The 72,089-nt window shown below is 42.0% G+C and overlaps 1 protein-coding gene across 1 annotated transcript; it reads left to right on the top strand.

Annotated features, from left to right (window-relative positions):
• The first annotated feature begins 2,251 nt into the window (after positions 1-2,251).
• pudp (pseudouridine 5'-phosphatase) lies at positions 2,252-49,763 on the top strand. Its single transcript, XM_080024468.1, has 4 exons — positions 2,252-2,391; positions 3,095-3,313; positions 5,618-5,847; positions 49,371-49,763. Exons 1-4 carry the CDS (start codon positions 2,319-2,321, stop codon positions 49,545-49,547), a joined length of 699 nt encoding a protein of 232 aa, XP_079880594.1. The 5' UTR covers positions 2,252-2,318; the 3' UTR covers positions 49,548-49,763.
• Positions 49,764-72,089: the final 22,326 nt, after the last annotated feature.

Consider the following 72,089-nt stretch of genomic DNA (forward strand, 5'->3'; position numbering starts at 1 on the left):
GAGTGGCAGCAAAGATCCCCCCAAAGGGAACAGAAGCATCAACGATAACAGAAATTACATTGATAGTCAGATACAGCCTGAAAAGGAGGTGCTGGGGTGGCGGTGGGTTGCAAAGCAGCGTGCAGAGAAAGCAGCAAGGATCCGCAGGCTAAATCAGCTTCAATAAAGGTGCCATGATGAGATAGCCAATTGGTTGGCCAAGTTTCACTAAAAATGGTCGACGAATGGTGTCTTTCTTTTAGTGCAAAAAAAAAAAAAAAAACGAAACGTGAAAGAGAAGTCTGCATGGCTGCGCTCCCGCTCTAGTGTGTCTCAGCGTAATTCCTGAAACTATGTAATTTGGCACAAAGCACACAACGCCGGGCTCGAAGCCTTCGCTTCACTCCCAGTGTCCCACAATTAGACCCAAAATCTATAGCCTCATTAGATCGCCCAGGATGGAGGGTTCTCTCTCTCTCTCTCTCTCCCTCTCTCTCCTCCCTGATGTCCCTCACACACTAACAAGACAAAACTCCGTTGACGCCCAGCCTCCAATTATTCAGGAAAATGTGGTCATGGCAGTCTTCTTTTAATAATGTTCAAACAGAGCCGTCTCCGTAATGGCTCTGGAGAACGAGGATGAGCCAACTGGAATTTTAACTACTGTTTTTTTCCCCCTTCTTCTTCTTCTGTTCTTATTGCCTTTGTTTGACAGCTTACCCACTGTATGAAAGGTTACGTGAACAAGGAGTATTTTTATTGCATCGCCGTCTGACGCTGTATCATTCCATTGTCTCAAGTTACAAAAGCAAATCAATTTGCTAACATTTTAGAGGTCATAACGGGGCCACTTCATTTGGAACGACAACAAATGGGTGCCTCATATTTGGGTCTGTTAATATACATATCTTTTTTTTAATATATATTATTCAGTGCAGAGAGATTAAACAACAAACATATCCGGGAATTAACAATAAAGCTGTAAGCAGGCCTATCAAGCTGGTGGAGAATGTGGCCCAGGCATCAATACTGAACAAGAGCGAAGGTTAAAAATTTTATTTAAAAAAATAAAATACACCACAAAAATAACACCATGGGTTCAAAATGATATATGACTATACTGTATGTCTTCCAATTAAAATAAGGCTTTTCAATGTTATCCCAGCCACTGGTGTCTCAACCAATCACAATTTACTAACTCACTTTCTATCAATCTAGTGTATTATTTTTTATTATTATGGCATATTACCATGTGCTGTTTGGCTGGTGAACACAGAACCAAATTTGTATTTGTATCTCTAATTCCCGCCTGGGGCGCTGTTGGCACCGTGCTCCGGTGGGTTATCTCCCAAATAGGAGCCTTTCTGTGTGGAGTTTGCATGTTCTCCCCGTGCTCACATGGGGTTTCCTCCACCTCACGTCAGTAAGGACCCCCACCAAAAACATGCACAACATCATCGTCTGACCAGCGATGGACACTTATCACCTGGTCCCCGGGCGCGTCCACGTACGCTGCCCACTGCTCCTGGCTGTGCCCCCGGAGGAAGGACAAGCCAGGATGGGTCAAAAGCAGAGGATCCATTTCACCGGCCACCATCAAGCATGTGCATGTGTGTGTGTGTGTGCAAGCATGTGTTGTAGTGTGGTGTGTTGTGTGATGAATAAAGACTGTTTCTTCTTCTTCTTCTCTTCTAATTGTTGAGACAGACAAATTATTTGTATTTGAATAAAGGTGGAAATAAGTGTATCAATCCTGTTTTTATTTGTGTTAATATAAATGTTCTTCGATAGACAATTATAATAATCATGAACACTGAAATGGAATACTGATTTCCATAAACCCAGCAGTAAACACGTATGACCAAACATCACTGAAAAAAAAAACAACATTTTAAAACACAATTCTAATTATTGTTCAAAAAAAGTCAAATCGTAGGAACACAAAACTGGAAACACATTCAAAATGCGGCGTCACGTACAGAGCAGCATGCGCATGCGCATTTAGGGCTCTGCTTCGCTCCTCTTCCGCTCTCATCGGGGAGACCTGAAGAAGAAAACCATCGAAAAGAGAACTACAACTTCCACCATACACCGCGCCGGGACGATCATAAAGCTTCCCCGAGCTCGTACTAGATCTAATGTGATTTTTTTTAGGTGGGACCTCGATGTTAATGTGCGATTATTAGTTGTTTTTTTTATAATTCAGATTTTTTTCGTCATGAACGAGGTTATTTATTCGATTGAATTCATCATTGCATTTTTTATAGAGAAACGTTTTAGTAAACACCGTATTTTTTCTGGTTGTCCCTCCGCGGCACTGACAACACACAGACCTCAACATGTCTTCGTTAGGAAGCAAGACTCTTCAACCTGTGAGCCATGTACTTTTCGACATGGACGGACTGCTTTTAGGTTTAAATCAAGCTATTTTTTTTTCAATATAACTATTCTTTTTGATTACACTCACGAACATGCCGCCGAACGTTTGCTCGACTTGAAAAGCTGTCATTCAGTGACAAGTCATAAAGGCCGCGTGTTACGTGTGTTGATGATGACGCCATAACATGTGATGATGACGTAATTGCGTCGTTGCAATACTACTTTGTGGGCTCAAACGATGTGAACGTGATGTGATGTCAGGATCACACCATTGCAATATGTGCTTTATGGGTTGTCGTGATGTGGACAATGTAAGACGTCATTGCATGTGCAGCTGTCATTGTATGTGATGATGACGTCAGTACACGTGATCACGTCATTACAATCTGTGCCTTATGGGCTATAATGATATGGACATTGTATGGGATTATCACATTAGAATATGTACTTTATGGGCTGTGGATGAAGTGAACATTACGTGTAGCCTGTCCTATGGGTATTTGGCTCGGGCGAGTGATGTAAGGATATTAAACAAAACACAACAAACATTCAGATAGCTCACATCCATCCATCATCCCATATTGTGCACTCCGTTATCTGTAGCTGCTCTTTGATCACTGCAATCACTGTTATTTTATTAGAATCACAATTGGAAACATGCATGTTGTATAGAAATAGTAAGCTAATCATTTAATGGACAACGCGTGGTAATGCCTGCTGTACTTTCTCATCCCAGATACAGAGCGGCTGTACACGGTGTCCTTCCAGGAAATCTGTGACCGCTTTGGGAAGCAGTACACTTGGGACGTGAAGGCGTCAGTGATGGGTAAAAAGGCTCTGGACGCTGCACAGATTATCCGGGACACTCTTGAACTGCCCATGACGGCCGAAGAACTCCTCGCAGAAAGCAGGAAAATCCAAGAGCGAATATTTCCGTCCGCCCAGTTGATGCCAGGTAAGATGCCAGATTCAGTGTGACCTATATTTCTATTTCTGAATCATATTTATCGTTCCCACTATGGATGTGGCCTATTAAACAAGAACGTCATTTGTTGGACAATATTTTGGAAGGTGATATACAGTAGTTATCCATCCATCTATATATGGTTATCATAATAATAATAATAAATATAGCTGCAGGTAACAATGAATAGGGTCCAGTTTAGTTGTGTTAGGTACATAATTACAGTTTTCTGAGGTTCCATGAAACACAGCGCTTCATATCAACGCCAATTCCAAAGTTTCAATTTCTTCAATCTCAAATGTTAGACCAGTTGAACTTATTTGAATCAAACATGTTTGTGTTTTGTTTATTTTTGCAAAATAAAGTGGAGTGGTAGCTTTGTAAGAACCATGACATACATGTCAGATAAGTGTTTTATTGAAAATCTGGCCAAAACATTTGGACAAAACAACAAAACAAAATTTCCCAGTATTAATAAAAAGTCACACAACGGTTAATATCTTTGTAGTACAAAAAAAGGCAATCATCAGAAATGCAAATAAACGGTTTATAACTTAAAAAAAGTTGTCAATTAAAACAGTATTTATAAAGATCGCCTGATATATATTCATTTTACATTTACATTCACATTTAGTCATTTAGCAGACGCTTTTATCCAAAGCGACTTACAAGGGAGAATAACATTCAAGCTACATTGCAACAGAAAAAATTGTGTAACAATAAATAAATACTGCTAAGTAGTGCTAAGTAATTGTAAGTTAGGAGAGGAGGTGCTCTATGAAGAGCTGGGTCTTCAAGTGCTTCTTAAAGACCGATTTTAGGACAAAAACAAGGCCATCATCAGGAAGGTCATTTTTATAAAGACAGCCATTTGTCATGTTTTTATGAAAAAACAAGGCCATCTTCAGAATGATAAATAAATCAGTTATTGACCTTCATTTTGGGGGGAGTAGGCTTTGGCCAGGTAGTCTCCCTGGCCTCAGTTTGGTGTCGGGGGTATGTGGTGTGGGGATGGTGTGGTGAGCAGCCACAACTGACCTTGATCTAAGTGATTGGGATCAGGGTGGCTGCATACCTGTTGCTCATTGGTTGGGCTAAAGAGCAACAGGATAAAGCGCCCATTCCCACACACACCCAGGATAGGAGCCCGTGTCATGACATCTTCAATCTGCTCCTGGGCTAATTCCAGCTAGCTCAATCTCTACAATAAACTGGTGTTAACAACCCCCGTCGTCTGTGTCTCTGTGTCGGAGGGCCTTAAAAACGCCACTTGGGTGGCGTGTGGTGGCGAAACTGTCACACTATATTTAGGATACTTTTAACTCAAAAAACGGCAAGAAGATTAATAATAATAATAAAAATCTGAGCAAACACAAAATGGATGCAATGTTCCACTGTTTTACAGTTTAGATCCGATTCCGATATTTTTTCTTATTGTTGTTTATGGCTGCAGATATTCCTCTATAATCTCATTGGAATTTGTATGTTATATTTATTATTTTAAAGGACATTCCGTCTGTGATGGTCGGGTTTATTTCCCACTTTCATCGCGACATCTGTGGAATTATTGGACAATTTGGTCAAAGGCGCACTCTCCCTTGTACACACAGTGAAATGCCGGAGGAGAGGGGGACGTGCCGGTGCGCTGACCGCCCTTCTGTCGTGCATCTCCGCCAACACAGACTTTGCACACTGTTACCAGGAATGTTTCTTTCTCATGTGCGTTCACTGTGCAACAAACTGGATGAACTGATATTAAACTTAAAAAAAATCGTCTACTGGCGATTGGAATTTTGCATGATCGGCCAAGCCCATTGTGCACAGTAGACAGTAACACTTACTCCAACTGCCAGTTCCTATTCGCACATTGCGCCGTACAGGTAAATTATTTGAGTGAGTTAAATTCTTTTTAAGAGTTAATTCTCAAGGAGGCAGACCATTAAATTAGCAAAATAAAATGGTGAGGTTATGGTCCCGTGCAAGCTGTGGAATGGAATTTGGATTGGCAGGTGGATCAGCGACCTTAGTCCAATATTTGATGAGTGAAGTATGAAGTGTGAGTATACAACATTTCTGTACAAATAAACAAGGACATGTGCACTGTAGATGCTGTGAATGAATGCATTAAATATGTGTGTGAGTTATTTTGTTGGTTAATTTACAATATTTTCCACTCATAGTGACATGTGGTTTGCTATCATTCCTATGATTTGTACCAATACCTTTTTCATTTCTTTTTAATTTAGACCTATGTCCACTGTGTAAAGGTGGATGCTTGTGTGTTTTTTTCTCCAGGTGTGGATAGGCTAGTGCGCCACCTGCTGGCGCACAACATCCCCATAGCAGTGGCAACCAGCTCGGCGGGCTCCACGTACGCCATGAAGACGAGTCGTCACGGGGCCTTCTTCGCCCTCTTCAGCCACGTCGTCCTGGGTGATGACCCAGAGGTGAAGAACAGCAAACCCCAGCCAGACTCCTTCCTTGTCTGCGCCCAACGCTTCCACCCGCAACCCGCCCCAGAAACGGTAAGAAGCAGAAGAGACATGGACACAGAGAAAAGGCTATTTTCTTTTCATAATAATAAAAAGCGATAAGAATTAAGTTACAAGAATAAAAATACAAAGCATTTGGTTATATGCAATTAACCTAAAAAATAGCAATAAACTATAAAGATAACACAAAAATTAAACAGAAATAAGTCTAAAATAATCAATAGCAATAAAATAAACCTAAAAATAAACAATGAACAAGAAAAATTGGCAATATACAATGATCCAAAAGATTTACTAAAAAATAGAAAAGATTTACACTGAGTGTGTATATTGTTAACCGATCAGCCACAACTTTTAAACCACCACTAGTAACCACTTATATTGTGTAGGTCCCCCTCATGACACCAAAACAGCTCTGACCCGTCGAGTCATGGACTCCACAAGACCTCTGAAGGTGTCCTGTGGTATCTGACACCAAGACGTTAGCAGCAGATCCTTTAAGTCCTGGAAGTTGTGAGGTGGGGCCCCCATGTATTGGGATTGTTGTTCCAGCCCATCCCACAGATGCTCGGTCGGATCGGACCCTAACCCCGGCCGTCCACATGATGTAGAAGAAAACCTGATTCATCAGACCAGGCCACCTTCTTCCATTGCTCCATGGTCCAGTGCTGATGCTCATGTACCCATTGAAGGTGCTTTTGGCGGTGGACAGGGGTCAGCTCGGGTACTCTGAGCGGTCTTTGGCTACGCAGCCCCATATACAGCAAGCTGTGATGCACTGTGTGTTCTGACATCTTTCTTTCATAGCAGCATCAACTTTTTCAGCAATTTGTGCGACAGTAGCTCTTCTGTGGGATCGGACCAGATAGCTAGACTTTACTCTCCACGGGCATCAATGAGCCTATGGGGGCCCATGACCCTGTCGCCAGTTCACAAGTTATCCTTACTTGGAACACTTTTGGTAGGTAAGAACCACTGCATACCATACTGGGAACACCCCACAAGATCTGACGTTTTGGAGATGCTCTGACCCAGTCGTCTAGTCATCACAGTGTGGTCCTTGTCAAAGTTGCTCAGATCCTTACGCTTGCCCATTTTTCCTGCTTCTAACACATCAACTTCAAGAACTGACTGTTCACTTACTACCTAATATATCCCACCCCTTGATAGGTGTCATTGGAACGAGATGATCAATGTTATGCATTTCACCTGACAGTGGTTTTAACGTTGTGGCTGACAGGTGTATATAAATCTTAAAAAGGAACAATAAAAAATAAAAATTAGCATACAAATAAACAAGAAAAATTAGGTTTTTCTTTTTGCAAAATGGGGCAAAATACAATACATCCAGCAATGAAGAGGAAAAAGTTTGGAAATTAACAATAAACACTAAACCTTAGCAATTCACGTTCCGACAAAAATTGGAAATTCACCACTTACATTTCATATTTCGATGAACCAGTGTGCACACAGTGTTAAATGTCACACAGTGTTAAATGTCTAAAGGACGTTTAACACTGTGAGCAGTGCAGATTTTCCCATTAAGAACTGTTCTGTACAATGCTATGAAGAGACACAATATCATAACTTTGTCTCCCAGATGATTCGGGGTGCTATGATCCTAATGTTTCTCAGAGCTGATCTTATATACAGTACCTAGTACAGTGGTACCTCGACTTTCGACTGTAATTCGTTCTATAAGAACGGTTGTATGTTAAAACAGTCGTATGTCGAAGCAATTTTTACCATATAAGTTATGAAATCATGAAGGGTGAAAATAAACAAAATACACAGCACAAAATGAATAAAGCCACGAACTACGTGCACACACGATGTAGGTCGCCTGCTGACTGACTGCTGACTGGCCGCCGACGCACCACGGTCGTATCTTGGAGCAGTCTGTCGCAAGTCGATACAAATTTTCGCGACTATCGCTACTCGTATCTTGGATTAGTCGTAAGTAGATGCAGTCGTAAGTCGAGGTACCACTTTATACTGATTGTGATACTTATTTTTATTGGTGTTAATTGGACAATAATGTGCATGTTAAATACAATACAATTCAACAATTCTTGATATGAACCATCCTTTCATGACACTAGGTGATATGGACCCTGAAGATGACAAGTTAATATGTGCTGATATACATTTTTATCAAATGAAATACAATTACAACATGAGCCTCTGATCAGTATGAGATGATATCGCGCGCCAAACTCAAACAATCATGTCACAATGTTATCAGCTCCCAAACAAGCTGCCACACTAAGACTGACAATGACAGTTGGCAGAAGAACTTGAAGCACTTTTCTTTGTTATAAAAATAAAACATTGCATTTGGTTGCTTAACACTCCATCGGTTCTTTTGCATGAACAGTGTTTGCATTAAACAGTGTATGCAGCACAATCTTTGTCTGTGAGATAGAAAATAGCATTCATTTAGATTGGCTTATTATCCACCAAGTCTATCACCGAAATAATACTTTAAAACCAGTAAGTTAGCACGGTATTGTGCAGTCATACAAGTTCCGTTGTTCGTCACACGTCAATTCTTATCTTGTGGAGATATCTGGCACCTAATTAAATCATTTATTCATCCCTGCTCTTACATGGACTTACTCCACTTTCGCTCCTAACTGTTTGCACAAAGATTTCTGTCTTTCTGCTCAAAACCACATCTGTGAGGTCCAACGAATCCCATGTCAAATCAAATTCAAATCACATTTTTACTCTTGTTTGGATTTCTCGCCTATTGACAAAAAAAACTCTCACTGCTCCTACGTTCTCATTGGTCAGGGAAAATGACTTAAAATTATCAATGAAGGGTATTCGCGGGCGTGATAAGAAAAAATAAATACATTATTTTGGGGTAAAACTTCTACAGATCTGTTGATATATATTTTTTTATCTTACTTTACCGTTTTGTTACCTTGGGAAATCTTAATCCGTGATTGCACATTCGCAGATCTATTTACACGTTGGCAAATTCATCTACAAATTTGCAACGATTTTCATTGACATTCACATATTGCAGAGAAATGTCAGTGAGATAATCATGTCAGGCAGTAGTCATATCTGTGAAGTAAGTTTCTTTTTGAACACCACCATATTCTTCTGTATATTCGATTTTACCCGGAGGTGCGTGAAAGAAAAATGTCCGAAAACGATGTTTTCCTTTCCACTAAGCCTGGACATTTACAGCCTAATTTAGCTGTGAAATCCTCTGCTTTTTACATACGTTTGCAAATAGATTTGCCTGTGGCACTGCGCACCTCATTCTTATTTTAATTTGTTCTTCCTTTTCTTTTTTCCCTTCCTTCTTTTTCTCCCTTTCTCTCTCTCTTTCTCTCTCTCTCTCTCTCTCTCTCCCTCTCTCTCTTCTCTTTCCATTTTTTAATCTGGAGCCGGGCACGGTTAGGGCTGGCATTTCTCTTGATGAGATATGAAACTGTGGCTCAGAGGGGGAATCGACAGAGTGTTCAGCAGAATAAGGAATGATAATGCTGAGTCACTCGCTGGGGAGAGAGAGAGAGAGAGAGAGACAGAGAGAGACAGAGAGAGACAGAGAGAGAGAGACAGAGAGAGAGAGAGAGAGACTGACAGACAGACAAGATTTTTAAAAGGACTTTATTTTGACCTTTTTTTTCCCAAAATACAAAAATAACCGAAATATATACACATGCACAAGTAAAGAACGCAGATATTCAAAAACAATGACATAATGAACAGACAAACAAAAATAGGGTTAAATCAAAACATGCAATAAACAACAACAAAAACAGAACATTCCAAAGACAGACACCCACTAGGGCTCAGCTCTCAGCCTTCCAGGTGAAAGAGCAGCTCTTCTCCTTCCACAGAGCACAGTGCTCCACCATAACACCAGCTGCTAAAAAAGCCTCTAGATCCAGCATGTCCTTATAGCACCTGAAATCCACCATATTCCTGGACCTCAACATTCTTGTGAACAGAGTCTGTACATCTACATTCAACGCATCTTCAATTCTTCTTTTCCTACTGATGTAAATGGCCACTTATGCTCGCCCGAGCACACAATTTAAAAGTTGGCATATTTTCTTATATTTTCTGCTGTATTTAAAACAGAAAATGAAAGTCTGCTGAGAGAAAACTTCCCCAAAAGACATAAAAAGTCTTTCCAATAATGCAAAAAAGGTGAGTCTGGGGCTTTGTAAAAAAACAGTCAAAGATAGTGTTTCTCTCTGTGCACAGAAACAACAGTCGCTAGACACACTTGGGCTTAAAATAGAAATAAAGGAATTAACAGCAATGGTTCAATGTAAAAGCCTCCACTGAAGATCAGCAACCTGTGGTTATCGGTGGTTTGTAGAGTGCCCTCCACTCTGGTCTGATGTCAGCCTTCAGGTGGAGCCTCCAGGACCGTTGAGAACCGTTACAGGAAGTCATTCCCGCCCAACGCAATAACCACCGACAATGACTCCCCTCTGTGCCAAGAGAGGAAACTTCTCCTCTGAATGGCAATGCACAAGGCACATTTTTCCTTCACATTAACTTCCACTTTTAAGCTTTACGTTTCACTTTCACTGATTCTATTTTATGCATTATGCATTATTATTTATCAAGTTTTTTATTCTATTTATTTCTATAATTATTATTTCTATTTTTTATTTGTTTTGTTCTTTTATATGTATATGCATATACACCTATGTATCTGTATATATGTGTGTATGTGTATATATGTATGTATTATGTATATACAGTATATATATATATATACTGTATGTGTGTGTGTATATATATATAGTATAAATACATATATATAGTAATTGATTCAAAAACGTGTGTTTTTGTAAATTATGTGTGTTTTGTCATATATGTCATTGCATTTAATTCCCTAAAAACAAAACAGTTCAAATACTTTATGGTTTAAAAAGGCCCTGTGCAGTTTTTTGAAACAGGAGCAGCGATTACAGAGGGGAAGGGGGCTTCTAAATCAGACTGGCTCGCCATGACAATAACACCCTAAAAGAACACATTCATTCCCAGTCAGCTGATGCTTCCAGTTATCCAGCACGTGTTGGACAAGCTGTGCAGGTTTTAGTCCCAAGATCTGCAGCCAAGCCAGCAGCATTGTCCAGGTCCGGCCCGGCCAGCTCAACCACACGCCCCAGAGTGGTGATCTTCGACCTGCACAGTCAATCCAGCAGTGTAGGTCCTATCCTGCAGGCTGTGGCCGAATGGCCTCTGAGCACCACGGGCTCCTTCAGCAGCCAGTATAGAGATGGGGCATGGTTTAAAGTGCCTTGCAAATAAAATACCTACTCCACCACTGTTACTGGAATTGTGACTTAAAAAGATCTCTCCACCCGGTTCCTTCTTCCATTCAGTGTCATTGTCTGTAGTGCCATGACATCTAGAGGTTCTTTTCCTGCTGCCCCTTGCTCCATTTACGTTTAATGTTCCCGTATTGGAATCACACATGGTATTTAGAGAGCTATGGCATACAAGAAGAAAAACACTAAAAATATAGAAGAGGAAAAAACACTTCAACTTCTTAATCGGCAAGCTGTGTTTTTACCTTTAAAACAAGTTTCCTGAGACGGAAGATTTCTTGTTCAGTCAAGCGATCACCCAGCTCACCAGTTTTTCATGATTCGTTTCGCAGACTCTATGAACAATTTCAGGTCTGGAAAATAATTTTCCACTTTGACCCTCAGACCTTTAGTCTCTTGTAGGAACATCTTGATCTTACTGAACGAGTAGCCACTTGCAAACACCACGCGGGACTCAGGGGGGGGACATAGTGACGGATCCATCAGAATCCTCTTCCACAGCAGAGGACTGACTCTGAACTTCCTTAGAAACTTTCCTTGCCTTTGAGCTGTCTTTTCTACCCCAACTGTTTCTGTTTTAGAAGACATTTCTACAAGGTCATTATTCATTACCATGTCCTCCTCCTCCTACTCCACCCAGCTTTCCTGCTCTGATCAGCCTGCTTGCCCTTGGACACCACCTGATCCTTATCCTGAAACTTTCTGTACTATCCCCTGCCGGGGGGGCTGAGGGTTCTTTAGGAACTGTGAGTTCCATGGGGACTGGCGTGGTCAAGGGGGGCTGGGGGTTCTGTGGGAACTGTTGGTTCCATGGGGGTTGGGGGTTCAGTAGGGACTGGGGATTCAGGGGGCGCTCTGGGTACTGGAAGTGTGGGTTCTGGGGGGGTCTGCCCTGATGACATTCTCCTCCGGGCAAACTCAAATCAAATGCCCCTCTTTTCCACACCCGAAACATTTCATAGTGTTTAGATGTGGCGTAAACAGTATAATCCATTTCCTCGATCCTATATTTCAGAGTTACTTTTTAATCCGTTGCAAAACTTGTCTCCTGAACGAAAAAGCGTGTTTAAGCTGGGGAGCTTTGCAACCTAGGGGAAACAATCTGCCCAAACCTGGCCAGCTCCTTTCCAAGCATTTCGTTGGTGATGAAAGGGGGACTGTTAGAAATAGTTATTCTTTTGGCCGGGTTCGTCAGAGGGAGAACGGGGATGAAAGTGTCACGGATGACGACCCCCGGTCTCCACAAAACTGTTCACTTTATCTACACTATCCAGAAAGAGCACCACCACGCTACTCATCCTGGAAGCAAACCTTACGGAGGAGTAGGCCACTTAGATAGAGAGAGAGAGAGACAGAGAGAGTTTAGCTGAAGGAGGTAGACAGGAAGAAGGAAGTGTGTGATGTGTTTGTTTGTGGTTGAGTTCATTTTGCCGAATGATAGACAAACCTTTCTCAGAACCTGTTGTTGACAGGATACGCCGGTGCCTCCCGTGTTTTTTTATTTTCCCCTCCCACGTTATAATTCAGAGGTGTGAGCGTTCAGTGTATGAGTCGCTCTTGAATCACGGCCGTCAGCCGTCACAAACTGGTGTTTACGAATGTATGAATGTATTGTTTCCAGGGTTATCGGTTCCTAAAAGGAACTTGAAATGCTTTCCATAAAATACATTTATACAAAGGTTAGCGCTTAAAAAGTCTTCAAATAGTCTTGAATTAATTATATCAGGTCTTCATTTTAACATAAACATTTTGTTTGTAGAGATGAGTTGTCAAAAAATCGGTCTTAAATTTTGTGAAAATTGTCTTACAAAAGGTCTTGAAAGATACTCAAATGAACTTTTTCATACCTGTGGGTACCCATTATGTTTATTTAGGGGTCCATCCCCCAAAGGCGGTGGCCCCCCCTTTTGATTTTGTTCATGAAAAATGTACGTCAGTGGTGTATGGATTTCCTGGAACCGACGAACCCACGGACACGATTGATACGATTTGTATTCAGGGCATGCCGTCATCCGAGTTTGATCCAGATTGGTCCATTTTTGTAGAATAAGCAACTGTGTTAACAAACAACTGTGTTTTTTTAATATCTCCGCAACGGTGAAATCACTGTGCACATGTGTAAGATGGTGTCGCGCACAGGTCTTGTGATAGTACTGCGGTCTACTGATTGATCATCAACATGTTGGTGCCCTTTCTGTTTATTTTTCAGTTCGCCAAGCCACAAATGCATGAATAAGATTTGTATTCAAGGCAGTTCCGACACACTGTTGTCCGAATATAATCCAAATCGGTCCCAGACAAGCGTGTCATTGCGTCACTGGTCACGTACAATAACTTTGAGTATGTTCAAGGTGGCAGCACACACTGACTCCCCAATATTAGACCTAGCATTTGTAAATACCTCAGATATTTAATCTGCCCAATGGATTATATGATTGAACTTTAACAAAAGGAATATAAGACACAAACTCTTGAATGTACATACGCAGAAGCACGGAAACGCAGAGATAATCTCAGTTAAGGTATGTGTTGTGTTTGTAAGGCGGATAATGTGAAATAATCTTTTTACTTTATTAATTTATTACTAATCCGACACGCACCAGGATGAGTTATAAAAAAAAAAAAGAAAAAAACATCACCAAAGAAGTTCCAGAGATCTATATTTTTACGGCCTTCCTGAATTGTAGTTAGTTGCAACAACAACCATATATAATTACACAGTGACAGGTATTACTCTATTACTATTTTACATATATAATGTTTGAAAATAATTAGGTTTAGGTATTACCAGAAGACAATTGGATTGAACAAAGCACAGCATCACAAACATACACACTTCTGAGGATAGCTGACACCAGGGTAAGTTCTAAAAAGTAAAACCCCTTCAGAATTTATAGACATTCCAGAGATACCAATTTATGCAATCTTTCTGAATTGTGGTTAGTTCTAACAATAATCAAAAGCTATTACACAGTGCAAGGGTTAGGGTTAGTCTTTATTTATTGTGTCTGTGTCATGAAATAATTTTATTATTTTTTTGTTTTTGGGTTCCAGCTCCCTCAAACACACCAACATTCCAAGGCAGCAAAGAAGCTGTGGGTGGTACGTGTTGTTTTAGAGGTCAGCCACTCTCCTCTTAAAAAAAAGACTAAAATATTTTCTGAAACCTCTGAACAAAACTCCAACATTAGGATTGCAAAAAACCCAGAAAGAAAGACTGGAGAAACACCTAAAACTACAACAGCTCTGACAACATTTAATCCAGATGAAGTTCCTTTAAATATACCTGTTGATACTCCACACATCTCGGTATTAAGAGGCTCATTTCATCAGGGTGATGCGTGGGTTAGGGCTCCAGGAATAATCAGTGTGCAGCTGTTAGTTTGACAACCGTACTTAAGAGCAAGATCCAGAAATTTTGACATGGACAGCAAATGACCTAGATGCTCTGATAGATGGAACTCGCCTCTATCAGGACATGAAAACGTGTGGTAGAATAAAAGACAATTTCTGGGAAGAGATTACTGTATATTGCAATATCAGAATTGCCAAGGAAACATACCTTCTCTAATACAACATTTGAATTAACATACTGTATTCTTAGGCGTTTACTGACTGTATTGGTGTTGAATACACAGTATAGCCCTGCCAATTGATAAAGCACTTCAGAGATCACTGGTTGCATGATGATGCATGCTTTTTAATAATTTCTGGTAATACATGTGCAATTATTATTAAGCAGGGATCGTGTTATGCAGTTGGAGATCCACATGCATGCAGCAGAGTTGGACATCTGCAGTATGACTCACCCAGCAGCTTTGTAGCTTACTACAAGAAAAATGACTCTGTTTACATTTTTTGTGATACTGCAATTCATTCAGTGGAAGTCAACCACTATTTGAAATAACTGGTCTAAAAGCAGATATTATCAACACAAATTGACAGCAGCCAGTGAGTGAATTAGGGATGGTACAGTGGGCTCATGGTATATGTATCACGGTTTTGGGGCCACGGTAACGGTACGGTTTCGTTGTCTTTATACAGTATTTAAGAAAAAAATAAAAAATAATTAAAAAGTAAGAAGGTGTAAAAAATGTTTTCACAGTAGTCTGCCACAAAAAACTAGTGTAACGCACTGTGTGGGGGAACAGGAAGACGGGGGCTCAAGTTCATTGGTGGATTGTTATAATCTGCATAAGTTCATCTTATTTGAGGGGAGGTGTCCAAGATAGTGGGTCATTCAAATATAATTTTTCGTTTATATTTATTTATTTATTTATTTATTTATATATATAATATTTGAAAAATGTTTCACAAAAAAAAAAAAGATTAAACCAGTACTAGTGAGTTGTTTTTGTGTAGAACAGGTATAAACAGAATTTTCACGAATAAATAATACTAGTAAAATAATTTATTGAAATAAAACCTCATTGTCGGACCAGTGCATGTGTGCTATCGCTTTGTGGACCTGATGTGACAGTGGGTGCACACTTGACAAAAAAAAGAAAGGCTCATCCCCCAGCGAGACTCGATTCCTTTCATTCCTGCAAAAGAGCCGTTCAAAAGAATCTGATCGTTCGTAAACGATCGCGTGGAGAAGTGCGTAATGAAGAGGGACATGGCCATCCTCGGGGATTATTTTCCGACCTGACACCTTGATTGATGGCACAATTGACAAAAACATTTCTACCTGGTTTTTATCTTGTGTTTCTATGGAAAAGGCTTCTATGGAAATAGCCACGCGTAATTGAAAAAAACATGCCACGCGGCTCTGCATGGACCCCACACGACTGATGCGGTCAGTGGAGCTGCAACAGTGGATTTAAAAGCAAGCATACCTTAAGTCACAACGCGCCGCACCTGTACACTGCGCCAACACGCCCAGTGGACTTCTATGATACCAAAATACCATGGCTCATGGGTGCATGTTTAACCGTAGGGGGCGCACCGAACAGTTTGATAATATACCGAGTACCGTTGCATCCCTAGACTAAATACTGTGCAGCATCCAGTAGCAAAGAAATCTGCCAAAGACAACCACACCACCCCACAGATTTTAAAGGCCAACATGATAAGTCACAATCTGTGCCAAATGTTGCTGATAGAATTAGCCATGCAGCACATTGGAATATATCTGATGTTATTGCAGTCAATAAGTTGGAGAATACAAGCTTTCAATTTCTTCCTTTAACGGTATCTCAACAAAAACCACGTTGCCTAAAATGGAATATCATTCATTCAAATATTAGTAGTCACATACATAAAGCAATTGTAATGGTGACCCTTGTGAAACAAGAGCTATTGTGGGTAATGGTAACTGCTTCCTTAGGGTGCTATCATTTGCAAATGAAAACAATCAAAACATTTTGACTTGCTGTTTTTAGAGACATGGAGACTTGGACTTGGCCACTCGGCCACCTACATTAATAATTTGAGGCGTGAATACTCTTCTGTTGAAAGTTATTTGCAAGAATTATGGATTAAATCTATTTCAGGTTGGCCTACGAACGTGGAAATACAGGCGGCAGCAAATCTATTTGGCCATGATTTAACGTAAGGTGACAGCAATTTACCTGAAGCATATCAATGAATATGATGATGAAGCGGTTACATGTGTCAAATGGAGAGAGTCTGTTGTCACATAAATCGGACAATAAAATAATTTGGCTACATAAAAACGGTGCCATAGAAAAACAGCATAAATTAATGTTGTCAACGATACAAAAACATAATCTTATAATGAATTGCACTTTGCCACCCTCCCACCACAAACAACTGTAAGTTTTACATTATTGTCAAATGGTTTCCTTGTATTTTTCCATTCTACAAATAATTCAATTTGTTATAATTGAGGCCCTACCCCTCTCCATACTCACTACAAATACTATTGCTGTCTTTTTCAAGATGGGGAAATCCATGTCAAAGTCAAAAAGATGACTGTAGAAACCAAAATGATGCAAGTTCATGGAAAGGACATCAATTTGCATAATGCTCCATCGCTGAAAACACGATGGCAGTGAAGCACAGTCTCAGAGTAAATCAGTGAAGGGTGCCCAATCCTACACATAGAGACCCTAATGACCCGACGCCAGGGCAGCACTGTGTATCTTACGTGTATGAGGAACACAGAAATTCTACCTCTGTCAGAGGTGTCCGTCCCAGACACTGAGTGACATGAACCTTGGAGAGGAGGGAATGTCAGAAGCAGTCGTTAAAATAACCGTAACCGCTTTGACAGACAAGCATGGTATGTGCCTGTCGTGTGGGGGGGAAACAAGACACCTGCGACATTAACGCCCCAATTCCACCGCTGTCAAAGCCGTTAACCATGTCAGTGCTTCATACCAGACAAACATCAGTGGCACTCTAAAACTAAATAATGACGGAATGCTTAGTGTTACAGTAATGATGCCAATGCTTGCACTGCAGAAGTCTTCCTCATCTTTCGGCTGCTCCCGTTAGGGGTCGCCACAGCGGATCATCTGCCTCCAATACCTTCTGTGCTGCGCATCTTCCTCCCTTACACAACCGCCTGCATATCCTCCCTCAGCACATCCATAAACCTTCTCTTTGGCCTTCCTCTTTTCCTCTTGCCTGGCATCTCCATCCTCAGCATCCTTCTCCTAATGTAACTCTCATCTCTCCTACACACGTGTCCAAACCATCTCAATCTCGCCTCTCACTTTTCCACCAAACTGTCCAACCTGAGCTGTCCCTCTAATGTACTCATTCTTAATCCTGTCCATCCTTGTCACTCCTAATGAAAATCTCAACATCCTCAACTCTGCCACCTCCAGTTCAGACCTTCCCCTTCACTCTTGCTGGAACCCTTCTGTCACAGATCACTCTGGACACTCTTCTCCACCCACTCCACCCTGCCTGTACTCTCTCATTCACCTCTCTCCCACACTCTCCGCCACTTTGGATGGTCGACCCCAAGTGCTTGAACTCATCCGCCTTCTCCACCTCCACTCCTTGCATTCTCAGCTTTTCACCGCCCTCCCTCCCATTCAGGCACATGTATTCTGTCCTACTCCTGCTGTCTTTCATTCCTTTTCTCTTAAATGCGTGCCTCCACTTCTCCAGGCTCTCCTCAACCTGCTCCCTACTAGGTACAGGTCACAATGTCATCCGCGAACATCATAGTCCACGGCGACTCCTGCCTGATTTCATCTGTTAACCTGTCCATCACCATTGCAAACAAGAAAGGGCTCAGAGCTGATCCTTGATGCAATCCCACCTCCACTTTAAATGCCTTCGTCCCGCCTACTGCACACATTACTACTGCCTGACTGCCCTCATACATATCCTGTACCACTCTTATGTACTTCTCTACCACCCCCGACTTCCTCATGCAATACCACACTTCCTCTCTCGGCACCCTATCATACGCTTTCTTTAAATCCACAAAGACGCAGTGCAACTACCTCTGGCCTTCCCTGTACTTTTCCATCAGTATTCTTAAAGCAAACATTGCATCTGTAGTACTCTTTCCTGGCATGAAACCATACTGATGCTCGCTGATCCCCATCTCTCCTCTTAACCTTGTCTCCACTACCCTTTACCATAGCTTCATGCTATGGCTGATCAACTGCATTCCCCTGTAGTTACTACAGCTCTGTATGTCTCCCTTATTCTTGAAGATGGGTACCAGTACACTTCTTCTCCACTCCTTTGGCATCCTCTCCCTTTCCTGGATGGTGTTAGGAACACCACTGCCATCTCACCTAAACATTTCCATGCTTCCCCATGTATGTCATCTGGGCCAACTGCCTTTTCACTCTTCATCTACTTTAATGCTGTTCTCATCTCATCCTTGCTAATTTGCTGCACTTCTTGATCCACTATCCCCACATCATCCACTCTTCTCTCCCTCTAATTTTCTTCATTCATCAACTCCTCAAAGTACTCCTTCCACCTTCTCAACACACTCTCCTCACTAGTCAGTACATTCCCATCATTATCCTACATCACCTTAACCTGCTGTACATCCTTCCCAGCTAGGTCTTCCTTTTCTCCTTCCTTACTGTCCAACCTCTCATACAACTCGTTGTATGCCTTTTCCTTTGCCTTTGCCACTTCTCTCTTCACCTTGCGCCACATCAGCTTGTGCTCCTGTCTACTCCTGTCTCTGACTATCCCATTTCTTCTTCACCAACCTCTTCTGCTCTATGCTCTCCTGTACTTCCTCATTCCACCACCAAGAGTCCTTATCGTCCTTCCTCTTCCCGCATGATACACCGAGTACTTTCTTGGCTGTCTCCCTCACCACTTCTGCAGTTGTCTCCCAGCCACCTGGTAACCATTCATTCCCACCTATTGCCTGCCTTACCTCTTCCCTAAATTGTATGTAACACTCCTCCTTTTTCAACTTCCACCATTTTATCTTTGGCTCTTCTTTCACTCTCTTCCTCTTCTTGGTCTCCAGAGTCATCCTACAGACCACCATCCAATGCTGTCTAGCAACACACTTCCCTACCACCACACTTCCCTACCACCACTTTGCAGTCACTAATCTCTTTCAGATTGCACCTCCTGCAGAAGATGTAGTCGACCTGTGTACACCTTCCTCCACTTTTGTATGTCACCCTGTGACCCTCCCTCTTCTTGAAATACGTATTCAATTCAATTCGTATTCTGCACTGCAGAAGTACTTGGAAAAAAAACATGCTCACCGCTTTACTGCACGGCGCCGTGTCCATAGAGGGACCTTTTCTGCAGGGTGGCTACTTCCGAATCACCGACACTGAGACCAATATGGTCACTAACATTGTCAACATTGTCCTGGATGAAACAGCAACTACACCAGATGATGTCGAAAAATAAGTTATTAAGTCACGTTTTATAAAGATGGCATCATTTGTGTTCCACAGCGAGTATTATACTGTATGTCAGGCAACACGTTGATATATTTTGGCCTTTTGTTCTGTCCAACTGTTTCGACCAACTGTTCAATAAAACACTTGTCTTTTACTAGTTGTAGTGCTTTTTTCTTCATTTGGATTACTCTCCTACCCTTTTGCAATAACTCCTACAAATTTGATCCAAAGCCTGCGGTAGTGGCTCAGAGCGCATTGTGACAAACTCAGTCCTCCACTCGGAATCTTCACTAAAAATACATCCCCAAAGGAGGCCTAGAGAAAGGGAGAATGACCAACAATCTCAGAATTGTTAAAATTATCACAAAAATGTATATTCCATTTCAGACAATTGATTTGGTTGTATGGCATCTTCAATTGTAGTTGATTATAAAATGTATTTAAATAAAATCTACAGCATCACAAATAAGCCTAAAACATCATTACATCACAGACGTCACCCCGTCACATACAGTATGTCACACCGACTAACCTGAACCCCGTGTATTGATGCCTGCAGCTGTATTTTAAATTGATTATGATTTTTTCAAATTGACACATGCTATCTGTAGTTGCCAAATGCAACTTTGATTCGGCACCAAAGTGGCTCCTGCATCCATCCTGTCTGACGAGCCCTTTGACCCGTAACGGCTCTCCGGTCCAAACCCCCGCGGATCTGCCCCGGCTCCTGAGAGGCAGCAGGGGAAGCGTACCTGTTTGGGTGTCACAGATGGATATGACAAGGAAACCAATTATTCTAGTCTAGTTCTGCTAGACTAAATGCCCCTTAAAAATAAAGACAACCTGAATGCAAATACAAGACGGGTGCTTTTCTGTACAGGAATAAAGTCTGTTTCCCCTGTTTAATAACAGAGAAATGATCATAGCATTCACTCCCACCCTGAAGCCGCTGAACACAGTTTACCATGGTGCTATTAGATTTATTACCTAGAACAGGCATGGCAGCACTGGTTAGCTCAGGGCTTCTCAACCTTTTTTGGACCTAGAAAAAATTCATTAGAACGTGGCAAAACATTTTTTTTTTGTTTATTTTATTGTTTATCATTATGTTTATTGTATATTTCCAAATATTTCCATTTTCTAGTTAAGTTAATCAGCTAATTCTTAGGTTTAGTGCCTGTGGCCATTTTCTTTTTTCTATTATTATCGCCTATTTTTGATGTGAGCTGCAGTGACACTGCAATTTCCCTCTCAGGATGAATGAATTATCTATTGATCTATCTATCTTTTGGAGATGGGACTTCTAATTGTATGCCTCACAGTTCACATTTAGGCCAATAAGCATCAGATTCGAAATAAAAAACGTTCTTACTTTTACCATTGACAGTGCATTATTGGTCAAAGTGCATATTCCACATTGGATAATAGGAAGCTGTTTTATGCAAATTGAGAATCGCATTGCTACTTTCATTATATCATACAGCATGGACTGAACAACAAATGGATTATATAGAAATTATGATATATTTCAAGCCTGTATTGTTTATAAATGTCCTTTGCTCCGAGGTCTTTCTTGGAAAGTACATTTTAATCTCAAGGAGACAACGTGCAGATCATCGATTGATTTGGGATTTTTGTTTATGTGACATGATATGAATAGAGCCGGTGTCTATTCTAGGAGATTCTCTTCCCGTCCCAGAATGCCAAGTGCCACAAAAATTAAGCACCGCTGTCTAGATTCCACCAAGGAATCTAGACAGTGGTGCATTTCACAAAGGTTTCTTCAACTTAAAATTGCAAAATTAAGAATACATTTTAAGTAGGGATCCTCGGCACATTTGGCATTCTTTTTTTTACTTTTTCAAATAAATCTTTAATTTATTGATGTATTTATTATGTTATGTATGTTTATGTTATCGAGTTTTTATTATCTTGTCTCTTGTCAAGAGTGTATTTTACTGAAAGAAAACCTTGAAAACCTTCATAAAATATAAATCATGGAATAAGAATACATCTTAAGTTAAGAAATAAAAAAAAAAGTTGTGATTTAGCATATCAAAGCAATATTTTGGAAGCGGAACTAATGACTCCAATCACTTTTTTCCGGTGCATTTGTAGACACATTTTCTATTATTTTTGCACAGCTCCAAAGTAACCGTCATCATCAGAAGAACAGAAGATTTTCTGTTTTTCACCAAAAGGTGCGCTTGGCAGCACAAATAAGATTAATGAAAGATGAAAGCCCTTAGTTCATATTCAGGGAGGAGAGAGAAGAGGGGGGCGTGAGAGGGGGTGGGGGGAGATGGAATGAGAATGAGAGGAAATGAGAATGTCTTCCTCTGTCATTAATCATACATGCCGTTAGACCTTGGGAGAGCTCGATAACCTAGATATTCCAAATCAGGTACAATTAGAACATGGAACTTGAACATTGCTGCTCTGATAGCGTCCGTCATGTTCAACACCAGAGCTACCTTATAGAGACTATGGCCTACGCTGGCTGTGGAAAACACCCTTAGGGCTACAGTAACACCAAAGGGTGCGACAGGGGGGTTCATGTCAAAATGATGTGAGGAATCACAGTGCTGCTGGAAGATGAGTAAAATGATGAGTGTGACCCCATGAAGGTTAATCAGCCCGATGCCAACGATTGTCTAAAAGAGCCGGGTCATTCAAAGGTCCCTCTGTCGAAGGAGCTTGGATTTGATCTGAAAGACAAAGCATCCAACGCACGGTTTTTCCTTTTTATTGCAGTTTGTGTATGCGCGTTTCTCATCTGGGCTGGATAGGTTTTGGAGAATTCCCCCTCGACTAAGCCGGATTTGGATCCACAGATAATGATGCCACAACAACAAGAAAGCAAAGGGAGAAAGCCCCTCCCCTTACCCCGTATTTTATTGGCTTCCAGCCCTCTATAACCGTCGGGGGGTCTGCGATGCTTGCAAGCACGAATCCGCATAATAAAGAGTAATTGCGTTGCTCCGGTTCACATTGCCCTCCCCTCTCCACTCCACACACACATACACACCATCATCATAACCCCAAAACTGTCTCTGTGTTCTGTGGTCTAGAGCTGCTATATTTTAAGTTTGGGATTTTATGGAGTGCCTGCTAGCACAGAAACTCATACATATAGTATGCCATTGGTGAGAACTCATATGACAAAGACTTTTGGGTGTAATGAAGCGTTTCCACAGATTACTTACAAAAGGGGCCAAACCGCTCATTTGTTGTGTAAGTAATGCTGTTGGGATCCTTCATTAGAAACGACACAACGTCAATGTCAGAGTTAACTGCCAACACACTATTAAGTTGTTGACCAATGCGTTGACCACTGACATATAAGTAGAGCAGACAGTCTGTACTTAGAAAACCTATTATGTGAGTTGGAGCCAGTTTACGTTGTTACCGACTGTTCTCACCGTAACATTTTATCGCCACAAAACTGTATGCCGGGAACTTCTTTGAGCACAGTTTGAAACCAAATCGCTTTTTCTTTCGCTTCAAAGCAGCCTCCCATTTTGAGTCGTTCTGCCTCTGATTTGTTGATGAAGAGCTTCAGTAGGCAACGCCACACACTTGACTTGATCTTCTGAATAACATTGATAATTTTGTTCCAATGGCACCTGTCAAGGGGGTATATATTAGGCAGCAAGTGAACAGTCAGTTCATGAAGTTGAGGTGTTGGAAGCAAGAAAAATGGGCAACATAAAGATCTGAGCGACTGTTCCCGGTATGCAGTGGTTAGTGCCTACAAAAAGTGGTCCAAGGAAGGACAACCTTTGAACCAGCGACAGGGTCATGGGCACTCAAGGCTCATTGATGCATGTGGAGAGTGAAGTCTCGCCCGTCTGGTCCGATCAGACAGAAAAGCTACTGTAGCACAAATTGCTGAAAAAGTTAATGCTGTTATGATAGAAAGGTGTCAGAACACACAGTGCATCACAGCTTGCTGTGTATCGGGCTGTGTAGTCTCAGACCGGTCAGAGTGCCCATGCTGACCCCTCTCCACTGCCAAAAGCGCCTACAATGGGCACGTGAGTATCAGAACTGGACTATGGAGCAGTGGATCAATGTGGCTTTGTCTGATAAATCACATTTTCTTTTACATCATGTGGATGGTTAGGGTCTGATCCGATCGAGCATCTGTGGGATGAGCTGGAACAACAAGCCTGATCCATGGGGGCCCCACCTCACAACTTACAGGACTTAAAGGATCTGCTGCAAAGTCTTGGTGCCAGATACCACAGGACACCTTCAGAGGTCTTGTGGAGTCCATGCCTTGACGGGTCAGAACTGTTTTACTAGCACGAGGGGGAGCTACAGTACACAATATTAGTGGTTATTAGTGGTGGTTTTAATGTTGCGGCTGATCGGTGTAGGTTTACTGGGCCATCTGACGCCTTAGAAAGTGTCATGAAAGCATTTCAATAGTATATCCATTCTATGATATTCGAAATCTATTATTGTGGTAAATATTATTCAAATTTAGGAGATTTTTTTTTTTAGAATTGCCATTGACACTACAACGTATCTAGTAGATGACAAGAAGGTATTTCAAGTCCTGTGAGGCACTGCCTTTGGCTTCTTGTGACCAGCACATTCTGCAGCGTTGCCTCTGATGTTCAAGTTGATTTAAAATCAGCACTTAGCCCCATATCCAGCACTTCTCTGTCTCCCTTCTCATCTATCGTGGCATGCGCCAGGCTCGACCCGCAATTCAGATTCACTCTCCCTGCTTATATGTCGTTTCCTTTTTCCCTGAGCCAGACTCTTTCGCCGTCCACTTCAAACGCGCGGGGGGGTGCAAAGCCGTCCGCAAGATATGCAGAAAGACACTTCCTTTCGCCTCAGCGGTGGGTTTTAAAGTAGTCCTTGGCTGTTTCTCCACAGGCCAATTCATTTAGGGGAATTAGAATTGCTTCTTAACACAGCACAGCGGTAGGTTATCTCCTAATGAAAACACGGTGAGTCAATCCGAGCTGCCTCTGTGGTGAATGGTTTGCGAGCTCCTTCTGCAGGGGCTGTTTCTCCTTGACAGTCATGATAGAAGTACACCCGACATGTTGGCACAGCGTACGGCGTGGTGGGCCGTAAGGGCATGCCACGCCCACGTGTCGCTTCCAATTTAATCCATGTTAATCCACTGTTGAGAGGTCTATTTTTTCAATGGCGCGCGGCTATGCAAGCCTTTTCCAAGAGAAACACAAGATAAAACTACAAAGGAAGTTTTTTTGTTAAGAGTGAAATCAATGTGTTTTATTTGACTCTACATTGCACAATAGACCTAGAGCTGCTGTCTGATTTGCTTATTGATCAAGAACAGTTTAAAAAAACAAAGAACTACCTTATATGTAATATGTAAAAGTAATGTAATACTGTCCCACTGACCAAGTTCAGCAATTATAGGCGTAGCTCACATTTCAATTATATTTAAAGCTATTTATGGCAGACTACGATAAAGTAAACTTTATTTTAATACTTTTTAGCTGCATAACTGCAAGACTTTGTTTAACTTAAAGTGTCTGCAGAGATCATAGGATATATTGTGTGACCGTCTCAACGACACCAACATGTTATGCCATTTTAAATAAGTAATAAGCAGAAATGTATTTTTGTTTTTCACACAATAACTAATAAATGCACTAGTGGCATTTCAGACATAAAATGTATTCTAACACTGTGGGAGGAGGGGAGGGACGGGGGTTCAAGTTTATTGGTGAGTTATTATACTTTGCATAAGTTCATCTGATTATAGGGGAGGTGTCCTGGATAGTTGGTAATTGGCCCAGGTGTCTAGGGGGTGGGACCCAGGGTAGTGTGGAAGGAGAGGAGAGAGAGAAGTAAGGCAAGTGCTGGGGGCGAGTCGAAGCGAGAGTTACATAAGTTCATAAAAAATAAGAAACATAGCCATTTCAGGCTGTTTTTTTCTGACTGGACACCTCAACCCTGGGGTAGTTAAACCGGCAGTAAAACTGGCTTCTGCCATCCACGGAGGTTTGCGTCACAGTATAATCAAACTGTGTGTTCAAACATAATTGAATCGCTGTTGTTTTTAAAGCTCCTCCTCTCTCGACAATATCATCGACACATCTGGGTGCTTCACCACGTAGCCAGTGGAGCCGGTGAAAAAAACAGAATGAACACCGGACCAGCTTTTACAAGATGGAGAAACTTAATCCAAGCAAAGGGCTGCTTTACTTTCCTTCTTTGTTTTGATGAGGTTATAATAAAGTTCAGATCCCATTTTGCCCTGAAATAACACATTGTAATTTGAGACACATCACTGTCTCTTTTTTGTTTATCTCTTTGGAAGTCTGTGAGTTCAATGCGCTATAATAATTCACATATTGATAGTAGACATTTACCGTATCCTCTTCTTGACCACCCATCTGGTCCACATCTTGTTTGGCTTGTTTTTAGCCAACCATTCATTGTATCTAGCCCTGGGTCACTGGGAGCCCAAATAATGACTCATAGGATCATTTCAGGGTAGTGGGGAAGATAGGGGAAGGGTTGCATACACAACCAAGCAAATACATATACATGTACATATACATTACACACGCACACACGCACACACACACACACACACACACACACACAAACACACACACACACACATACACACACACACACACACACACACACACACACACACACGCACACACACACCCACACACACACATTTTAATATATAGATTCAAGATTCAAGAGGTTTATTTGTCACATACATATACATACTTGCATACATACATGCAGTGAAATGTCAATGCAACGCACCCGGTGATTATGGGCAATATGTTCTAGACTGAACACGATAGCTACCTAATTTCTACTTGACTAACTAACTGAAACTAACTGATTCCTAAAACGTAATGCAGTAAATATACAGTATTTATATATGTGTGTATATATATATATATATATATTTACAGTATACATATATATATACAGTATATCAAGTGTGCATTTCAATAACAGGATAAACAGATAAAAGCTTACAAAATGCACAAGGATAAAATTTCAATGAGGAAATGTAAATAAAGGGAATCATAAATATATATTTTTTATATGTGTGAATCGTCCACGCCTGGATACAGGCGCAAACACGGCTCGCACCCCGCTCCTCTAAATAAAATAACGAGTGCTGCAAGTAGCTATGAGTGGGCCGTCGCTTTGCGCACATCGGGAGTGCTGGTGGGATACTGGTTGACGCAGCTGTACACTTTCACGAGTATAAAAGTATATAAGTATAAAACATGTCATTTTATATTGCAGGCACTCTTAGCAAACCTGTGAAGTTTGGAGCAGATTTGACCATGTACAGTTACAAACCACTTCCTGTTTCGTGGTGAAAGAAACGTGTATATTAGATGCCTCGCCGAAAACTCGAAAACTCAAAAACTCAAAAACTCAAGCTTAACAACTTTAGGTCTTTTATATACACTGACCAAGTTTGAGATGGATCTGATTTACCTGCTAGTAGGAGTTCACAAAAGTATGGAGACTGAAAATGGCCAAACATGGAAATTTGATGCCTTGCCACTCCCACGCTGTTTGACAAAAATTGAAACTTTTAACAACTTTTAATCGTTAAGGTATTTTTATATACACTGGGCAAATTTATGGTGCGTCTGGTTAATCTGCCAGGAGGAGTTTGTGAAAGTCGGCATAAAATACATGAAAAAGCACAAAATTAAAAATGGCCGACTTCCGGTTGGGCTGAGCTAACGAAAGCCAATGTGAAGTGTAAAATGATGAGAACAATGTGCGTACCAAATTTTGTGAAAATCGGAGCAACTATATCACGACTAAGTCCTGCCACGCATTAGGGGGCGCTAGGGAGCCAGCTGACCACGGCTGAGCCCATTTGTTGGTCGCAATGTTCACAGGTTCGCCTGTGAACATTGCAGGTTCGCCAGTTTCACGAGTTTAAGTATACCATGGGTGTCAAAAATGCATTAGAAGGCTAAAAGAAATTAGGGGCACTATAGAGCCGACGTGCCACGGCCAAGCCTAAATGCGATATCGAATCAAAGTGTTGCTAGTTTGAACATGGGTGCAAAGTTTTGTCTGTTTTTGTGCATCCTAAAGGCCTTAAACATGTGTTCATAAAATAAAAAATTACGAGGGGGCAATCGTTGCGCAATCTGCTCACCGTGGGACACTTTCTCCCCAACTCTCTGTTCTGGACACGGCCATCCAAGGGGGTTATTTTCCGACTGGACACCTTGATTCATTGCACTTTACAAAAACATTTGTACATAGTTTTATCTCGTGTTTCTATTGAAAAGGCTGCGTAGCAGCGCGCAGTTGAAAAGAAAAATACTACTCTCGTGCAAAAAGAGAGAAATGCCGCACAGCTCCGTGTGGCCCCTGCATGGCTCCACATGGGCTCCGCACAGCTGATGTGGCCAGTGGAGCTCCAACAGTGGATTTAATAGGTAGCTTGCACTTAAGGTACACCGCGCCGCACCCATACACTGTGCCAATGCGTTCGGTAGACCATGATACCTTAATACTACAGTTCACGTGAGCGTATTGAACGTAGGGGCCATACCAAACAGTTCCATAATTACCGTGTACTGTTGCATCCCTAATATACACTGGAAACCTCTTATAATGATCACGGTTTGAGTGACAGAATCATTCCTATGAAATGCAAATGCTGTTAAAATAATTTGCTTATTGTAATCAAGTAGTCTGCTTACAGTTTTTATTTTGGGTCTTTTCATACATGGCAACGTATGGAAAAGAAAATGTAAAACTATGGTATTTCCATTTTTTTTTCTTTACTCCATTGATACTTTGCCGCGCAAATACCTGTCGGCAGTGGCGCGTGCCGGTGCTATATACCCGTCAGGATTTTGTGTAGCCCCACCCCAAGCATTTCCTTATACAGCGCGTTCCATTATGCAAATTATATTTTTCTCTGATTTTCCTAAATAGTCGATGCAAATGACAGTCAGTATAATTTTCAAGTCATCAACCGTTAATAACCGGTATAATTTGAATGTTATTGAACAAACCTCCCAATGATAACAGTATTTTATTCAAAAATAAAAAACTCAAAATACACTTCCAAATTATTATGCACAACAGAGTTTCAAAACATTTTATAGGTTGTAAAGAACTGAAAATGGTCATTTGTTGAATTTGCAGCATTAGGAGGTCATATTTTCTGAAATCAAAAGCTATTTCAATCAAAAACATCTTAACAGGCCAAGTTACATGTTAACAAAGGACCCCTTCTTTAATATCACCTTCACAATTCTTGCATCCATTGAACTTGTGAGTTTTTTGAAGAGTTTCTGCTTGAATTTCTTTGCAGGATGTCAGAATAGCCTCCCAGAGCTGCTGTTTTGATGCAAACCGCCTCCCACACTCATAGATCTCAGACCCATGATTCCGGCCCAAAACATGACTCCGCCACCTCCTCCGCCTCCTTTCTAATGGCATTTTAGCAGCTGCTCTCTTAATCCCATGAATTTGTCTGGCAGAAACCTTCCTCATTATGCCTTTATCTGCACCAACCCGTCTGTGCTCTGAATCAGCCACAAATCTCTTCACAGTACGATGATCACGCTTAAGATTTCGTGAAATATCGAATGTTTTCATACCGTGTCCAAGGCATTGCACTATTTGAGGCTTTTCTGCAGCAGAGAGATCCTTTTTCTTTCCCATATGGCTTGAAACCTGTGGCCTGCTTAATAATGTGGAACATCCTTCTTAAGTAGTTTTCCTTTAATTGGGCTCACCTGGCAAGCAAATTATCACAGGTGTCTGAGATTGGTTTCAGTGATCCAAAGAGCCCTGAGACACAATACCAGCCATGAGTTTAATTGAAAAACAAAAATTAAATGTTTATGACACTTACATTTGCATAATAATTTGGAACATGGTGTAATTGTACATTTTCATTAAGCAATTTAAGTTTAACATTTGACTGATAATTCATGAAACAGGTGTAGAGAAGTGGCATAAATGCGTAATGGAGAGGGAGCGATCTCGGCTCCGTTGCTTAATTAATGTAAAATAATAGCTGTATTTTAATTTTAGATGTATTTATTTTCCTCAGTTTCCTAATGGAATGAAAAAAAAACCCCAGTGTGTGCCGTGTCAGGCTTGATAGCATTAGATGATAATCAGCATGAGAAATAAAGAAAAATAAAATAAAATTTTGGTCTAATAATCACCCACTTATATTAATCAATTTGACCCAGACAGACGTGACCACTGTAAGTGGTATACATATATGCATTGTTTTTCTGAGTCTGTCTATCTGAAGCAGTCCGTCTATCTGAAACACAGGGTTTATTTCCTGCTGCTCCATAACAGGGGTGATGAAACGTTACACATGCCTCGCTCAAGCTGCCCCAGGCCCCGGGATCGTTTAGACGATGCGGTGGGCAATCTGTCACTGTCGCTTATTCACTCACCAATGCATGCTGGGATACAAGGCGTGCACGCGCAGGGTGCACACGCTCAAACAGGCCCACACATGAATTTAAAAAGCAGCCGCATCAACACAGAAAGGAAACAATTTCACCTTTTTGGTAACACTCCACAGCATTGTTGCACTGTGAATGCTGCACGCGCATGAAACGTTAAGCACCGTGTCGTAAAATATTGGCATAAAGCAGTTATGCTCGCTTATTTTGTTTCTCCTGTGAATTTTATTCAGGAGCCCAGACAAGTGCCTTCCCATGCTGCGCTGCGCCAGAGGGTTTACCATGTGTTTTTCTTTTTTAATATAAACAATTTATTAATTTGAATATACAGACAACAAAGGGGAAAATATGTATATCATGAAATACCGTATACGACGGTAGTTTGGTAGATCAAGTACACACCGTACTGAAATTTCATACCGTTACATCCCTAGTATCAATATATACAATACTCTTGCATATATTTAAGCCGCCAGTGAAGCAGAAGTTATTTTTATGTCTGGGACTAAGTGTGCTATAACACATTGGAGTCCTGTATAAGAATGTTATGAATGCACTTTTGAAAATGACTGTTACTTTTGATCGTTCCTTTGGAGTAAGACGTTGGAAGAATTAGCTATATAAGCACATGATAGTTGCACAGAAGTACCCAACAGATGTGGGTTGAACAGGCCTAATGCTCTGTATTGATCACACGCCTTCCTTTTCACACATTGAGGGTTGCAACTGCAGTACTGGTAATTTTAATATAAAATATTTAATATCAAGTGTGTTCAAGCATATATGTATGCCTATACACCCAGTGTACACTTTATTAGGTACATTACATTACATTACATTACATTTCATTTAGCAGACGCTTTTATCCAAAGCGACTTACAATTGTTCAATCACCGACAGACGCAGCCATCAGGAGCAATTAGGGGTTAAGTGTCTTGCTCAAGGACACTACAGCATGCTAGCAGGAGGAGCCTGGGATCCAACCATCAACCTTTAGATCATCACTAGACTCCGTATTGACATACATGAGGGGGACAGATCATTAGAAACACCTGTGATGATATAATGCAGCTCAGTACAATTCCAGCACCAACTATGACCTCGATGCTAAAACATATCATTGAATTACGCCTCTTCTATGGCAGCGTAAAAAAATCCTGAACATTAAAAGCAGCATAAAACAAAATTGATGGCTGAGCTGGTGTGCTGGATTATATTGGATTGTACAGGTGTACAATTTACAGAAGGATTGTGCAAATAACAGAAAAACCAACAGCTAATTCACAAAGCACCCACAAACGGTGATCTGCACCACTAACTGCTGCCACGCAAATAGCACCGGAGCACCGAGACACTATTTGCGTGGCAGCACAGTTAGTGTTGCAGTTCACCGTTTGCGGGTGTTTAAATTAGGTATCATCCATAAATTTGGTGCATAATTGACCCCTTTCAATGCAAATGAGCCTCGTTACAAAAAACGTCCAATTCAAAAACACCGGAGCTAATAGCCACACGCAGTCAAAGTAAAATTAATACCGTCTGCAGAGACCTGGTGGTAATTGTGTGGAGACCAAAAAAAGGCAGCGGTGCTCGATCATCTTCAGAGAGCTGGTGTAATGAAAGCGCATCTATAAGGGTTGTTCATAGTTCCTATGAAACAGAAGATATCGAAAAAACAACAAAAATTAAAGGGAAGATCGATAAAGTGGTTCGTAGACGTTGCCGCTGCAGTGGCCGAAAGATTGAGGACCATGGACAGCTCCACGGAAACCCTGTTTTTTTTATTGGAGTGAAAAAAAAGAATTAAAAATAAGGTTTTTATATGCCGAAGAGTATAAGGGTCACGCAAAAAGGGAAAAAAAATACCCCTGTCATTCGAGAAACTGCTGAACTCTAATAAACTGATAAACTTGGAATTCAAACGCGGGGTGAGGCCCTTGAGCGATTGGAGCGGAGCACTCTGCTCTCCGCTCCAATCACTTCCTCTGCAATCTGAGAGGCCACCCGTACACTCCCTTGGGTACTGGTGGGGGAGCACGAGATGCACCATGGGGGGGGGGGGGGGGGGCATTGCACCCCAATGCCCCCAAATGCGTGTAACGAAGAGGGAGCGATCGAAGCAGAGCGTGGAGAGTGGAGCACGGAGATCGGAGCATCCCATGCCTGGTCCACAGAGCCATTGACACCCATTTTTCTCCTTTTCTCTACCATTGTCCTGCCTGGGTTCTTGGTGCAATGCCACCATTTATACTTTGCCACATGGATAATTCCAATCAGACGTAAAACAAGAGCAAATTGCACCCTGCAGCAAAAACTTTATGGTCGTATCGTAATTCATGGTGCTATTAGCCGCCACAATCCATTCTTTGTCAGTTGGCCCCTGAGTGTACGTATATGCCAAGCATTTGCAAAGATTCTCAGAGAGTACACAGAATTGATATCTATATAGAAGTAGATATCTTATTGTATCCATCAATAATTGTATAAATACGTCTTGCCACCCGACGACACAACACCCACGAGACTCCAACAGTTAATATCACGCAGTGGACCATATTTTCTCAGTTTTGTAGCAAGAGGCAGCGGCCATCGCCTGTTCATCCGTTAAGAATGGGGCATCAGTTGTGTTTACTGCAAAGCCATTGCCAGTAAAAGGCTTTGTGCAGGGGAACAGCTTCGCTGTGACAGATCCATTCTGAAGCCATGTTAAAGATGTCAGGCAGACAGACAAGCAGAACACCCCCACCCTTCAGCCACAGGCTGACAAAGTTGCCAAGAACATCGAGCCATGGGTGTAGTAGGCAGGGAGGCTCCTTCTTATGATTTTGGAATTTTCACTACAGATAAGTTTACTAATTCAGACACGCTGATGGCAAGGACTGTACGAACTGGAATTGGAATAGAACGGAATTCACACCAGTGTTGCCAACTGTTTGGGGGAAACTCTGAACCATTTCAGTATTTCAGTGCCTCTTTGATTGTTAAATGAAACTCTGGCTTTTGTTACCTAAACCTTATTTTTGTTACGCATGATTAGGAAAAATAACATTAGATTTAAAACAATCAGAATTTTCCTGCGCTCAAATCTGCAGCTAGATTTGGACAAGAAAAAAAATGTTTCGAATGTTGTCCTTATTTGCATGCAACTAGATTTGTGATTCATGGGAGTGAACAAAGTAGCCCATATATCATTAAATGAATCAACATTGTTTTGGGATATTGCCAATAGTTTTTCCATTGAGATGTAATCTATTAATAACTGCAACCATTGGGATGTGGTGAGCTTATCTCTCTTTTTCCAATTGAGTAATATTGTTTTCTTGGCAATTGTTAAGGCGATCAAAATGGGTTGGTGGTGTGTCAGTGGTGGGTCGACTGAGGAGAGGTCACCGAGAAGACATGTAGACGGGGAGACTGGAATGCTGCGACCCAGAAGGGTTGATAGCTTCTTGGTGATGTTGGTCCAGAATGCTAGGATAGGTGGGCAGAGCCAGAAGGCATGAAAGTAGTCATCTCTGGTATCAAGGGATTAGTGAGAGCAAATGTCTTCATCCACAAAACCTATTTTGAACATTTTGTGTTCCATGGCTCTGTGCAAGATCTTATATTGGATGAGTTGCATTTTGGAGTTGTGGGTCATAGAAAAGGTGTTGTTGCAAATATGCTTCCACAGGTTGATATCGGTGGGGACAGCAAGGTCTCTTTCCCATGTCATTGTAGGTAAAGATAAGGTGTCATCTGTTTTTAATTAAAGTTTGTATATTCTGGAAAAGGGATTTTTCAAGGACCGATATGAGTGAGATGTTCAATCATTGGAGGTGGTTGTAGGATGTTGTTCGTCAATTTGATTTTCACTTTTAGAGACTGCTGTAATTGAAGGAATTGAAGGAAGCCGCGGCCACTGATATTATACCTTTGGGTTAAGGTTGGGAAGGATATAAGCAAATTGTTTTCAAAAATGTGTTCCAGATGAGTAATTCCTGGTCTTTTCTAAGACTGAAAGATTATTGGTCTTTTTCTAACCAGGAAATCTGGGTTGTGCCAGATTGGCGTGAATTTCAGTGTGACCACTGAGTTTGAGGAATTACCACCAGGCTGACAAAGTTGTTGCGATAAATGGGTTTTTAAAGCAATTATGTTTTCTTAACGATTCAGTAAGGAATGGGAGATCAGATAATGATAACTCCTGACATTCAGATTGTTCAATGTCTCGCCATCCATTGGCTGATTGTTGCTCTGGTTGTTACCATTTAATTATCAATTGAAGATGGATCGCTAAATAGTAGTATCTGAAGTTTGGGGCTGCTAGGCTTCCACAGTCTTTGTTTTTCTGTAGTGTTGCTAGTTTAATTCTCGGTTTCATGTATTTCCAATAAAATTTGTTGACTATTGAATCTAGAGTATTAAACCAATGTACCGTTGGTTGTACTGGGGTCATTGAAAATACATAGTTTATTTTTGGAAGTATATTCATTTTCACTGCTGCTATCCTACCAATTAGTGAGATGTTGAGGTTGTTCCATTGTTTAGGTCTTTTTCAATGGATTTGAACAATGGAGTGAAGTTAAAGGTAAACAAATCTGAAGCAGAGCGTGGAGAGTGGAGCACGGAGTGGAGATATCAATACCAAGGTATCTAATATTGCCTGTTGTGATGGTTAAGGGAATTTTCTGGGTTGCAGCATTACAGTCCCCCCCACTGAGTGGTCGACTGTGGTTTAAGTCCAATTTTTTAAATAATCTGAGATAGCTGAAAATTTAGATATAAGATTGAACACCTCCAGTAGGGATGATATTGGGTTCCGTATGTACAACAAGATATCGTCTGCATACAAACTTTGATAATTTTGTGAACACAGTTTCCTGTTTGTATCCCTACAATATTACTGTTTTGACGGATGGCTGCCGCGAGGGTTTCAATAAAGATGGCGAATAGTAAAGGGGGGATCGGACATCATTGTCTTGTGCCGCGTTGTCGAGTGAAACGCTGTGAAGTGTAACCATTGGTGATGATAGAAGCAGATGGAGAGTTGTAGAGGATTCTGATCCATTGAATGAGTGACTCTCCAAAGCCAAATTTGTTGAGGATTGAAAAGAGATATGTCCAATTAACTCTGTCAAATGCTTTTTCGGCATCCAAAGAGGCAATAATATTATTAAAATTGTTCTTTTCAGATATGCTGATCAAACTGAATAAACGATGCATATTGCTGGATGAGTGTCTGCCTTTGACAAAGCCTGTTGAATTATAAATGGAATTACTTTTTCAATTATGTTGGTTAGTGTTTTACTTATAATCTTAAGGTCGCAATTAATAAGGCTTATGGGTCTATAACTGGAGGTGAGGGTTGGGTCCTTGTTGGGTTTGAGCAAAACTGAAATGAGAGCAGTATTCATGTGTGGAGGCGTGGTGGAGGTTGCCTTGACCTCTGTAACCATTCTAAGGAATAATGGGGAGATAAGTGGCCAGAAGTGTTTATAAAATTCCACTGGGTAGCCATCTGATCCAGGTGATTTATTGTTGGGCATAGAGAAGAGCGCTTTCCTGAGTTCTTCAAGAGTAAGTGGTTGATCGAAGGTGGTAGAAAATTAAGGAAGGTCAATATCATCAAGGAATGAGTGAATGTTTGATATATTCGATTCATTATCCGAGTGATATAGGTTATTATAAAAGTCTCTAAATATGTTATTGATGTCTTGCTTGCATGCTTGTTATTCTACCTGGTGAATCTTTGATGGAGTGATTGGAGTGATAAGTGATTTTTCTTTATCACGTTTCAATTGATTGGCAAGAAATTCACCTGATTTGTCATTGAATTCAAAATAATTTGCTCTTGTTCGTTGCATAAGGAATTGTGACTTTTCATGGATGATAGTATCAAGTTGAGATGTAATTGTCTGGATCTCATTTCGGATTTGCTCAGAAGATGAGTGGGCTTGTTGGGAGTGCAACTCCTTTAGTCGCTGTTCGAGTTTATCTTGTCCTTTCTTTTTCTTGTGACGGGAGAATGAAATAATACTACCTCTTAGAACTGCCTTAGCTGTTTCCCAAAGTAAGGATGGTGATATTTCTGGGGAGTCATTCAGTTCAATGAAGGAAATCCATTCTCTGGAAAATAAATGGTTAAATTCTTTATCTGTCAAAGTTGAGGTGTTAAACTGCCACCTGCCGGGAAGGCTTCCGGTTTGTTTCATTCATCAGGTTGAAACTAATCAGCCCGTGATGGGAAATTACAATTGGGTGGATTTCTGGATTAGTGATTTTGCACAGCGCGGAGTTACTTGTCAAGAAAAGGTCGATTCTAGAGAAACTTTGGTGGGGTGGTGAATAATATGTGTATTCTCTAGAATGTGAGTTATTTGATCGCCAACAATCCCCAAGAGCAAGATCACTCATATATTGTTTTATAGTGTCCGACGAATGCCAGGATTTTTGAATATTTCTGGCTTGAGAACGGTCTAAATTTCAAGATTCAAGATTCAAGATTCAAGATTTTTTTATTTGTCACATACATATACATACTTCCATACATATATGCAGTGAAATGTAATGCAACGCACCCGGTGATAGCACACAAGAAGTCCTAGGAAAAAGTACTAAAATAAAATAAAAAGTAGAAAATTACTTTCTAATAGACCGACTAACTGACTCCTAAAACGTAATACAGTAAGTGGAATACTTATAGAATAAGATAAAAAATATATAGAATAAAATACAATAAAAAATAAATTGAAATAAAATGGAATAGGTTGAAGGAATATGGCTATGTATATACAGATATGTGCATTTAAAGTGGCATGTGAATTAAAGTGGCATGTGAATGTGAATAGTGTGAGGTAGTGTTTGGGATAATACAGCACAGTATACAACAGTACGGCGCAGCAATACGGCATCACGAACAACCCTGAACAGTGATACAGTATGCGGTACAGTATGCTACATACAGTACAGTAGGTAGTGGAGCCTAGTGCATGGCTCAGTTAGGACCCCTGGTGAGGTCAGCGTTGACAGTTCTGATGGCTTGAGGGAAGAAACTCCGTCTCAGTCTCTCTGTTCTCGCTGCGTGACTGCGGAGGCGCTTGCCTGACCGCAGCAGCTGAAACAGTCCGTTGTTGGGGTGATGAGGATCCTTCATGATCCTACGGGCTCTGCTACTACACCTCCTGGTGTATAACTCCTGCAAGGGGGGGAGGGTAGTTCCAGTGGTACGTTCAGCTGAACGCACCACCCTCTGCAGGGCCCGCCTGTCCTGGGCAGTACAGTTCCCAAACCAGGCAGTGATGTTGCCTGTCAGGATGCTCTCCACTGCTCCAGAATAGAAGGACTTGAGGATCCTCACCGAGACCCGGAATTTCCTCAGCTGCCTGAGGTGGTAGAGACGCTGCCTCGCCTTTCTCACCAGAGTGTCTGTGTGAACAGTCCATGTTAAGTCCTCAGTGATGTGGACTCCCAGATATCTGAAGCTGCTCACCCTATCCACAGAAGTCCCATTAATCCACAACGGCGCGTGCGTCCTCGATTGTGATCCTCGCCTAAAGTCCACAATCAGCTCCTTGGTTTTGCTGACGTTCAGGTGTAGGCTGTTGTCCTGGCACCAGAGTGACAGGTCAGCCACCTCCTCGCGGTAGGCCTTCTCATCGCAGTCGGTGATCAGGCCCACGACCACGGTGTCGTCAGCAAACTTGATGATGGTGTTGGAGCTGGACCTGGCCACACAGTCATGTGTGTACAGGGAGTACAGTAGGGGGCTGAGGACGCAGCCCTGGGGGGATCCTGTATTCAGGGTGAGGGAGCTTGACATGTACTTCCCCACCTTGACCACCTGGGGGCGGCCTGTGAGGAAGTCCAGGATCCAGGTGCACAGCGGAGCATTCAATCCTAGCTCCAACAACTTGACAGCCAGTCTGGTGGGGACTATGGTGTTGAAAGCTGAACTATAATCAATGAACAGCATTCTCACATAGGCCCCCTTCTGGCCATCCAGGTGCGTGAGCGTGGTGTGCAGTACCTGAGAGACCGCGTCATCCGTGGATCTGTTCTGCCGGTACGCGAACTGCAACGGGTCCAAGGTGCGGGGGAGGGAGGCGCAGATGTAATCCTTAATCAGCCTCTCGAAACACTTCATGACCACCGAGGTGAGGGCCACCGGACGGTAGTCATTCAGGCAGGTTGGAGAGGCGATCTTTGGGACAGGAACGACGGTGGACCTCTTGAAGCAGGATGGGACCACTGATTCAGCCAGGGAGATGTTGAATATTGTGGTGAACACCGGAGCTAGCTGGTTAGCACAGGTCTTCAGTACTCGTCCAGATATGCCATCTGGGCCCGCAGCTTTCCTGGTGTTCACCCGCATTAGAGCCCTCCTGACCTCGTGCACGGACACTGAGAGTGCGCGCTCGTCCCCAGCGGTGTAGCTCCAATTAGCCAGCGAGCTAGCGGTGCTGCTGCCAGACTCGAACCGCGCATAAAAGGAGTTCAGTTGGTTGGCCAGGGAGGCGTCCGCACTCGTGGCTGGGGAGGAGCTGCTCTTGTAGTTAGTTATTGTTCGCAGCCCCTGCCACAAGCGTCTTGTGTCCCCCCGCTCCATCTGCAGCTCCACGGTGTCTCTGTACGTCCGTTTGGCGTCCCTCACCGCCCTCCGCAGATTGTACGACGCCGCTTTGTAGTTGTCCATGTTGCCAGATACAAGTCCGTCGTTGTAAGCGGCCGTGCGCGCATTCAGAGCGCAGCGGATGGATTTATCAACCCATGGTTTCTGGTTTGGAAATATCCGAACTTTCACCGTGGGAACGATTTCATCCGCGAGCGTAGCCACAAAACTCACTACAACCTCCGTAAACTCGCTGACGTCACTTGAACTCGCTCGGAACATGTCCCAGTCTACGTCAGTCAGAGCGTCCTGAAGCGCAGCCTCTGATTGGTCCGTCCACCGCTTCACTTCCCTCGTCATCACCAGATCCCGCGCGATCAGAGGCCTGTAAACAGGAAGCAGCGAGATCGCGGCGTGATCTGATTTCCCGAAAGCAGGAAGCGACACGGGCTTGTATCCGTTCTTGTAAGGAGTGTAACAATGGTCCAGAGTTCTGTCTCCCCTGGTGGCACACGTGATGTGTTGGTGGAAATTCGGCAGAACTTTTTTCAGGTTGGCCCTGTTAAAGTCCCCAGTCACCACCACAGCCGCGTCGGGATGTCTGTTCTGAAATCCGCACAACACATCGTGCAGAACCGACAGAGCTGCGTCGGTGTCCGCTTGCGGTGGGATATAAACGGCTGTAATGATGACCGTGCTGAATTCCCGGGGGAGATAAAATGGACGGCATAGTATGGTCAGCTGTTCCAGGTTCGGCGAGCAGGAGTGGGAGAGGAATTTGGTGTTGTTGGCGTTACACCAGAGGTTGTTTACCATTAGGCAGACGCCTCCACCTTTGGATTTCCCCGACTCTCCCGTTCTGTCGCCGCGGAACACGGAGAAGGCCTCGGCTGGACGTATGGCTTCATCCGGCACCAGTGGGGTCAGCCATGTTTCCGTCAGGCAGAGGACGCAACAGTTCCTCGTGTCACGCTGGAATTGAATCCTCGCTCGAAGTTCATCCATCTTGTTCTCCAGGGACTGGACGTTGGCAAGAAGGATGCTTGGCAGAGGTGGACGGTAAGGTTGCGTCCTCATTCTGACCCGAATGCCGCCTCGTTTACCTCGGTGCTTCCTCCGTGGGCCGGCTCGTGGAACAGCGACTCCATTTCTGTTGTAGTTGTTGTTGCGAGTGTTCCCGCGTAGGATTTCCGCCGGCCACTCTGCTCCCACGGATAAAAAGTCCCAACGTTGTTCGTTTAGGGAAATTTTTATATCCATGAGTGCATCGCGGCCGTATGAGTTAATTGTTGATGTTTTTCTGGCGAACATTGTGATAAAAAAAGGAAAAAAATACTAAAGAGTAAGAAAGAAACCGGAGCGCCGGCGCAGGCGACCGCTAGGGGCGGCGCCACTATCGCCTTTGGATCCAGTACTGTGTTGAAGTCTCCTCCCAATATGCTAATTGATTCAGAGAATTCTAAGAGCTTTGAAAATATATTGAGAAAGAAATTTGGGTCATCCTCATTGGGGCCATAAGTATTAGCTATGGTTAATTTGACGTTACCTAAAATCCCATTAATCAATATGTAATGCCCTTCCGGGTCTGATATTGTGGTTTTATTTTGATATGGGATACTTTTATTGATCAATATAGATACACCTCTTTTTTTTTAAGTTGTATGATGTGGAAAACATCTGATTAACCCATCTAGCTTTGAGTTTGAGGTGCTCAGATGCAGTGAGGTGGGTTTCTTGCAGTAGACAGAAGCTGGGGTTCATCTAGGTGAGGTGAGTTAGGATCTTGCTACGTTTAGCAGGTGAGCCCAAGCCTCTCACATTCCAACTAACAAACTTAATGGGTGTCATTGAAGCTAGTTAGGGGGTGATGGCACAGTGCATCCAAGGCAATAGCTGTACTACTGTTCCCATGCTTTCCAATAGATAAGTCTGGGATTTCCTTCTTTACATTCCTTTTCACTGCCATAGTATGTGAAAGTGTTTGTAGGGATACATAACTACACAACCAAGTGACAAGTAGAAAAAGATAAACACAGAACATTGCCGGATTAGGCATACATAAAGTGAGAGACATTATAGAGTGAGAGTGATAGGAGAAGTAAGGAGAGATGGATTAGGGAGGTGAGATGATGAGAGAAGTAGGGAGGGGGAATTGGGAAGGTGAGATGAGAGTGAGCGATATTTTAAATCCTGACATAGACAGCATGCCTATTCCTACATCTTGCGGTATATAATAACCAGAATTACATGAATACATACATAATGATCACAATAACCAGGGTGTGGTGGAGTAGTCTCGGTATAACAGACTGTCTATATATAATTTGTCAACAATCATCGATATGCGTTTACCCTTCTGCCAGTTCTCCTTCAGGACAGGATACAGCACTTTCCATTGGTCGTTGTTCTCCCGGGGGAATTGGTCGTTCGTACCCAGCGTGGTTCCTTTCAGCTCCCATCCTTTGCTTTTAACCAGCTCCTTGTGCTTGAAGTGTTCAAACTTAGCAATGATGGAGCGGGGACAGTTTCCCACGCGGTGTCCCATTCGATGAACACGGTGAAAGGTGATCTGCTTCAGGGTGTCTGTCGGGAGTTTCAGGGCGGTGCGGAGAAAGTCTTTCACCATATTTTCTGGGGACTAGGTGTTGTTCTCTTGGATCCCAGAAAATATGAGATTGTCCCGCATACTTCAGGATTGTATATCCAGGATAGTCTGTTTCATTATTTTATTTTATTTTTTTACAACTTCCATCTCTGCTGTGAGACGCTTCGCGAAGGTTTTTAAATCCGCGTTGTCTTTTTGCATCTCGCCGACCGTGCTGTGCAGGAAATCAAGACTGGCTTTGATCTTGGTAATGTCTCGGAGAAGTGGACCAAGCATGTCCTGCTTCTTGTTAATCTCATCCAAGACACTAACCTCTACAGCACCGGGTATGAGATTGTCTGTGTCCGTGGCTGAGTCGGTCTTCTTTCTTTTCGCGGGATTATTGCAGTCCTAGTAGTCTTCCATCACGTATGTATTATTAAAAAAAACGATATAATCCTCAAGGTCCTCCACTTTGGTTTCGCGCAGTGTTCCCTTTTACTATATATATATATATATATATATAAATATTATTTGCAATTCGCTTTGTTATTTTGTCTGAGGTGAAGCTGCCGGTGTGTTCGTTTGTGTTCGTTTGTGTAGCATAACATACCTCTTTAAGGGGTTTGCAATTGGGCTTGAGTGTGTGTTTCTGTGTGTACTAGGGTAGAGAGTTAGAAGTTAGCACAGGAAAGGAGAAGAGGATTCAATAAGAGGGAAAAAGAAGAGCAGAGTGGGTATGCTCCCCTCCGCCTTGTCACCGCTGACTTAGGTACACATGGGATTCCAGATTCAATTGGCTTTGATGAATCTTGCATGCGTTAGTAAGCCCGAGGACAGGTTGTAAATCTTCCAGGGGCCACTTTTGAGGTTAGTGACCAGCGGGGGTCGGTTGGGGGTTCGGCTCATCTGTTCACTGTTCCACCAGGGAGCTAGGAGTGTGGCATGAACTCCTCGTTTTTCCTTTGAAGTCACTGCAGCGGACTTTGGGCTCCTTTCTTCCTCACTTCGATCGATGGGGTGAAGGTGACGAGGGTTGATTCCATCATACTGTCTGGTTATGGGAGCACATACCTCTTTGAACTAATTTGTAAGTCTGTGCCTCAGTGGTTAAGGAGCCTTTAAACCTTGACGTTTCACCTTCTCCTACCTCCTCTTCTTTTATGAAAAATGCTGAGATTGGCTGGGGCTTTGATAATGGGTGTTGTAGTAGATTGTGGAATACTACCCTCGTCAATTGAACTGATGATGACCAACAACCTCACAGTTCACATTGCCTTTAGTGTGTGTTACTCTGAGCTGTAGGTCCAAGACCCAAGAAACCAACCCATCAGGATTTTTGCATTATGAACAGTAATGTAAATGCTACATCATATTGCTCCCTTCTCAGACCAGATGTACATATGAAGATGCACATACAATTCTGTATTCTGTGCAATCGTTACTTACATTTGCTAACCCCTCCAATCCATAACCCCCGCCCGCTTACCAGCCACACAGCACCTACCACAATGTATCCTTGTCTGTCTGCTTTTACTGTTTTCTGTTCTCTTGATCTGCTTCCAATGTGTTGGATTGGAAGCCGATTAAAGGGTCATATTGTCATCTCATTGGGTAATTAGCAGTTTTTAATTGCTCCCAATCAAGGGAATAAGAAGGGTCCCTCGTTCCTAGGCGCCTGATATGTGCACCATTTTTCCCGTTTTCAAGCTTAGCGACATCACAACAGTCAATTAGGGTTTTAAGGAGGCTAGAGCAGGCCTCTTTGTTCGATCTGAATACGATGCGGAGTGAACAAGAGCTCTCTCATGACTTTCTCAAAAAGCTTAGTGGATGGCACCTCTCAGAAGTGGAGAAGCACTTCAGGTCTATTTACCTTTTCTCCTGCCATAGATCTATTTACACAGGTTCAGCAACTGCCAAAAGGTTAACCCATGTTTAGACCCAGCGCTGATTGTAAACAAGAGAGGATCGGTCACTGCAGTCTGCCTCAGTTTGCGTGTAATGATTTAAAGGGAAAGGGAAAACAAAAGAAATAATGAATAAATCCAATTGCCCCAAAAAATTAATAACTTCAAATAGGTGGTAAGGGGACTTTTGTGAATCAGATGAAAGGTTTTCTATAAAATTGTTGGGATAAACTGTAAACGCAGAAGCCTGAGAAATATCCAACAGCCAATAGTCACGCATTTATTGACAAAATGACAAAGAGATGGAATTTTTGGCTTTCCTCCCTGCGAGTAAATTAAGCAAATTCTCTTAAACGTTTGATTTCATGATCCTGCTTCCCCGGGAGCGGGATCAGGAACGTTTGAAGCAGAGCGTTCAATTCAGAGCCAAGTGAATTATGAGTCTATGAAAGTCTTTTGTCATTCTAGTTATTTTGTTTTCCCCCTGTTCACCTGTATGATTTGTCTTTCTTTTCTTCACTTATTTTGTGTGTCAATAAACAACCGCATACAGTTAAACACTGTTATTGAGGAGAAAAAACAATTTGCAATCTAATGGAGGAAATAGTTTGTATTAAAGCATAGTTGATAACATTGTGTTTTTTAGACTGCCATCCCTTTTTTTGAATGCGATGGCAACCATAAAAATACACTTTTGTCTATCTGAACTTCTCCTCTTTTGCGTTCTGAATACTGATAACATAAATATACAGATAAATATTGAACACCTACATAAGACCAGTGATGTTTAATACCTGGTTTGTTTTAGATGCTACAATGCACTCTTGCCTTTTCTTTATTTTTACAATGTTCAAAAACCAAGAAGATAATGTTTTAACAGCTTCTTTCATTCTTTCTTTCAATCTTTCTTTTTTTCAATTTTTCTTGCAATCTTTCTTTTGATGGAAAAAAATCATGTGTTCAAGTTCAAGAGCTTATTTGTCACATGTTGTGTTAGGGTTAAGGGTGAGTTTTTGCAGCAATGCATACAGATTTAAAATAGATGAATAGTTTATATGCATAGTATAACAAAGCCAACAATACTACTTTTTTGGGCAGAACTGGGTATCTCCTATAGAAAGCCATATTAAACAATCCGATTTGAAACATGCCATATGAAAATGAACTTGTTCTATTATGGAAATACCCAAAATATTGAATATTTTAGTTAGTATTAGTGTTAATTATGGTCAATATTATACTATAGAATACTATAGAAGTCTTCACGAGTATGAGTAGTAGTAGTATTTCATAATATTTTGGGCATATTTATTTTACATATGCAAACAAAAAGCTGTCAATAGAGTCTCTTTGAAGGTATGCAGACATAATAAAGGTTGCATAAAATCACCCAATCAGGAGACCAAGACAAAGCTTGTACCTGCTCCAGATAAGACCTGAGAAAGATTGTTTATGAATGAGGACTTATAATTGGACTGGAGGAGAACCCGATTTGTTCAAAATCACCCATCAACCTCGCCAGCCCTGTTATTTCCACCTGACCTACCCACCTACACTTACAGTTTGTGTTGTTATAAGTTCAGATCTTTGTTTCTGGCAAGGTTCAATGCATTGAATTTTACGTCCAGAGATCAGATTGTGGTTCAAGAAGGTAGGATATTGTTGTTTCTTTCTTTCTGAATTTAGTCAAACCATTTGGATTCATTTTGGAAAAGTTTTAATCTTTAATCCTTCATGTTTTGGTTCATTTCGGTCTCATCCTTCAGGGTTTGGATGAATGCACTATGATTCAGTTATTTTCCCCATTGATGAACTGATTGCTCCAGGGTAGCCGAGGCCAGGCCTTCTCAACATTAGTGTCTCTTGTCATATTAAACACACTACGTTTGTGCTGAATTAGCAAAAAGAACACCTTGGTCTATAAATAAATATAAAGACATGGTTAACAAATCAGGCCCCTACCTTTAATGTGCTACTGCAGGCAATGCATATTTGCATATAATACAAGAACAGTTAATTTGGAATATTAGAATAATACTACTCTTTCAGGACTTTTTTGAAGACACCCGGGACCTAAGTCATGGACCCCAGGGGTCTGCAGTCCCCATTTTAAGAAACACTGACCTAGGCCACTGCCCAATAATTAATCAAAAGTTGAATGTGCAGGGAATCAGCAGAATCTTCCCTTTTACCTTCACACTGTACGCTACATCATGTGGTATGTCCACAGCGAAAGCGATTATTGGATACAGCGAAATTATTAACCCCATGATGAAGGTTCATTTGCATTAATTGACGGTGGTTGTCAGAACGTCTCTGGCAGCTTATGCAGTGAAAAAGCATTCAAGCTTCCACTCACAATCCTTGTTTCATTTATTGAGTTTTTAATTTTTTTCCAGGCCGCTTTGTGTGACAGAGGTGATTTCAAAATTCAGTCGTTTTGACATCTCTTTGCCTGCTTAGTAGCTTTAAGTTACTTTTTGATGGTGGCTTCCTTCTATTCTGGCATTTTTTTTCTCTTTTCAATAGAAAGGTGATTTTATCTCCATTATGGGTTGTAAATCAGTTTCATTCTACCAGCCATGGTTGAAAACTGCTTGCCTGTATGATGGCGCCAAGACATCTTTCCTAATACATGTCCGAAGCTTCAAAGTATCACCACCATTAAAAAATTCAGGGCCATTCACTCCCCCCCATCCATCCCAAAGGCAAAAGTACCATGAGACTGCGTGCCTTTCCATTTCACCCTGACCAAGGACCCATGTAAGGGCACACACACACACACACACACACACACACACACACACACACACACACACACACACACACACACACGCCACAAAGGCCCTTAACCCCTCTCTTTTCCCACCAAATTATTTTTAGTGTTGCCAAAAAAATATTTGTAGCATTGAAGGCCGAGAATACATACAATAGTACTGAGGATCTAATGTTGAAACTCTTGTGTGGATAATTAGACGGGCTACACACAGAAGACTAGTCTAGCACTTCACGCACTTGTGCCTATGCTTGAGAAGAGTACCTCACACAGTGCCATCATAAATCTCCATCAGCCAGCTCCAAATGGCTTAGTTTGCTACGACAACCACCACCAAGGGCCAGCTGTTGGCACCGTGCTCCGGGCGGGTTATCTCCCAAATAGGAGCCTTTCTGTGTGGAGTTTGCATGTTCTCCCTGTGCTCACATGGGATTTCTTCCACCTAATGTCAGTAAGGACCCCCCCCCCCCCAAAAAAAACATGCACACATTTTCGTCTGACCAGCGATGGACACTCATCAACAAGTCCCCGGGCGCGTCCACGAATGCTGCCCACTGCTCCTGGCTGCGCCCCCGGAGGAAGGACAAGCCAGGATGGGTTAAACGCAGAGGCCTCATTTCACTGGCCACCATCCAAAGCATGTGCGTGTGTGTGTGTGTGCGTGCATGTGTTGTAGTGTGCTGTGCTGTGGGATGATTAAAGATTGTTCTTCTTCTACACCTCCACAATGATTGTCCTAAACTACCACCCCTGGCACTGCACGGACAGTGGCTACCATCCATCCTCAACTTGCACTAGCAATGCCGTGAGGGCTTGCCCAGTGGCTCCTCCATTGACATAGTTGCAAAAATGCATGTTCAGTGCCATCGGTTCCCTGCCGGCCTCCTTAACTATCACCATGAATACCACATGGGCCTGGCCAGGGGCGAATTCTACTGGTACAGTTAATGAATGTTCAGTGCTGTAGGTTCTGTGCAGGCCTCCTCACTGGTTAACATCATCCTCAACTAATTCCACCGGCACCATTAATGTGTGCTTAGTACACATCAACTACACTTAACTTGGTTATGACATCAAGTGTCGGAACTAGGGAATAGACCTGCCAAAATGTGTTTCAGTGTAGCAGAAGAACAACTGACAATTTGCATCATCACCTGCACATTAATAGAGGTGTTACATAGTAGGAAGCACATTCTAATTCACTCCAATGAGAAACTTGATACGACTAGCCTCCAGCCTACGATTCTTGGCAGCTAATCTTCCTCCTCTCTACACTACCCCATTCATTGCTTGCAATTGTTTTACCTGTGAAACTGCCCTTTCACTCCTATCGGCGTCCCCCTGCTGCTTAATCTGGTCAACAATTATTTGCCTCCTTTCTGACAGCGCAGCCTTGTGCCAAGATTTCCACAGATTATCAGATCAAAAATCCTCCACCTCTGAACCTGACCTACTATGTTATAACGTTCAAGTGCTTGCTGGGTAAACTGGACTGCCTCCCTCGGTTTCCATTTTCTTCTTTTTTTTTTTACAAGCAGTGCACCAGCCCTAATTGCAGCATCCCTAGATTCAGACAAAGTAATCTCTAACCTCGCTTTAGCACACTTGAATTCCTGTATCAGACTAGTCACCGACAGCTTTAAAATTATCTTACCATATACTGTGGGGCTACACTACTTAGACAAGGCAGCACTCTCGACCAATTCCTGATTGACCTGCCCATCAACCTCTCTCATTTCTCCACCTCGGTGAAAGCAATCTCATAAACTGTCATAGGCCACATTATGTGGTAACATTCCAAACGGCTGGCACCACAATTTCAATTTACCAGGTAATGATAACCTATCAATGTATGCAATGCCTAGCACTGTGCTCTCTCTCAACTCACAGCCTGACTCCCCATCACTCAAGTTGGAGCCATGCCATCTACCTAGACTCTTATCGTGTTTCCTTATTATAGTATTAATAGTATATATTGGTGTATAAATGTTTTATATTGATCCACTGACATTCCTGAGGATAGCTTGTCACCTGGGAAAGTTTGCTTCTTTGATTAACAATTCAGCTAATTTAAATTGAGCGTGAGCCATTGAAGAGATTTGCATGACATTACAGCCTGTTGTCATCACCCTCGAGCACAGAATTAATTTAAATCATAATTTTGAGCAATAAATAAGAACGTTTATAAAGAAAAAAATATCAATGTGTACCTTAAACCCATTAATTAATGGGTAATAAATTAACCCATATTTTCACCATAGGTGAAAATATGAATGAAGGCATGAAGAAATCAACCATGAGCACTTCTTCAGTACCAATAACTAATAACTTCTTCAATAACAAAAATTCAAAGTATCAACTAATATCAAGTACTGATCTAATTATATTTTTATTGAAGATTATCGACTATGGGTGTAGTAGTGGGTAGTGTAGTATAGAGTAGTGTAATACATTATTCTCCATTACAGACAACTATCATGTTACATGCATCCTCTGTGTCAAAAACCATACCAAATAAAGTTGCTTGTCCTTAATATCTAATAGGTTTAATGGTTCAATGGTATTATCAGTATCCTATTTTTGCCCGGTAACAGGCTAATATCCAATATCTGTATCACTATCAACACAACTTTTAGACATAGTTGTTGCTAAAATTTCATCTGTGATGCTCAGAACAAGTACATGATGTCATACAATTTTTTTGGACTTTGATTAAATATCTGTCTTGGCCAAACTGTCTTGGCTTTATTCATCAAACTAAAGCATTGGTATTCTGAGAAAAATAAAATGTTGAATATGCACATTAAAGGTTCTGCCTAATTGCTTGAATTGGCAACGCATTACCTGTACAATCCTTTAATACCGCAGGGCCGTACGTGGTTCCAGACGTGGTTCCAGACTGTGTGCGACCACTCCTTTCGTTTGTTCTGTCTTAAGACTTTTTTTGGGAAAATGTTATCATCGTCACATCATATTATCAAATGTTATTCAGCAAATGAACCATGCTATAGCAGCGGATGTTCTCAAATGTTAATCGACGCCAATCAAGTCCTCTCTTTTGCTGGTAGTGTGAGGTGCTCAGAGGATGACTCTGTGTTGTGCCCTGTCCAGTGCCTGGTGTTCGAGGATGCCCCCAATGGCGTTAAGGCGGGCCTGGCAGCAGGGATGCAGGTAGTGATGATTCCCGATGACAACATGGACCCCAGCCTTACCCAGGAGGCCACGCTGCGACTGAAGAGCATGGAAGAGTTCCAACCCGAGCTCTTTGGCTTGCCTGCTTACGACTAAATCTAAAAGAACAGTTTTTGTATAGAATCTGCATTTTTTTTTCACACACTTTTTCTCCAAATGTGAGCCTGTGTTTGTGTGTGTGTGTGTGTGTGTGTGTATGTGTTTTGCATACAAATGGATTGAGTGCAATGTCACAAACTAGGAAAACATATATTCGAATCAAGCAAAAATATATGTCTGGGAAAAATGTACTTAACTCCTAAAATTAGATTAAACAATAATATAAATATGTAATACCCTGATTCTTAACTTTTTTATATGGACCCCTAACTTGATACACATTCGACCAACGACCCTATTTGATAAGATTTTTGTTATTTTTTTGTGATATAATTTGGTCCAAACTTCCATACCTTTCTATACTACAGTTAGGGAGATAACAGCAAAACAAACAAAGCAAAACAGTCATTTCACGCATACTCTAATGGTTCTTAGGTCTTGTAAATTAAGTGAAGAGTGTGACTGTTTATCTTTTTGCTGGAACTTCTTGACATTCCCCACATTGAGAATGACTAGTGTACAGTAATAGAAGACATCTTAGCCTTAGTCTTAGTGGCTTAGTTCACTCAAAGAAACTCTTAGAATAGGCTATGTGTTCCAAGTAGAACACTTGAAGACATTTTTGTAAAGCCAGTTAAATAATCTTGATTCCACAATGCAAGGCCTTTCAATTTGTCTTGAAAGAAAAAAACAAGATTCATTATTTATTTTCAATATTTTTTGCCTTTCATCTTCTGCACTGAATCAAAAGGGGTGCTTTCATTTTGATGTCTGTTCTGTTTGAACCATTTCATTGTTTACCACAGAAAGAATTGTGTAGCAGCACATCTCTAGTAACAGTGGATTTGATTTAGAATTGAATAGGTTGATTTTGTTCAGTCCCTGATTTGATAATCAGTATTTTCTATAGACATATCTTTTTTTCTTTTCACAAGCTTTCAGATGTTAATCACAACATTAATCTAGTCACAAGCACCGTATCCCATCTTCCTTTAAATAACCTTTAACAAGAACCTTTAACAAGAACAAGAACAAGAAGTAATATTTGATATGCTCATTCAGCAAATGAACCATGCTATAGCAGCGGATGTTCTCAAATGTTAATCGACGCCAATCAAATCCACTGTTACCTCGATGGCTGCTAAGATTTCAAGCTCTCAAAACAGGAAATCAGGTCTGGACTCCATGTTTCAGAGGAAACGCCCCTCACCCCCAGACCTTTTAATATCCACTCAAGGTCCGCCCCCCTGAACTAGACTTTTCATATTCCTGAACTGGTGTAATTTTAGTTTTAAAAGCATGGACAGATATTCAGCCACCAAACAACCGGTGTTGCAAGACCCCTCTGTTACAGAGGCTAAGAAGCCTCACGAGCATCACGCTTGGCGACGTCGGTGTCGGTTCTTGGCTTCCTTTAGCGGTCGCTATTTGTTATCTCAGTGTCAATTGATACCGAATGGGCATTTAATGAGCAACTACATTTCAAGCAGGACATTCTATCAGTGTCATCGCTAATCATTGTCTTCCAGGAGTGTTTTCCAAAGTGTCTCCAGAGGTGGTGATGTGGCTTCCTCTTCCTTAGCCCTTGAACTTCTGTTGTAAGGCCCAGTGCTTCACAAATCATATCTTTAATACGTGTTTAAATAATGATTCCCGACTGTGAATCATGTTGCGGCACGTCAAAAAAAACAAGTCTTCCAAATTGGTGAAAGTTCTGGCCTGCTGTGAAGTTATCATTTCCAGCTGGGTATTCTGATAAGTTCCCACTTTCGGGGTTGTCTCCATACTTTTAGCGTTTCCAAAGGTTAGGTTCAGGCAGGCCGACGGCTAACCACTGGATAACTGGATACTGTGCCAACCACTGAACCAGATCAGAGCTTGGCTGCGCCCGTGAACGCACCTGAAAACAGATCTTCGAAAAAAAAAAAGGTGTCTGTACCTCTACAAAGATTAGTATTCTCTTTCATATTTGCAAATCACGCCCCATCCCTGCCCGCCACCTTTTCAACCCCCATTCTGCCGACTGAGAGATAGAGAGAGTGAGAGGGGAAATCGCTGCCCTCATCACCATCATGTGCCGCCCCCCGGTCCCTCAGCTTGTGTTCGGCGCTGATAGGCAAGTGTGGCTTGTAGGAGCTCATTCATCTTCCAGCGTCAGGCACTATATCCGGATTTTATCTTTGCCCAGACAAGCCGTTCCTCCACAGGCGGACAACTTGGTTGTGAAAAAGGAGGTGGAAGGACAACACCAGGTGAGAGGAAGAGACATTGTATTGATGATCAGATTTTTTTGTTTTTGTTTTTTTACATTAATCCCCTCCCACCCTCCACTATCCTCTCAAGCATCTGCCTTCCAATTGAATGTGTGAGTGAAGCTCATCATCCAACAACCATTTTTTAATTTAAATTCTACTGTCATTCCTTCATGTGGCTTTTTAGATGTGCGCTAAAATGTCCAAAGACATCACATCTATTTCTCTGTGTAATATCCTTTGGGGAGACTGGAAGTTTGTTTTTACGCCTTTTTATCTGTCGTCTGGAAGGTATTAGAAGGAGACTGTGAGTGTCTCTACCTAGCGGTAGGGGTTTAGGGAGGTAGACTAAGTCTTTCTGGCACTGGGGCGCCAACATGGAGTGAGTTTTTATGAAATAAATGGCAACAGAAAAGGCTCACTGGCCAAAACGATAAACAGTAACAATAATAAGTCTGGGCGCAGGAGGAAGGGCAGCTTCATTTGCTCCTGGATGGCTGACAAGCCCCGTATGACGATCCCCCTCTGCAGGACAGATAAACATTAAGATAGCTCCCCCCTCCCAAGATCGGACCAATTAGCGCTGCTTGTGCGGTCGATTCGGAGCGGCTGTGCTGCTGCGGGAAGGAAGCCACGCTGCCGTCTGCTCCCGTGCCTTAACCACGCCCCTAGGTCTGCCACAGACACTGGGACTTCTTTTGAAGCATCGCCGCATCACTTTCATCAGAACAACAGCAATGATAACTAAAACTGTCAAAGATGACAACCTTGTCCACCATCCTACATAATTTTTTAGACCACGTCCCACATTTTGATTGGCTCTAGTTTCCAAAGGTCAAAGCATTGCAGGAGAGATGCTTTTCCAAAATCTATTTTTTATCCAATGTCTGTGAAGAAAGGGGCAGCTGACGACATGGGGCTGCGTTGGATGTCAAACTGGGCACACGTGGGTCAAGTGCAGGTTAACCTCTCACCATCTTTGCTGTGCCCACCAGGGAAAATTGCAAAACACCAAAGTCACAAACAATGCAGATTTAGGCAGAATAGGATAGAAACTGCCAGAATGAAAAGTAAATGCTGCTACAACGAAGACTGGAAAACTACTTACACCTTGGTGAAGCCGGTCAAAGGCAATTCTCACAGTTTTTTGCTAAATTTGCAAAACAAGTTGAGTTTTTAAATTTTGCAAGGAGAGGAATGCGATGTGAAACAACACAGTACATGTGAGGCTCCAAAGAAAAATGTGCATAGAGATGTTATGAGCTACAGTGAGGGGCAGAATATAAATGTTTATTTTTTAAGTTAGATAGACATTAAATCCACATTTTTAGACTGCTTCTCAGCATTGGTAACGTGTCCCCCACCGTTGTCCCACACAAACATCCTCTCTGTCCCACTTTTAGTTTGTTGGCATCTGGTCACCCTAGCAGCAGGGATGGGATCCAAAAGTTTTCAATGCACATCAGCTGCGTACACCAAAGCTCCATCTATAGCATAAGTCATCTTAAGAAAAATCCTCTTTTGTTTGAACTTAAGCACAAATAACCTCTCCATTTAGACTGTTTGGGATGGGGGAGCGTTGCGACTCTATCTGCTATCTCCCAAGCGCAGGCCACATTTTGAAACTGCCAAGACACGAAAGAACACTGCCATCTGATTGAAGCAACTTGCCGCCGGATGCCATCGAGCGCTCCGCTGGTGCCAAACGTCTGCGCAGCCCCTGACGCCAAGCGAGAGGGATCTTTTAACGGAGACGAAAGACCCTGACCACGCGTGGAAAGCACTTTGTTATCATACAGGAAGTGCTTTTTTTTTTGGCTGGCTGGCTGGCTGGCTGGCTGGCTGAATAGACTTAACTTAATACTCTTTTTTTTTTTTTTTTACTACTTTTTTTTTTAATCCTTCCCGGAGATGCAAATAGAACTCATGATTTATTCAGCCTCGTGCAATGAGAGAATAATTGTGATTACAGGGCCAAGTGCTGTAGAGGACAAGGTAAGCGAGCAGACTTTGTCGTGAAACGAGAACAGAACAATGGTCGATTATTACGTTTTCCCCTGCACCGCCGGGTGAAATCAAATAAAGACATCAGCGGCGTCTTTTTGTCGCAATTCCTGGGCCTTTGAGATTGCGCGAACGACACCTATCAAAGTTTAATGTTATTGTATGCTTTTAATTTGAGCTGGTACTGTGTGGCACTTAATTATACATGGCGGGAACTGATTTATTGCTCAATTTTTAAACACGTACATATATATACAGTATATATTCAACCTCCCCTCCCACTTAGGTGAGACTTGAGCAGTGTGGAAAATCGGCCAGGGGAAAGTTTTATATATATATATGTGTGTGTGTGTGTGTGTGTGTGTGTGTGTGTGTGTGTGTGTGTGTGTGTGTGTGTGTGTGTGTGTGTGTGTGTGTGTGTGTGTGTGTGTGTGCGCACACCCGCATTGTTGTGCATTTCTAAAATCACCAGGAGCAGCCAAATAAGTTGAAAAAACCTTTCTAGAAGAAAAATTTGATTTTTCGAGATTCGATTTCTATTGTGTTTTTTTTTATCTTAGCATATTTTCAAAACTGAGTTTGATTTATAAATTGTAGAAAAATGTTAAACTGGAGTTAAATCTTCCTGTTAGATTTCATGGGGAAGTACAGTTCACTAACTGAGACGCTGAATAGTGCTGAACAATGCCGATCGATCGTTTACTTTAAAGCGATGGTCCAGGTGAAGATCATTCCTCCATATTCTATGTGATGTGAAGTCACAATGGGAATCCGTTTTGATAGAGTTCAACCTTTAAATTGTACAAACTTTACACACACACGGAGACATTATTGTGTAGGGGGCGTATACCACCAAAGAAGTAATGCTGACGAAAACAGCGGATTTCAACCTGAATGTAATGATGAAATGGAATACTTTCAAGTACCTCCGGAGGAGACCTACGACACGCCCTGTGACAACAGAAGAAGTTGATGACATGACATGACCCGGAATTTGACCAGTGTGATAGATCCAAGTCAGTGTAAGCAGTGCATACTGGACTTCATTATCCACAATAATAGTCAGTTCTCCGACAGTGATGCTGAATTTGGTACCGGCATTATCCAGGACTTGGAGAACATTTCAAGCAGAGGATTTCAACCTGAATGTGACGATGAAACAGAATACTTTTAAGAACCACTGGAGGAGACCGACGATACGCCCGTTCTTGTTACAACGGAGGAAGTTGATGACGTGCTGAAGTCTGTTGAGGTTGGTGATGCAGTTTATTAACAAGTAGCAATGGACAAGATTCTCAAGTTTACCTGCAAATGCAGCCAGTGGTAAAAAGAAAATAAAAAAAGGGCACAACAGGCTCTCAGAGTGTAGCTGGGGTCGGGTTGGGGTTAGCCCACATAATTACTCAAAGAACTTTGAAGATATTTGCCATACCCACATTCTTTATTTAATGACACTGAGACTGATATACAGAGACTCATTATTGAAAGACTACATTTTGTTATGTTTTCCGCACTTTTAAACTAAGTAATTCCACTTTTATAAAACATGTATATTTTTACTTTTAAATAAAAGCCTTTTTAAAAACAAAATATGTTGTGTGTCGATGACGCTGTTCAACGTTTCCTCAAAACACAAGAACAATGCAGAGATTGCCCCATTCAGCAGGGTGTCAAGTGGCCATGTGATAAGTAGCTATGCGGCTTTGTTGGTCCTCCAGTCCATTTGCATTCTGGGAGCTGGCTGAATGAAGCCAAGTGTGGGGAAAACTTTGAGGGTGATTATCTCAGAAACACAGTTTTCCACACCCATGTCATTAACAAGTCATAGCTTTAAAAATGTTTGCTTGATTTGCACAAGTGACACCTTTTTTTTAAGCTCTGATTCTTCACTTTGAAATGATGTGGAAAAAAAGTCAAAAGCCACCAAATGTACCGAAAGTCTGCAGTGGGTCACACATATATATATATATATATATATATATATATAATATATATATATATATATATATATATATATATATATATATATATATATATATATATATATATATATTCCCACCCACCTCAGCTGTTATCAGACACGGGCACATCGCTGCAAGTTAGCTGGAAGCAGTCTTTGCTGCATGAACGGGCCGGGCACAAAACATTAAATAGCGATCAAATGTAGAAGGGTGGTGGCGGGAAATGGTGTGGCGTGAGGAAGTCCATGAATACTTTACAGGAGCTTTCCTCTGAAGAGGGAGTACAAGCCCGGCTGAGAGAGCCTCCACATCTCCCATCCTGCCATCCTCACAACCTTATGCCTCATATTAATCTCTTCAGCGCCCCCCTTCTCTCTCTCTCTCATCCATCCATCCATTCACACACTCACTCATTCTCTCCAGATATATTTTGCTTCAGCAGAAAACCACCTGAACACGGTTGGTTGCAGACTCAACACACTCAACTTACTGTAGATAAAGTGGATATATTACCAAGTTGAATGGTTATTATTGACAAAATAATCTATTTAAGGGAGCGCCAGTGTTACGAGTCTTCTAAAATTGGATGAAACACGGCTTGCAGGCATTGGTTCGCTCGAACACATCAGAAAACGCTGGTAAGCTCTTGATTTGCTGCAAAATGTACAGGCAATGACCGGGGGGCAATAATTCTAGCTTTCAGTAGCACACACACAAATGCACACAAACAGGCCTAATCCTCTCGACACACCTTTTCTTTCCTTTTCCCTTTCCCTACTAATGCCAATAGCAAATTTCCCAAGTTTTATGAAACCCCAAATTGTACAACAAATTAAAAATTTAAATATAAAATATATAATTTTTTATATAAATATAATTTCTTAAGTACATGACTACACTCCTGACAACAGCAACAGTCGTTATTAACATTACTACTATTATTTGACCACAAGTTAAAATATTTAAACCCTGTGATTCGACCCCCAAAGTGATCGTATCGGGGGTCAACACCCCCCCTCAGTCTGCTGTACGTCAAACCCTTAGGAATCTAAGTGTTTGGCATGTAGCAGACGTGGGGGGGGGGGGGCGTTTGGTGTTTGGTGGTCCACTCAACAGCCTCAGGTGGGACCCAGAGATCGGAAACTCTGCGTCTTATAACCTACCTGTGTGCAGTGAGGGAAGCCCCTTGTTTGTCAGATCGAAACGGGCAGGATCATGACCGGCCCTCTCAGAAAATGTGCAACCCACCGTTGCACATTTGCTGAGAGGGCCGGTGGGAAGAAAACATACCTGCCCCCACACCCTCCCTTGAGAAGGGGAGGGTCTTTTTTTGTGGACAGCAGCAGGCTTGCGGGTGGAGGCACGTCGGGACTTTGGGACCTCGATGCAGTCGATAGAAGTGTTTCTCTTCCAGGCTGTCATCCGTGAGACGTTGATAGCTCTCAAACACCTCAGGAAGACGCAGCTTTAAACAACTATGGCTGTAGCTGCTCTGAAGTAGCCCCCCCCCGCCACATACACATACATAGGGCCATCTTTGTGGCCTAATCATCTTCCATTGAGTGAGTGAAAATGTACAGAGTTGTACAAAACCAAAACTGAAAGTTACTGAGTTACGGACTACAAGAGACAGAGAGAGAGAGAGAGGGAGAGAGAGGGGGAGAAGTTTGACCGAAATTCATAAAATAGACCTCACTCCTCATTCTGTTCTTCTTCTGTTTCTTTCTTCTTTCTTCTTCTGTTCCTGTAACTTTGTGGAAAAGCGATCATTGAGTAAAATTTGTTAATATCAATGGAATTGCTCCACAGGAGTAGCAAGAACATTCTGATCAAATATTATCTCCTTTATATGTCACGCCCACAGCCTCCTAGTCACACTAGGAGCATGTTGTCTGTTGTCTCATTTATCATGGACAAGTTGCCAGGCGCTAACCCCTTGCCAGTCCCCTCTGCCACTCCTTCCTCCTGTGCCATCCCACACACCTGAGGTCCATCATTCATCAAGCCTGCAGTATTTATTCCTTGGCCTTCCCTCCACTCATCGCCAGAGGAGTGGGCTTTTCTAAACTAGTTTGTACTGCTCGTGGGTACGCAAGTCATCGTGCTGACCTTGCCTTTCTCCCTTCCAAGTCAAAGCCGTTCCCTTCCTGCCTTGTCGAGCCTGGCTCCCTGTCCACCCGTCCGGAACCTGGATCCCTCCTTCCTCGTCCATGCCCTCCCTGTCCTGTCTTGCCTCATACCATCCGGAAGTCCCGCCTTCCAGGACCCGTCCGCCCGATGCAGCCCAACCGGGTCTCACCCTCCATCACGCCCTATGTCTCTCAGTAAAACTCTGTTGTTGAACACCGTCTGCCAGCAGTCTCTGTGTCATGCATTTAAGTCCCCCAAGCCCTGGTCGTAACATTATAAATAAGAAAGACATAAAGATCTATTCATAAAAGTTTCAATTTCTTTAAAGGATTACTTTTAGCAGACGCTTTTATCCAAAGCGACTTACAATTACTCAAACACCGACGGACGCAGCCATAAGGAGTTAAGTGTCCTCCTGTCCTGGATGCAATGGCACAAATACTCTGTGTTGTATGCCCAGCATGCTGACAGCACAGGTTAGAAAATAAATAAATAAAATAAAAACAGACCAAATTCGGAGCGATTTTAAGACTGATGAGCCAGTACATCTGACACCAAAATATGTCTAACCAGGCTAAAACTATCTGGAAAACATACTTGTCACTAGCTACGTCACAAGGATCTTGTGGTTTAAATCTCATACAAATCGATTCACATACGGAACAGGGATTCGAGAAAAACCGAACAACTTTGACCCGAAATATTCAGTTGGTCTTTAAAATTACATTACATTTAGCAGACGCTTTTATCCAAACGACTTACAATTATTCAAACACCGACGGACGGAGCAATTAGGGGTTAAGTGTCTTGCTCAAGGACACTACAGCATGCTAGCAGGAGGAGCCTGGGATCAAACCAGCAACGTTTAGATTACTAGACAACCAGCTCTACCTCCTGAGCTACCATCCCGATACTTAATGTGACTTTAATCATAGTCCAGTTCTAACGGGCTTCACAAGCCCACATTTCACATGGAAATCAAAAGCGCCCTTGAGTCTTCAATTTGGGCAAGGAAAAAGGACCACATATATAAGCAAGCAGATATTGTTATATATAAAATCATAACAGAATTCTCTGTCCTCTTGTCCTGATAGTAAATTATTTCATATCACCTTGCCCTAGGCTAGACCCATTGTACCCTGCTGAAATCACACATCACCTATCACTCGAGTCACACCCCTGAGGTCTTTACACTTCAGTATTTTATTATTTAGCGATGTAGCCTAACATCCAGCTACATCTGCGGACATCAGCCCCAGAGAGTCTACTACATTGCGAAATAGCTAACAAGTTAACTATCCTGTTTTATTAGTATTCTTCAATGAGTTAGGGAAATTGTTGGCCATCACAAGGGGAGACAAATAAAGTCTCAATATGTTAGGTGATATTAATTTTGCTTTTCATTGACGTTTCAGTATTTTGCAGTCGTGGCCAAAATTATTGACACCCTTGCACATTATGAAAAACACCTCACAGTTGTTTCTAAAATAAGTTGAAATTGATAAAAGTATTTGGGGCCCACTGCCGCAACACCCGCAGTGTCGTGCATTTCTAAAATCGCCAGGAGCAGCCAAATAAGTTGAAAAAACCTTTCTCGAAGGAAAATTGGATTTTTGGATGTTGGATGTTTTTATTTTATCTCTAAACGTATTTCAAAATCGAATTTGATTTATAAATAGTATATAAAAATTAAACCGTGCAGTTAAATATTCCCGTTAGATTACATGGGGAAACGCAGTTCACTTACAGAGATGCTGAACAGAGCTGAATAACGCAGATCGATCGTTTCCTTTAAAGCGACCATCCACGTGAAAATCATTCCTCCATTTTCCATGTGATGTGAAGTCACAATGGGAAACCGTTTTTATATGAGTTCAACTTAAAATCATACTACTTTTACACACACACACACACACACACAGACATTATTGTGTAGGGGGTGTATACCAACGAAGAAGACAAGCTGACGTCACTTCCGTAAACAAGACGAGGATCCTTCGGTTTCACTTGTCTGTGAAAACTTTCATACCTGTGTTGTTATGGATTACGAGAAGCAGGTGGCGGAAGATCTAAATCATATCCCGGACCCGGAATTTGACCAGTGTGATAGATCCAAGTCAGTGTAAGCAGTGCATACTGGACTTCATTATCCACAATAATAGTCAGTTCTCCGACAGTGATGCTGAATTTGGTACCGGCATTATCCAGGACTTGGAGAACATTTCAAGCAGAGGATTTCAACCTGAATGTGACGATGAAACAGAATACTTTTAAGAACCACTGGAGGAGACCGACGATACGCCCGTTCTTGTTACAACGGAGGAAGTTGATGACGTGTTGAAGTCCGTTGAGGTTGGTGATGCAGATTATGAACAAGCAGCAATGGACAAGATTCTCAAGTTTACCTGCAAATGCGGCCAGGGGCGAAAAGAAAATTGGGCGGGCTTGACCAGGAATCATGTACAAAGAAACTGGATCCTGATTTTATCAAGGACCCAGTACTCAGTGGATGGTGTACCAATCTGAAGAGCTTCTTATCTCCTCATTCATGGGTAATTATCATTTTATCACAATGGTGCCATCCTGTTATGGTCCATAAGCCTACATCATATTTCCTGCAAAGTTTGATGTATTTTCACAATTTTATTAACAGAATTGGCAACGACCGCCTCAGTGTGATCCGCCGACACATGAATGAGAATGGCATCATGGTTCGTGTAAGGAAGAGAGGTCCGCGGGCAAACAAGCACGAGGAAATATGCAAGGTGGTGACCTTCATCACAAACTACGCTGAGGACCATGCTGTAGTGTTGCCGGGACGCCATCCGAATCAGAAAAACTTCACCGGAAAGCTGTTGTCATCAAAGGCATCTGTGTAGTGCAACTACAGGAAAGCACTGATCCCTACAGGTGGGTTGAGTAGCCCCTAGACAGACAGACAGACAAACAGACAAATAGACAGGTAGACAGATAGATAGCTGGATCTTTTTTTTCATTGTATTCATCTTTCAGAGCTGAGGACACGCAGCTTGGTCATTCAGAAACATCTGGTCAAAAATGCTGCCTCACATCACAAGCTGCAAACCCATGTCCGATCTCTGTTGGCAGTGTCAGAAAAACAGCTACCAGGTATGTTCTCTATCTAAAACCGCATTTTGTTTGTCCTCTGCTGGGAACAAAAGTGTAGGCTTTTTATGCATATATGTATATATATATATATATATATATATATATATATATATATATATATATATATACATATTAGACGAGGGTGAACACTCTTGCTGAAGTTGCAGCAGTTGTTCAAAACAGCACGGTAAAGACTCAAGATCCCTCAGCCCAAGGGGAAGGAGGATGGCACAGTGCTGGTGCAAAGTTTCAACTGGCAAGAACACCTTAGCCCATACTTTCGACCGTTGCCACAGATCAAGCAGTACCAGCACTTTCAGTGGGTAGTGCATCACTGTCTTGTGCATAAACTGCAAGTAATGATTCTACAAAGTTTAAACTAATGGTATATTGAAACAAATACATGTATAAATACAATTTTGGATTTAGGATTCAATTTCATTCATTTCAAGCTGCTCCATGACGCTCATGCCCTGCCCCCCAGAGATGCACTTCCTGTTATGCCACTACCGGAAATAGATAGAACTAGACAGAGCTACCTCTTCCACAAGATGATGATGCCCAGGACACCATCTGCCCAGCACCACCAGTCTGAAAAAAGGCAGCCCTAAACAAGCTCTCCGAGTGTAGCTGGTTTAGGGTTGGGGTTGGCCCACATAATAACTCCAAGAACTTTGAAGATATTAGGCATACGCGCATTTATATATTAAATTACACACCGAGGTTGATATACAGAGACTCATATTATTGATAGACTCTACATTTAGTTGTGTTGTCCACACTTTTAAACTAAGTAATTCCACTTTTATAAAACATGTATATTTTTCCTTTTAAATAAAAGCCTTTTTAAAAACAAAATGTGTTGTGTGTCGATGATGCTGTTCAACATTCCCCCAAAACACAAGAACAATGCAGAGATTGCCCCATTCAGCAGGGTGTCCATGTGATAAGTGGCCATGTGATAAGTAGCCATGCGGCTCTGTTGGTCCTCCAGGCCATTTGCATTCTGGGAGCTAGCTGAATGAAGCCAAGTGTGGGGGAAACTTTGAGGGTGATTATCTCAGAAACACAGTTGGCCACACCCTCATTAGCAAGTCATAGCTTTAAAAATATTTGCTTGATTTGCACAAGTGAGACCTTATTTTTAAGCTCTGATTCTTCACTTTCAAATGATATTGAAAAAAAGTCAAAAAGCCACCAAATGTACCTAAAGTCTGCTGTGGGTCACATTTGGTCTCCACAACTCTTTATTTCACTGTTAATAGTACATAATCATTGTTTTTGATTCAGAACTTAACCTGTTAAGCCATGCTCAGTTTCTTAAGCGGAGTTTAAGCTTCCGGTATTAGCGGAAACTTGATTTCCAGACAAATCTGTAGCTGTAAACCATGTCATGCCAACTCACTGAGAAGCGGGCACAACTGAAGTTGGCAATCTATTTTTGACAAAAGTAAATGGACTATTTTTAAATGGGTCCCTTGACCTCTCACATCAAGATATCTGAATAAGATTTTGCTCATTAGAACTGCAAGAGTCCCACCTTTACAGCCATGCCTGACATATGTCAGCTACATACAGTATGTAAGCTTCAGGGTCCTAAACACACCGTTTTCTGCATGCAGGAAAAATGTTATTTTCACCTTTTTTATTTTCACCTATTTCTGCACACTGTGGTACCTAAACAGTCATGGAATTGTAGAAATTGGGTATGACAACAAAGCTCTTGTAAACACAAAGAGCCTAAATGCCTTCATGAGTGATGAAATAATACATTGAAGTTAAGTAGGTTTTTCTGAGCCATTTTCAGAAAATAGTGCTCGTCCAATTGTCAAAATCGCACAACTAAGGCACTTTTTTGTGGCACCAACTGCTGACCCACAACAGACAGAACAGACTGGACCTCGAGAGAGGCAGTCGACAGCTCGGGAACCGGATCTGGATCTTGGGAGAGGCGACCGACAGCTCGGGAACCAGAACGGGGCAAACCTCAGCCCTAACCCTGACCCACAACTCAGGAACGTGCTGAGCCTTGGCAGGGGAGGCTGACAGCTCGGGAACAGGAACAAGCAGGGCATCAGGGTCCAGGAACAGGCAGGGCATCAGGGTCCAGGAACAGGCAGGGCATCAGGGTCCAGGAACAGGGAGGGCATCAGAGTCCAGGACCAGGGAGGGCATCAGGGTCCAGAACCAGGCAGGGCATCAGGGTCCAGGAACAGGCAGGGAATCACACAAACAGACACAACGATCTGACCAAGACCAAGAGAGTGAATGGGGAACAGGTTAAATACAAGAGGAGTGGAGAAGAAGGTGGTGAGATTGTTGAATGGGGACAAGTATGCAATATCAGGGATGTGAAACCAGAGACAGACAGAGGAAGCCAGAGAGAGACAGATAACAAACAAACACGGGACAGGATCCTGACAGGTCTCTCTCAATTCAGATTTGAAGGGTGCCTTCTTCCAACTGCTGTTTTCAAATATCTCCACAGGTGTTAAATGGGATTGCGATCTGGATGTATTGCTGGCCACTTTAGAAAAGTCCAGAGTTTTGTTTCGAACCATTCCTGAGTGCTTTTTGATGTACGTTTTGGGTTATTGTCCTTCTGGAGGACCCATGACCTTCGACAGAGGTGCAGTTTTGTGACACTGGGTGGAACATTCCTTTCCAAAATACCTTGGTAATCTCCCGATTCCATGATGCCCTGCACAGATTGAAGGCACCCAGTACCAGAGGCAGCAAAGCAACCCCAAAACATCAACCTCCACGTTTGAATGTTTGGGCAGTGTTCTTTTCTTTGAAGGCTTAATTTTTTTCTGTTAACATAGAGTTCATCCAATTACATCAGTGAACCTCCTCCACGTTTGAATGTTGGGGCAGTGTTCTTTTCTTTGAAGGCTTAATTTTTTCTGTTAACATAGCGTTCATCCAATTACATCAGTGAACCTTCTCCACGTTTGAATGTTGGGGCAGTGTTCTTTTCTTTGAAGGCTTAATTTTTTCTTTTAACAGAGTTCATCCAATTTACCAAAAAAGCTCTAATTTGGTCTCATATCTCATATTGGGCCACAGGACATTCTCACAGAAGGACTCCAGCTGGGCTTCCTTGTGTCTCTCTCAGCAGTTGGGACCTCCTGGGTATCCAATCATCGAACCCCTTTTCATTGAGTTGAAATGGTTGTACCTTGTGTCTGGTCAAAGGTCAACTTGAATCTGTTTTGCAGTTGTCCGAGGTCCTGTCTCCACCATTCGGACAATCCTTCACTGCAATCTTTGATCAACTTTTCTCATGCGTCCTCTTCCAGGGAGGTTGGCTTGTACCATGGACTTTAAACTTCTCAATATCATTGCGCACGGTGGATACAGGAACATCAAGGTCTCTGGAGATGAACTTGAGCCTTGAGATTGTTCGTGCTTGGCAACGATCTTCTGTCTGACCTCCTCAGACAATTCTCTGTTTTTTTTATTTTCTCCATGCTCAGTGTGGTAAACGCAGTGACACAAACCAGCAGAATGAGTACTCTGCTCCATTTAAACTGCTTGAATGAGTGATTATTAGATTGCAGTCACATGTGACTCACCACAGGTGAGTTTGAGGTGAATCACCTGCTTGAAATCCAATGATTTATTGCAACTTCTAAAAAGGCCAATATTGTCATGGCCATTTTTGGATTTCTGTGTAGAATAAGCTGTTTCAGCTTTTTTGTTTTGTTCCTCTGCAAAACAAAGAAATAGGTGGATGCCAAAATATTTTTTAATTTCACAATTTTCAGGAAGTAATTGTGTGTTATTAGAAAACATGCGAGGGTACCAATATTTTCAGCTACGACTGTATATGTTCTCATTCTTTGTTTGGGAATGGTGAGGTGGAATATGTAAATGGAACTCCCTATATTGTAAAGATATGTTTTTTCAAAGCATTTGGCCATTCAAAAGCGAGCCACTTTCTGTAAAAATCTTTGACTTTTACAAAGGAAGATGATGCACCCTTTCCATGTATAATGAAGTGTATATTTGAACCAGGGAAGTAATATACAGTATATATAATATACGTTATAATTTTGGGATTGTAGTGTAATACCAGTTTGGCGAATGTACCGTTTGCACATGATGAATAAGCACGTAAGTGACTGGGCTTTAGGGCTTTATATTTCCTTCCCTGTGATATTAAGTCAGAATAATCAAGGAGCCGGAGGGGGGGAAAGGGACCGAGCTCCTTTAAATTGGTTACTGACTTAATCAATACATGGACATCTGACGATGGATTGCAAGCAAACAGTTAACACCGTTTTACCAAAGAAATCACTGTGATGCACGTTGCGAAAATAAAGACTCCATGTAGCACCTTTTTGATTTGAGGCGTGTGGAGCTTTGCGGGAACATTGGGCTGCTCCTCACGCTGCTGGTGAGCAAACACTCTGGGGAAGAGCGCCAGTCGGAAAGGACGCCAATCACCTGGTTTGGGCAGATCTCTATCTGCATTAGCATCGCAGCTAAGCTGGGGGTGCAGCTGGAAGACGGCCTGACTCGCAGCCAATATGCTTATGACAAGTTCATTGGATGTCGGGGAACAAACAAGCTGGTCCTTTAAGTGATTTATCCTCTATCTTCAGTCCAGTGCAGCCTCGTTTAAATTGGGATCTCAATGATTCTTAACTTGCAGTATTTTGTGACATACAGTATGCTCAAGATAGAGCATACAGTGTGTCACGTATCCAGTTTTGATGCGTTGCAGCAATAACATGCTTCCTTGCATACAATCTTGTCCATAATAAAAGTGGCCTACATCCAAAACATAAACATAGTCTTAGTCGTATCTCTAAAGATACGTTGGCTATGAATTTAGGAACAGATTAGCAAGTATGCAGAGGGTACCGACCTGTTTCCCCGGTAGTAAAATAGCCTAGCAGCCTCCTGCTCTTTAACGTCCACCTTTTTACTGGTGGACCTACCTCATCAATTAACAGAAAAAAGAAGTACATGGGTGTCCTGTGAAGAAAATGTGTCCCTACAAAGCCAAATGGAAGGCCATGATTTTTTTTATTCAATAAAAATAATAATCATTTAAAAACGAATATATTATAATTTATACTAATATAATATATTATAATTATAATAATTATAATAATTGTTATAAGTATTATTATTATTATTATTATCATCAATGATAACGGAAGCCCGTAGAGGCCATGCAATATTATTATTGGGTTCCGTTATCTTAAGATAACAGATAACACAAGTTGTTTTCCGTGATTATGACCTATTTATCTAGATTCAAGAGAGATTCAAGAGATTCAAGATTTTTATTCGTCACTTACATATACATACTTTGATACATATATGCAGTGAAATGTAATGCAACGCACCCGGTGATAACACACAATATGTCCGAGGAAAAATTTCTAATAGCCCAACTAACTGACTCCTAAAACGTAATACAGTAAGTCGAATACTTATAGAATAAAATAAAAATATATAGAATAAAATAAAATACAATAAAAATAAAATGAAATAAAATGGAATATGCTTATGAAAGAAAGAGTCTTTATTTGTCACGCAACACACCACACTACAACACATGCTTGCACACACACGCTTTTTGATGGTGGCCGGTGAAATGGATCCTCTGCATTTGACCCATCCTGGCTTGTCCTTCCTCTGGGGGGCACACAATTATGTATATACAGATATGTGCATTAAAGTGGCATGTGAATAAAGTGAGGTAGTGTTTGGGATAATACAGCACAGTATACAACAGTACAGCGCAGCAATACGGCATCACGAACAACCCTGAACAGTGACACAGTATGCAGTACAGTATGCTACATACAGTACAGAAGGTAGTGGAGCCTATGTGTGTGGCTCAGTGAGGACCCCTGGTGAGGTCAGCATTGACAGTTCTTATGGTTTGCAGGAAAAAACTCTGTCTCAGTCTCTCTGTTCTCGCTGTGTGACTGCGGAGGCGCTTGCCTGACCGCAGCAGCTGAAACAGTCCGTTGTTGGGGTGATGAGGATCCTTCATGATCCTGCGGGCTCTGCTACTACACCTCCTGGTGTATAACTCCTGCAAGGGGGGGAGGGTAGTTCCAGTGGTACGTTCAGCTGAACGCACCACCCTCTGCAGGGCCCGCCTGTCCTGAGCAGTACAGCTCCCAAACCAGGCAGTAATGTTGCCTGTCAGGTTGCTCTCCACTGCTCCAGAGTAGAAGGACTTGAGGATCCTCCTCGAGACCCGGAATTTCCTCAGCTGCCTGAGGTGGTAAAGACGCTGCCTCGCCTTTCTCACCAGAGTGTCTGTTTGTAAAGTCCATGTTAAATCCTCTGTGATGTGGACTCCCAGGTACTTGAACCTGCTCACCCTGTCCACAGAAGTCCCATTAATCACCAAGGGCGCGTGCGTCCTCGATTGTAATCTTCGCCTAAAGTCCACAATCAGCTCGTTAGTTTTGCTGACGTTCAGGTGGAGGCTGTTGTCCTGGCACCAGAGTGACAGGTCAGCCACCTCCTCACGGTAGGCCTTCTCATCGCAGTCGGTGATCAGGCCCACGACCACGGTGTCGTCAGCAAACTTTATGATGGTGTTGGAGCTGGACCTGGCCACACAGTCATGTGTGTACAGGGAGTACAGTAGGGGGCTGAGGACGCAGCCCTGGGGGGGATCCTATATTCAGAGTGAGGGAGCTTGACATGTGCTTCCCCACCCTGACCACCTGGGGGCGGGCTGTGAGGAAGTCCAGGATTCAGGCGCACAACGGAGCATTCAGTCCGAGCTGCTTCAGCTTGACAGCCAGTCTGGTGGGGACTATGGTGTTGAAAGCTGAACTATAATCGATAAACAGCATTCTCACATAGGCCCCCTTCTGGCCATCCAGGTGCGTGAGGGTGGTGTGCAGTACCTGAGAGACCGCGTCATCCGTGGATCTGTTTTGCCGGTACGCGAACTGCAACGGGTCCAAGGTGCGGGGGAGGGAGGCGCAGATATAATCCTTAATCAGCCTCTCGAAACACTTCATGACCACCGAGGTGAGGGTCACTGGACGGTAGTCATTTAGGCTACCGTCTATACATCATAATTGACGCACACGAGACACAACGTCAACCTAATGTCACTGAGACTGCACACGTACTTACACACAACAAGGTACAACAATGAAAAGGTTTAATTTAAAGTAAAAAATAAATGGTTGTTTTGAGGAACTGTCATGTATAAACAGTTTCCTACATTTTGTAGGATGTTTGTAACATTTGTAAATTGTGATGCTTTTCACAGAAACTAAAGAACTGTAACCCTAACAAAAAACCAACAAGTCAACACAAAACAAACAACAACAACAAAAAACCACAAGGTAGTAAAAAATAGTGTCTACAGCATGCTTTCCCAGAGACCTGGTCGCGACCATGTCGGTTGCAGGAGATTTTATTTGGGTCGTCAAATAAATTTGTAGAATTTCTTCTATGGTCTTATATTTAAAATTGCTGGAACAAGAAGGTAAAGGGTTTAGTCCGTCTGACGTCAGACAATTTCACGTGGCGCGAGCAAGCAAACTAATCACAACTCCCCTGTCCCTGTCTCTGTCCAGTTTGGCGTCCAATGATCTTTTAATGTTCCTTTTAATGTATCGAATGCATGTGATCACGAAAAAACATTACTTGTCTTGCAAAGTTGTTGAATATTAGGGATGCAACGACCATGATTTTTCACGGCTGATTCCGATTGCCGATGACTGTCTACATAATGTTTGTGCAGTGTTTCAGCAGAAATGTGTTATTTTTTATTAAAATGTTGAACACACACGTCCACATACATCCTCTTTGTGCGCGCAAGAGAATGAGCTTTGTTTGCTTTGTCTCTTTGCGCTCTGCTGCTACTTATCCCTTTCACAACCACATAGTAGTGAGAAGTGGGATTTTCTGTCGTCACAAAAATAAAGAAAAAGCACAGAAATAGACTGAAGTCTGCACCCGATGCACGTGTTGCGCTCTTCTCTTGTAACTCAGACTGGAATGCATTATTAAAACGCAATAATTAATTGGTGACTGTTCGAATTGATTTATTGACTGTTTCATAACAAAGCGGCACTTAAACACTAGCCTACTTGTTCTGATAATAGGCATGAGCATTTAAAAGAAACTTTCAACAGGAAGCATGTTTCTGATAGTACTGAATGTTTGTATTGTTCTGATAATTACTTAACTTATAACATTGAATCTAGTATGAAAAGCAAGCGTATATACTATTTTTTTTTCCCTATGAGAGGAAATGAAAAGAATGACATAGCCTGTTCACTCCGCCTCAATGCATTTATTTGGTCTAATTTATGAAGTATTTAACATGTGAATATGTTTTCAATAAAACATGCATAAAAGAAAGTTGTGATTTATCAAATGTATCTCTTCGAAATGGCTGGTTTACCTATTCAAGACAATATAAGGTGATGCAGAAAGGGCAGTAAACATGGTCAGGAATGTTCATTTATGCACAAATTCGATCTCACGATTTATCGATAAGGCCTATTGTGAATTGGGTCACAATGATTTGTCATTTTTAGGAAGTTGGTCCCCAGAAAAAAGTCGAGTCCAGAGTCGAGACGAAAACCCAAAACCTCAGAAATACCAAATGCTCGCCACCAAACTCCCTTAACGGTCTTGCCAGCATATCCCAGGCACAATGAGTACACACACACACACACACACACACACACACACACACACACACACACACACACACACACACAGGCACAGGCTGAGCTATAGATAAAAATACATAAAAAATGATAACCTGACACAGTGGCGTGGGCGTCCTCACTTTGGTTTCTCTGTTCTTTCCGCACGTGATTCATCAGCGAGAACAGTTTAGAAACAAGCTCCATTAATCACTGGCCCGTTGGGGCTGCGCAGAGCTGGGGGCATTACTACTGCTGGTCCCGTAAACAATATCCTGCTGCTACACACACACACACACACACACGCGCGCGCACTCCCCACGCATTCAACCTTTCATTCAAAATCCATTATTCCTATACAGTATGTAATATAATAGAAATAGACCCTTGATTTCACTTAATATATGATGCAAAAGAGCAATGAAACAGGAAGAGCAGTCGTAGAAGAGGGGACGTTTGCGTTTTTGTTTATTTTCTTGGAGAAAATGGCGGTCCTTGCTGAGACTGGGGAGGGCGGAGGCGCCATGACAGCGAATTATCCACTCCAACCAACTCCAACCCCCCCCCCCCCCCGTCCCGCGGTGTCAATGTGGCGCCCGGACAAAATGGAATTATCACAGGAAATAATTAAGAGTCGGTCCCTGTCGATATTCTCGCGAAAGGCTGACATTTTTCCTCTTTCTGTCCCCCCCCCTCCATTCGTTTTAGCCTGGTTGGCTGTCGCCTGCCCCCCGTGGGGATGGGTTGGGAGGGAGGGAGGGAGGGGAGCCCACTTATCCTCCTTCCCCAGAGAAGCTCCTCTCTCTCTCTCTCTCTCTCTCTCTCTCTCTCTCTCTCTCTCTCTCTCTCTCTCTCTCTCTCTCTCTCTCTCTCTCTCTCTCTCTCTCTCTCTCTCTCTCTCTCTCTCTCTCTCTCCCACCCTCCCTCCCTCTCTCACTCTCTCCCTCCCTTCTACCCTCCCGGGCGCCAAAAAGAAAAAGTACTCTGTGAGTTTAAAGGAAGGAAGACACAGAGATTATGGCGCTACACCCGCTAAATCCCTAAAAACCTCTTAACCCCCCACCCACTGCAAACTCCACCACCCCTCCACTCCTCCTACCCCAAAACCCCCTTGTCTACCCAGCTCCTAGAGCGCCCTTAGTTTAAGGACGGGTGTTAATGAACCATCGAAATAATTAAGGTCTGATAATAATAATAACAAATATAGCTGCATGCAGCAATACACAGGGTCCAGCATAGTCGTTTTAGGTAAGTGTGGGAGTCTCTCTCCACATGTATGTGATTAGGGAGGGAAACGGAGTCTTTCATGCCGTGGGCTGCCGCCATGACCAGAGTTTTATGATAAACCTGAAGAGAAAGGCTCGCTGGCCAAAAGGATAAATAATAATCAAAAAGGAGTTCCGGCGCAGGAGGAATGACACTCCAGTCCGGCTCCTGGTTGGCTGCGCTGATCCTCTCTGCAAGACAGACAAACATTAAGAAAGCTCCCTGCCCCGGGTCGGACCAAGCAGCGATGTGCGGGCGCTGATTCAGCCGATTGGGGCAGCTGTGCGGTCGCGGGGAAGGAAGCCATGCTGCCGTCTGCAGCCATGGCACTTGGTCCGCCACTGTAAGTATTTTCAGTTTGTATTTCAGTTTGTTTTCTTGATAATTTTGTGCGATGCATCAGAATTTATTTAATGTATAAACATCAAACATTGTGGAGTTATGTCGTGTAGTTACATACATAGAATATGTTTTTTGAATTTTGTAACTGACCTTCAGACTTACCTGGACTTGTAAACATAATGTAGTTACATCAATGTAATTTCATGAATCTAACGTTAATGGCAATACGTATGAAACAGTTCCAGTTCAACGAGATGTCAAACATTGATTTTAATTTTAGATTTTGACATATATGTGTGAGAAAATTTTATTATATATTAATTGTAAAATTGTTTCAAATCCAATTGAGTTTCTAGTTTTGATATTGTTTGCAAGTGCTAAAGAGTGGAATTTGTAAATTAGTACAACAAAATGACATAAAAACAAAACTCAGATAATTGATTTATCCAATTGTTTTATAAAATAAAATAAATTTTCCAAAACAGCTGGGCAAAATAAGTAAACAAATATCACACTATTTCTAAATAGTTGTCAAATACCTTGACATCTGGATTTTTGGACAATGGTTCTTTATTGTCTTACATTTATGTCTATTTTTCGGCATCTGTAAGAATAACAAAAATAACTTTTGTAATTACTTTTCATAACAATTAATACATTTAATTAAAAACAATATATAAATACATGTTATTTGTAATTACTACTTTATTCTACATTTTATGTTAGTAATGTACAATTGTAAAATTTGGTTACATCGATTACTTGTCTTTATCGTAATGCATATAACATTCATGT

The sequence above is a fragment of the Zeus faber genome (assembly GCF_960531495.2).
Source record: "Zeus faber genome assembly, chromosome: 2".
Lineage (NCBI taxonomy): Eukaryota > Metazoa > Chordata > Actinopteri > Zeiformes > Zeidae > Zeus > Zeus faber.

Coding starts and splice junctions, on each gene's coding strand:
- pudp (XM_080024468.1), top strand. CDS start 2,319: ATGTCTTCGTTAGGAAGCAAGACTCTTCAACCTGTGAGCCATGTACTT. Junction 2,392..3,094: donor CATGGACGGACTGCTTTTAG/GTTTAAATCAAG, acceptor TTCTCATCCCAG/ATACAGAGCGGCTGTACACG. Junction 3,314..5,617: donor GTCCGCCCAGTTGATGCCAG/GTAAGATGCCAG, acceptor TTTTTTCTCCAG/GTGTGGATAGGCTAGTGCGC.